The sequence below is a fragment of the Hypanus sabinus genome, chromosome 10 (genome assembly GCF_030144855.1).
Source record: "Hypanus sabinus isolate sHypSab1 chromosome 10, sHypSab1.hap1, whole genome shotgun sequence".
Lineage (NCBI taxonomy): Eukaryota > Metazoa > Chordata > Chondrichthyes > Myliobatiformes > Dasyatidae > Hypanus > Hypanus sabinus.
In genome coordinates, this window is record NC_082715.1 from 69,359,069 (window position 1) to 69,431,157 (window position 72,089).

General features: G+C 40.7%; 1 protein-coding gene across 2 annotated transcripts; it reads left to right on the plus strand.

Annotated features, from left to right (window-relative positions):
* The first annotated feature begins 15,886 nt into the window (after positions 1-15,886).
* On the plus strand, positions 15,887-35,936 carry LOC132400738 (glutathione S-transferase A4-like). 2 transcript variants are annotated; one of them, XM_059982036.1, is made up of 6 exons: positions 15,887-16,010; positions 19,679-19,730; positions 20,719-20,851; positions 24,154-24,295; positions 31,772-31,903; positions 35,400-35,936. In XM_059982036.1, the coding sequence occupies exons 1-6, from the start codon at positions 15,927-15,929 to the stop codon at positions 35,520-35,522; spliced, it is 666 nt and encodes a 221-aa protein (XP_059838019.1). In that variant the 5' UTR covers positions 15,887-15,926; the 3' UTR covers positions 35,523-35,936. The 2 variants fall into 2 exon arrangements, with proteins under 2 accessions (XP_059838019.1, XP_059838020.1); XM_059982037.1 differs by having other exon boundaries at positions 31,775-31,903.
* Positions 35,937-72,089: the final 36,153 nt, after the last annotated feature.

A 72,089-nucleotide genomic window follows, 5' to 3' on the forward strand; every position in this document is an offset into this window, starting at 1 on the left:
TCTCTGCACGATGAAGTAATGGAGGCTACCTCAGTAAATATAATGCTGAATAGATTATTTTAAGCCATCAGTTGGCAAGGTGCACGATTCCCTGTAAGTGGCTACACAGGTAGACAGGGTGACACTGGTGGTGTTGGCACACATCGGTGAAGGCACTGAGTATGGGAGTTGGGATGCCATTTTACAGCTGTTCAAGACATTGGTAAGACCACATTTGGAGTACTGCACTGAGTACTAATCACCATGCTATAAAAGGAATGTCATTCAACTGGAGAGGATGCAGGGTGATACTGGAACTGCAGGGCTTAAGGCTTGAAAGACTGGGACTGTTCTCCCTGGAGTGAAGGAGGCTGGGGCATGACCTTCTGGAGGTTAATAAAAATATGATGGGCAGCGACAAGGTGATTAGACATTGTCTTTCCCCAGAGTAGGGAAGTCTGAAACCAAGCTGGAGAGGGGAAAATACTAAATCCAACATAAGGGGCAACATTTTCCACCCAGAGTGGTGACTATATGGAACAAGCTGCCAGAGGAAGTGGTTGAGGTGGGTACATTTAAAAGGCATTTGGACAGATATATGAATAGAAAATGTTTGGGATATGGCCAAATGCAATGTGCAATGCATGCAAATTGGACTGGCTCAGCTGGGCATATTGAACCTATTGAAAGGCCTATTTCTGTGCTTTGTATTTCTGATTAAGGAGATGGTCCAAAGCATTACTGGGTATATTGTAACCTCATATAAAGGATGAGGAAATGATGGTTCAAAAAAGTAAAACAATTCACCTTCTGTCTTCAACAACTCTGTACAGCTCCAAGTACTGAACTGAAACAAGGTCCAAAGCAAATGCAATTCATTGCTGAGCCCAATGTAGGGTGATGCCCTGCACATACCCAGTGACCCTACCCACCTTCTCCCCTCACAGATGCTGAATACCCTCTGCTCCACCTTCGACAATTTTGGTATTTATAATTTCCATTTAGCCCTGAAGTTGAGTAGGTCGGCATGTCTCCAGAGACAGCATTGCATTGGAATTTGTAGTGTTACATACCCTGTGGGTATCTTGTGACTGTCTTCTGACTATGATGTAATTGAGTATCTAGTGAGCATGATGTAATGGTCTTGTGATGATGAGGTGATGTAATTTCCCACCAGTGTGAGGTCACATAATGTAGTTTTCCCACCAGTGAGAGGTCATGTGAAAGGTATAAAACAGGAAAGCCTTGCTGTGACGCAGATCAGTTCATTGCTTAATTCGTCAGTGACTCCGTTATGCTGCGTATTTGTCTTATGACGCAGTTTTGTTTTAAAGTGGAGTTTTACTTTCTATCTAAAGTCTCAAAGGTTATTGCTGGCAGTTTCACCACAACACTGCCAGTTTTAGTCCAGTTGAAGAGTGAAGAATTTACAGAAGTATGGAAAACACAAAGGATCAAGAGAAGTTGGTGTTGTCGGCGGTAATACAGGATTGACCTCATTGAAACCTCGTTCAAGGAGGTAGTAACCTGCATCCAAGATAGCCCCTGCATTGTGAAAACAGAAAAGGCTGGGCAGCGTTATTCGCCAGGGGAAAGGTCAGTTCTTTAAGCCGTTTTTATTCCCTTTGTCGTAAATCCTTCAGGCAAGGCACATTTTGGCTGGCATCAGGAGTAGTGTCACATCGTCGAGGAATTTGTTACTTCAACAAAGTCTCTCCTAATTGTCTACATCACTTGGACTTTTACATTATCGCTTTGAGAACTGTGTTCACATTTATCGCTTTAAGAACTGTTGGAGTTGCCGTTTAGCTGTTAACTTCTGGTTAAGTTAGACGTTTGTTTACTTTTCATTTATTATTGAGCTGAGTTTAAATAAATGTTTCTTTGTTTATAAAAACCTGTCTCAATTCTATATTCATTGCTGCCATATCATAATAGTAGGAAACAAGGGAAGCTGAACTAACAAAGATATGCCTACACAACTTTATTCAGAATAAGCTTCAGAGTTTAATTAGTAAAGGGGCTCATTTCCAGGAGTGGTCAGAAGCCAAACAGAATTTGGCATCTTTTATAAAATGTAAAGCCTGCATTTTCAAAAGCAAATTTCACACAAAAGGCCAAGCTATTTTTCAACTGTGGAAGTATGGTCATATTCATCATGTTGAAACACAGCAGCTTCTCCAAAGACCATCAGCTCACAGTAATGCCAATGGGTCATTGCCTGAGCATCTGTTTCAAACTGTCCTGCTACAGTGTGTTCCCTGCATTGCATCCACTGCTTACAAAGCAAATTAATCTTGGAGTAATGTGACCAGATCACAACTCAGTAAATAAAAGGCTCAAACAGAAAAATGAAAGAGAAAGAAGCCACACTGGAGACATGAGAGGCAGATGCTGAAATCTGCATCAGCAAACGATCCCAAAGTTCAAGAAATATTTGTCATCAAAGTACATGTGCAAGACCTCAACATAGTAGATATGGAAAGGATATTTCCTATGTGGGGGCAGGGGGGTGGTGTCTCAGACCGAAGGACACAGCTTCAGGGAGCGAGATGTCCACTTAGAGTGGCGATGAGGAGGAACTTCTTTTGGCAGAAAGTGGTGGATCTGTGGAAGCAAAGTGTTTGGGTATATTTAAAGTAGAAGTTGATAGATGGAGCAGACTCGACGGGCCAAATAGCCTAATTCTGCTTCTTTTATTTTTAATATTTCAATAACATTTGAAGATAAATATACCACATGACATCACACAATATGCACACACCTCACTAAAAGCAAACTCAAAGTTACACCCTCATTTTCAGACTCCCATGTCTTCATTTGAATTAGTTTAATGTTTTGAAGTTATAGAACATGGGATTTTTTTTTAAACCAACCAGAGAAGGCTATTGATCTGTTAAAGCAGAGTGAGGCATTCAAACTTAAAAGAAAAACACTGAGGAATTGTTGAATTTAAAAGAAACAGACGAGCACGCGCAGGGACAACCCAGAAAAAAAAACGGGAAGAGATCACAGGTTCATAGAGTGGCTCCTGGGTGATAATAATCATTGGAAAAAAAAGCAAAATGGCTGGTTACATCAGAAAGATTCACGAGTTTGGTTTCTCACCTGTTAATTTGCTCATGCATACTGAACTATTGGAACAGTTCTCCCCAGAGGTTGGAAGGGACTATAACTAGAGATCATGGGTCAAGGATTAAAGGTGAAAATTTTAAGGGGAGTCTTCTTCGCTCAGAGTCATGAAAGTGTGGAATGAGTAGCCAGCACAAGTGGTGCACATGAGCTCAATTTCAATGTTTAAGATGTTATGAGTGATGAACAGACCTGATGGTCAATGGGGTGCAGAATTAACCATTCCCCCCCCCACCCCTGTCCTGAGAACTACGAACTATTGCTGTTGCTATGCTGCTCATGAGAGAGAGATAAAGCCCAGGCAAGAACATCTGCTACAGATAAGAGGGGTAGAGAGACTGTTGATTTACTGTATTATGACTCTTCCTGGATTATTTACCTTCCACTACAAGGACTTCACTTTGTGTTAACATTCCTCAGGAGACAGCAGGAGTGGCCTGATTTGATGGACACGGTCATTCAGAGTTGATGGATAGCTGAGACCCTGTGAGTGGGGATAAAAGACAGGTCTGGAGAGACACCCTTCAGACACACCAGTGGACACTGACTGAGTGTTGGGAATCCACAGAAAGGTGGGGGCTTCAGAGACCGAACCAGGAGATCAGTGTTACAGCAGGGCTGGTGGTGACTTGTGTGTGTGTCCACTCATGCCAGAGTGACGAGTCCACCACAGAAGAATGGTCTAGCTGAAGAACAGAGGGGTCATAACTGAATGGCTACAATGACATGACAGATTAAGAAAGCAAAGGAAGGTTTGGTTGCTGTAGCTATTACCTCTCACTCACTCTCTCTCTCCCCAGCGATTTCAATACAACAACCATAACTACATCAGCATTTATGAACTGATCTCTATACTTTCCTATGACAATTCATTTACCCCTAGACATCGATAGAGTTTGTTTATTATTGCTTATTATTATTCCTACACTTTTAGGTTTATTATTGCTAACTTGTAATATATGTATATTTGCATTTTTGATACTGTATTGTGTAGTTTTACTAATAAACACCTTTCGTTTGGTACCACCAGACTCCAACGGACTCTTCTTTCTCTGCTGGTCTGACACCCAGTTGCGGGGTAACAAAGAAAAGTTTGGATTGGTACATGCATAGTAGTGTTATGGAGGGCTGTGGTCACAGTGCAGGTCAATGGGAGGAGGTAGTCCAAATGGTTCTGCACAGACCAGATGGGCCGAAGGACCTGTTTCTATGCTGTATTTTTCAATGACTATCTCATATTTTGTTGAAAATGAAATAGCCAATGCAAAACTTGTGCCAATTTTGCTCGGTGCATTAGTTTCAAGGCATACGGTTTGTTTCCAAGTTTGACTGTTCCAACCAAACCGACAGAAATGAGCTTTCCTGATATTTTCAAAGTAATGCAGGAATATTTAGAACCAAGCCATCGTCAACTGCAGAACACTAAGTTTCATAAGCGGAATCAAAAAGGGGAGTCCTTCACCGAACAGGAGAGATTGAGCATTTGCAGTTTGATAATGAGCTTAATGAAACACTCATTAAGGGATCGTTTAGTTTGTGAAATCTTACAAGAAAGAACTGAAAATTGGCACATAACTGAACCACAACTTACATTTAAAAGAGCAGTGGAAATTACTGTTTCAGTGGAATCAGGTACAATTAAGGTACAGTGAGGAATGACAGTGAGTGTGAATAAAATTGCAGCATTTAAACAGAAACTAGCCTGGCCAAGTAAATTGTATTAACCACTGTGGAAGGGGCTCACATACACCAAACAAATGCAAATTTAAAGGTGAAACTTGTAGAAAATGCAACAGACTGGGACATATTTTTTCTCTGCCTGACACATTCTTTGTATAAGTGGATTGCAGAGGAGAAAAAGATAAAAGTTTCAAAAATGAGCAAGCTGTTGATGAAAAATCTGATAGTGAAGAGTGACACAGGATTGTGTGGCCTCGAGATTCACACTGTAAAAATTAACAATAGATAAGCAACATGGCTTACACCAGAAGTAAACCACAATTTAATTAAAATGGAATTGGACACTGGCTCAGCTCTTTCAGTCATTCTACAAAATGAGTTTGAACAGCATTTCAAAAGTACTAAACTGAAGCCTTTAGATATCCAGCAAGTGTTTACCCTGGAGAAAATATAACTCCTGTGGGAATGACATTCCAAACAATGAAGAACAGCAACCTACAAGCGACATAGAGCCTGGGACCAACATAGTGGGGGCAGGATTGACTGAGACAACTACAAGCCGATTGGAGAGCCAGCCATTTTCATGCCACATGCCCTGCAATGAAGCCATCTGAAAGTGAATTAAGAAAGGTACTGGATGATGCCACAACCGTCTCCATGCTGTAGCCCATGAACCATTGCTCAACAGAAGACAAACAGGTATTTGTGCCAGCATCTGTGGCTCTGGCTCCAAGGCATGTTGGACCGAAGAATGACCACGCTGCTCAGAGGAATTGTGAAAGTGACAAAAGCAGTGGTCTGACTACAGTAGTTTTTGTCGGCAGCATGTCTGAATAAACTTACAACCTGTGGCTTGGTTTTAAGCAGGAAGAGAGTTCAAGGAGCTTCAGGAAAGTTGAAAGCATTCAGTTTTTGTGAGTGAAATGAACCAGTCTCTACTCTGCGTACATTAAGTTTACATTAAGTTTGAATTTCAAAGCAGAAGATTAAAAGCTGCTTCTAAAAGTAGACATGAAGATCAAAGCCCGGCTGGAATGAATAGAGGACCAAAAATAAAGGAGTCAATGGAGATACAAAAACAAAGGATTCATCAGATGATGTTGAGGATGAGAAAACGAAGAGGAAATGAAAACTAATGAGAAAACTAACATCAGTTCATAAAGGGAGCAGGAAAAGGATTAATAAGAGAATACTCCAGTGAGCTAAACACACCTTCCCAAGATCAAGGTGCACAAACTAGAAGAAAAGTGGCAAGTCTCAGAATCAACTCCAAGATCCACCAGAAGAGACCTCAGATCCTGAAAGTTTTCCACAGCCACATCTCCCTTGCCAAGCAGATTCCCTCCCTTGTCACGAACCTTTAGGCCTGAATGGACAATTTAAAATTTACTATGCTGTGGATGTCTGTATATACAATAGTTGTATTATAGAATATACTGTGTATCTAATTGAGATGCATTTGATATTGTTAGAGTTTTTTGCTAAGCAGGGAGGAGTGTTGTGTATTTAATATTTCAATAATATTTGAGTGTAATAGTTCAAGTGTTCTTGTTCATTTAATTACAGGTTATATGTAAAAAAAATGTTAATTGCAGACATCATCACACTACCATATTTTACACGTGCCTCGCTAAAAGTAAACCTGAAATTCCACCTGCGTTTTTGGACTTCCATGTCGTCATTTGAATTAGTTTAATGTTTTGAAGTTACAAGCCATAACACTCCTCCTATGTCTTAAGGTCCAAAGAGTCCACATCTGCTTCTATGACTTACGGCCTCATTGTCTTATGGATCCAGGTGAGTGGGGGATGAGGCGATAGGCAGATGGAGGTGGTGATGGTGGGAATAGTGAATGAGGCTGAGAGGTGCTGGGTGGATCCAGGTGAGAAGAGGGTTGATAGGCAGATGGAGGATCAGAGGGTGGAAATGGTGGAGACAAAGGCTGCAAAGTGATGTGTGGATCCAGAATTTTTTGGGGGGTGGGAAGAGAAACAGCTGGAGGGGAGAGTGGGAGTAGCGACAGAGGCTGGGAGATAAGGCTGACACAGGTCATATACCTGAGCCAACAAAGTTGAAACAGAACAGATTGATTTCATAACGAAAAGGATAAGACTGGAGGATTTATGGAGCACAAGCAACGACAACTCTATGGAAACCAACCATCACAGAAGTAGATGACATCATGTTGTTAATGTGGAGATTACTTCAGGATCAAGGGAGATGGTTGGGTTTGAGTTGTTCTCTGATCTTGGTAATTAACTTGCAATGTTTCATCACCATGCAAGGAGACATCATCAGTGCACTCAATCATGGTGTGCCCTCTGAATGCTTGGTCTTTATGTACTTTTCAATCAGCTGATTGGGCGTCAATTCAGTAACTCAGTTGTGATGTGGGGAGGAAATCTTGTCGCTGATTGACTGTGTGGTGAGCTTCGGGCATTGTGGTCAGGAATTTTGCCAGCATTAGCTCATGAATAGGATTGAGGTCTGTGTTTGTTCACAGAAAACCACAATTCTAAGAATTCTCTTACATGCTATGTGACTTGCTTACATACATACAAGCATACATGCTTGTATGACTTCCACTGATGTCCGTTCGACTTTGTGCCCCTCTCGATCTTCGTGGGTAGAAGCTCGGGAGAATTGGTCATGCCGCTTCAGAGCCAATTCATGCTCATGGATCCTTGTGGATAGTTTTCTCCCAGTTTGACTGACTTAGTATTTGCTGCAGTCCCAACAATGGATTTTGTAGATCACATTGGTCTTGCTTAATGGCTAGATTCGTTCTTTTGGTCTGCAAAGTACTCTCCTTAATGTTGCTGTTGGTCTGTGCATGACTGAAATTCTATTCACCACACAGCCAATCAGCAACATCACAATTGACTTTCCAGATCAGCTGATTGAAGAGTACATAAAGGTTGAGCTTTCAGAGGACATACCATATTCAACAGTGCACTGATGGCGTCTCTCAAGATTCTTCAAGAAGTGTTAAACTTTAATTTGCAAATCAAAGCTGAAACAGTCATTGAGCTAGTCGCTGATTGACCACCAATCCTTGTACATAGCATTTTTTATAGCAATCTCCTGGTTTAGTTCTTCAAGAAGTGTTAAACTTTAATTTGCAAATCAAAGCTGAAACAGTCATTGAGCTAGTCGCTGATTGACCACCAATCCTTGTACATAGCATTTTTTATAGCAATCTCCTGGTTTAGTTGCATTAACAATCGGTCTACAGTTGCGTATCTTAGTCTCTTAGCTACACCATTATCTTCTACATTAACTTAACTTTATTTAATTTAACTTAAGATTTAAGTCTCCTACTAAATTGGATTTAGCTCACACTGAGTTAATAATTAGTATTTAATATTAATATTGAAAAAGAACGGCAGACTGCCACGTGCAGTGCCTTACTTGGATGTGTCTGAAGTCTTGGAGCTTGACTTCCCTACATGATCCTACAAATGGTCTTGGAGGGTTTAGTCTAGCAGGGGAGTAGCTACGTCATATACCCAGACCGGCGGAGCGGTCCTCTTCTAGGGGGCCATCCTCTGCGACCGAGCGCTGAGCTTCGGGAGGGACGCACATGGAGCTGTGAGGGAAGGGGGACACCCGCCTAGCCAGCCAGATCAGCCGAATCGACCCTAGCGATCAATGGGGTGACAGATGTCGCAGCCAGATCGCCCTCACACCCAAACAGCGAATATGTACAAACTGGTATATAAACCTCCAAACCAGCAATCACTTCAAACGTGTGGTGAGAATATGAATGTTTCCCGTCGGACTTTGCGCTGACATGCAAATGATCAACGGATCGATTGGTGGAACGGCTCGAGGCGCCCGCCTCCTTGCAATATATTAGTGTATCATTCGAGGTTGTTTCTGCACTGTGACAGTGGAGCGCAGTTTGACTGGACGAGGTGAGTGCTGGAACTTTGAATTTAGTTGCTGATTTTCACAAGACATTTCACAAGACTTCATTTCAGTGCTGCATAGTTTCTCCGTTTTGTTGCAAGCTCTTTCATTAATTCTATTACTTCTCTTTGAACTGAAGGTTCATTTCAAGATTGCTTAATGACATTGTCAGTACACAAGTGTAAAGGAGAACAAAGTAATTGTGACTCCGGATCCGACAGAGTTAGAAACATAGAAAACCTACAGCACGATAAAGGCCTTTCGGCTTACAAAGCTGTCAGGACCATTTATAATTTTTAATAAATTCTAGATTATTATTTCATTTTCCTGTTAACGAAAAATAAATCAAGAAAATATATGTACTGTGTAATAAATTTACTTTGAACTTTGAGTTTCCATGCAGTAAAGCTCTACAATAATCGGAAAACCCGATATTACAAAGAAACATATACATTTTGACAGTATCGTGCAGTTACAGAAGTTAAAGAACGCAGCAATAAGTTAAAAAAACACACTATACATAAGATGGCTGCACTAGATTGAATGTCCATAAAGTGACGCCAGGCTGTACATAAGATGGCTATGAGGAAATAATAGTTAAAGTGAGTTACTGTGGATGCCCGCAGGAAAATGAATCTCACGGTCCTATATGGTGACAAATATTCGATTATAAATTTACCTGGAACTTTTGAGCTTTGAAATGCGTGCTGCATTTTAGCGCCTGGGATACAACGATGCACATTCAATCCTCAGTATTATTTCCCTCATCGCTCAGCATAAAACTGCCTGCATGGCCATCTGCAAGGGGAAATAATATTTGACGAGAACATTTCGCAATTTTAATAAGAAAATTCATTACGAGAGATGCGATATTATTGAAAAAGGATGCGATTCGTAACAAGTTCTCCGACAGGACGAGAACGTTCCAAAACACACCCAACAAGCGAGGTGGCATAGAGACTTGGGATACGAAGCTCCCAAATGTGTAGAACAGGTGGAACGAGTGTATGGTAAAGGTGGCAGACACTAAATGCCTTCTTCAGTCAGGGCAGTGACAGGTCTCTACGGTTCATGTTCTCGGGATTGTTCGTTCGCACGATTTGTTCTTTCTTTTTCGCACATTGGATGTACAGCCGTCTTTGTGCCGGGGAGATTTTCGTGAATTCTATTTCTTTTTTGAGGCTGCCTCTGTCGTGGTTTCTCGTGCCCCACAAACGACCAGGAGACGCAGAAGATTCTTCAAGAAGTATTAAACTTTAATTTGCAAATCAAAGCTGAGACAGTCATTGAGCCGATTGCCCACCAATCCTCGGACACGACATTTTTTATAGCAAAATCCTGGTCTAGTTGTATTAGCATATCCAATCGGTCTACAGTTGCGTCTCGCAAGTACATCCGCCACTATTGTTTCTACCCGTTGACCTAATCCTGTTCTAATCTACATCTCTTAGCTACCTCTCATTAACACACCATTGTCTTGGACATTTTACTAAATTGGATACATGCATAACAAATAGCAAGTTCAAAGCTGACTACATAGTTTTGGTTACACAGCAAACAATGCAACTTTTATACTCCAATACCTCCAAGAAGGTGAATCTCAAGGATGTACATGGTGTACATACTTTGATAATAAATTTACTTTGAACTGCAGTTGGAAGCATGGTATTATAGATATACAGGTCATTAGCGAGACCATATCGTGTACAGTTCAGGTCACCAAGCTATGGAATTCAGAATCAGGTTTGTTTCCACCGGCATGTGACGTGAAATTTATTAACTTAGCAGCAGCAGCTCAATTCCATACATAATATAGAAATAATAATAAAATCAAATACTGTACAAGTAATCAAATACTAGATGAAAAATCATGCTAAAAGTGTGAGATACTGTTCATGGGTTCAAAGTCCATTTAGGAATCGGATGGCAGAGGGGAAGTAACTGTTCCTGAATCACTGAGTGTGTGCCTTCAGGCTTCTGTACCTCCTACCTGATGGCAACAGTGAGAAGAGGGCATGCCCTGGGTGCTGGAGTGTCCTTAATATTGGATGCTGCCTTTCTGAGACACCGCTCCTTAAAACTGCTTTGGGTACTTTGTAGGCTAGTACCCAAGATGGCGCCGACTAAATTTATAACCCTCTGCAGCAAATTTCAGTCGCCCCCCCACCAATACCAGAATTTGATGCAGCCTGTCAGAATGCTCTCCACGGAAACAAAAAGGAAGCTATAGACCTGTCAGCTTGACATTGGTGGTTGGGAAGTTGTTGGACTCGATTGTCAAGGATGAGGTTACAGAGTACCTGGAGGCATATGACAAGATAGGCAGAACTCAGCATGGTTTCCTTAAAGGAAAATCCTCCCTGAGAAACATATTGCAATTTTTTTTTGAGCAAACTACAAGTAGGCTAGACAAGGAAGATACAGTGGATGTTGTGTGTTTAGATTTTCAGAAGGCCTTTGACAAGGTGCCGCACATGATGCCGCATCAGGGCATCAAAGGTTAAGGTGAGAAGGCGGGGGAGTGGGACTAAGTGGGAGAATGGATCAGCTCACAATAAAATGGTGGAGCAGACTCAATGGGCCGAATAGCCGACTTCTATTCCTTTGTCTCATGGTATGAGTTCCTTCGTCTTACTCTTCCTGAAGTCCACAATCAGCTCTTTCATCTTACTGACGTCGAGTGCCAGGTTGTTGCTGTGGCACCACTCCTCTAGTTAGTATATCTCACTGCTGTACTCCCTCTCGTCACCACCGGAGATTCTACCAACAATGGTTGTATTGTCAGCAAATTTATAGATGGTATTTTAGCTATGCCCAACAGCATCCTGGTAAACCTCTTCATATCTTCAACATCATTCTGATAATGGGGCAACCAGAACTGTAAATAATACACCACATGCTGCAAATTTATGGAATTCTGGTTAGGCCACATAGCCTCTCGACTTGAATTCAATGCCTGAACTAATAAAAGCAAGCTTTCCGTAGGCCTCTTAACCACCCTATCGAGCCACTTTCATGGAGCAATGAATTGGATCCCAAGATCCCTCTGCTCAGCAACACTTCAGCATCTTGTACTGGTGTTTTACATTTGGTCTACCAAGGTGCAACACGTCACATTTGCTCAGGTTAAACTCCATATGGTATTTCTCTACCCATATCTGCAACTGATCTATATCCCACTGTACTCTTTTCCAGTCTTCTACACTATCCACAGCACAACCAATCTACAAACCTATCTACACTGACATTCAGCTCATTTACTGTATCCATCACAAGCAGCAGTGGTCCAGCACAGATCCTTCCTGAACACTGCAAAGCACAGATCTCCGTCTAGAACAAGTCACTTCAACCACCACCATGTCTTCTATGGGCAAGCCAGTTCTAAATCAAAATGGCCAATTCACCATTGACCCCATGCACCTTAATCTTCTGGATTAGCCTCATGAGGGACTTCGTCAAACACTTTTCTAAAATCCACAGACAACATCCACTGCCCCACCCTCATCAATCTCTCGTCACCTTGTCAAAAAACGCAATCAAGTTAGGATTTCCATATGTGGACTTACCAGAAAAGAGGTGTTCCCAATTAACTCTTAGTTCCTTTCTAATGCCCCCAGGCTTTGTCCTACCCCTATTTAAAACTCTTCCACAAGGACCATACCTATCTTTATCTATAGTTAACTTGAAAGTTAAGAGTTGTAGTCACTGTTCCCTAATTGCTCATGCACTGAAAAGTCAGTCACCTAGCGAGGCTCATTACCCAACACCAGGTCCAGTGCAGCCCCTCCTTTCATGGGACTGTACACATTGATTTAATTAACCCTCCTGGATAAGTTAACAAATTCTTTTTGTACTTCGATAACAAATTTACTTTAAACTTTAAGTTTCCATGCTGTAAAGCTTTAATTAGAAAATAAGAATACTAAGCAACACTGACAATTATCCATATTATGAACAGCTTCCAAAAATCATTTTTCCTGCTCTGTTATTTCCAAAAGTAACATTTTCCCCTTTGTATTACATGAAAAATTTGCAAATGTTTCAGGAAATTGTCTGATGGTGCATTAAACCAAGTAAACCACAGAGGCCCCACATTCGGATTCTGCACTGAGTTTCTGGTGTCGATGTGTCTGTTTGCCAGAAGTTATGTTCATGAAACCAATTGGCAGATGGAGTTCAACCCAGAGCAGTGCGAGGTGGGACACTTTGGAAGGACAAACTCCAAGGCAGAGCATAAAGTAAATGGCAGGATACTTGGTAGTGTGGAGTAGCAGAGAGATGTGGGGGAACATGTCCACAGATCCCTGGAAGTTGCCTCACAGGTAGATAGGGTAGTTAAGAAAGCTTATGGGGTGTTAGCTTTCATAAGTCGAGGGATAGAGTTTGAGTCGCGATGTAATGATGCAGCTCTATAAAACTCTGGTTAGGCCACACTGTGTCCAGTTCTGGTTGCCTCACTATAGGAAGGATTTGGAAGCATTGGAAAGGGTACTGAGGAGATTTACCAGGATACTGCCTGGTTTAGAGAGTATGCAGTATAAGAGATTAAGGGAGCTAGGGCTTTACTCTTTGGAGAGAAGGGGGATGAGAAGAGACATAATAGAGGTATACAAGATATTAAGAGGAATAGATAGAGTGGACAGCCAGCACCTCTTCCCCAGGGCACCACTGCTCAATACAGAGGACATGGCTTTAAGGTAAGGGGTGGGAAGTTCAAGGGGGATGTTAGAGGAAGGTTTTTTACTCAGAGAGTGGTTGGTGTGTGGAATGCACTGCCTGAGTCAGTGGTGGAGGCAGACACACTAGTGAAATTTCAGAGACTACCAGACAGATATATGGAGGAATTTAAGGTGGGGGGGGGGGGGAATATATGGGAGGCAGGGTTTAAGTGTCAGCACAACATTGTGGGCCAAAGGGCCTATACTGTGCTGTACTATTCTGTGTTCTATTACAATCAACTGAACAAACTTCAGAAAGCCATGTGTAAGCGTGTCAGGGATATCCAAATAAATAAAATAACCAAGGTCCAGACTTGTACACACAGAAGGTGAGAGGTGGTTTTATAGAAGAATACAAGATGGTATGAGGTATAGAGTGGACAGCCAGAGTCTTCCCCCACCTCCCAAGGTAGAAATGGCTAACTTAAGGAGGCATAATTTTAAAGTGACTGGAGGAACGTATGGCAGGGAATAGCAGAGGTAGGCAGCCTTCGATCCTAGGAGGTCATGGATTTGCGACTCTGGTGGACTGTATCATCTCCAGGGTGCAAGACTGGCTGGGAAGATTTGAAAAAACCGACTGTTGCCCATGCAGCCTGTTCCTCCTCTCCATGTCACTGATGTAGTCCAAGAGAAGGGCAAATGCCAATACAGCTTAGCACCAGTGTCGTCGCAGAGGTTGCCAGAGTGAAGTTGTAAACAACAAACTGCTTTAGGTACCCCCAGCTCCAAATCTCTTCCTCAGGGTTTATTCCAGAAGCCTTTCCCACGGATGGGTGTGGCCGCAAGTCAGCGGAGGTTTAAAATCAGAGTTTTCCTTTTCCTAGGCGGGCTGCTTTCCAAGGCTGATGAGCCGCAGCTGCCCGAAGCAACTGGTTTGAGGGGCCAGTGGTCCGCCATTGCCCCTTCACTTGTCAGTAGAAACAGTTCTGCCAGGCCTAGCAGCTAAGCCACACGTGAAGGCCAAGAGTTGGACTTAGTTGTCAGAGGCTGTTAGAGTTGCACACCATTTGGAGCACTTTATAGGTACTGGGAGCTAATCCCCACTACCACCCCCGGCTATGTCAGAGATAGTTTCTTTGTTTTAGTTACACAGAGTGGTATGTGAACATGTTGCCAGGTTTGGTAGGAGCAGATACATCAGATTCAGATTTATTGCATATACATTGAAACACCAGTGAAATGCATCGCTTGTTAACAACTAACACAAACTAAGGATGTACTGGGGGCAGCCCACAAGTGTCACCATATATTTTGGCATCAACATAGCATTTTCACGATGCTCGTCAGAACAACAGAGAACACAACCAGCAAAACAACAACAAAACAAGCCCCTTTTCTCCCTCCCATCCACACACAGACAATCCTCCAACCTCCAGGCTTTGACCATCAGGCTTCAAATTAGGGACATTTCAGAGACTCTTTGATGAAAGAAAAATGGTGGGCTACATGGAGGGAAAGGTTAGATTGTTGTTAGAGTAGGTTAAAATATCAGCACAACATCAAGGGCCAAATGAACTGTGCTGTAAATGTTCTCCGTCACATCTGTACTGTCCAAAGGAGGTTCACAAGAATGATTCTGGAAAGGAAAAGGTTAATGCTCGAGGAGAATTTTATGGCACTGGGCCTGACGGCTGAAAAAGCCAAGTCATTGTTTATCACTAAAGCAAAGGTTGATAGGTTCTTGATTAGTAAAAATATCAAAGGTTACATGGATTTGAGTGGGATAATAAATCAGCCATGATGGAATGGCTCAATTCTGCTTCTAAGTCTGTCTAACGGTCTACAGTTCACATGACTGATGGTGACTGGGACCTACGTTCCTTCAACACACATCTAATGGAGAGAACAGGGCATGACCTTGAAAACTTTGATAGGCTTCTATAGATGTGTAGTGAAAAGTATATTGACTGGCTGCATCAGTCTAGTATGAAAACACCAATACCCTTAAATAGAAATTCCCACAAAAAGTAGTGGGTACAGCTCGGTCCATCGCGAGTAAAGCCCTCCCTTCCTTTGAGCGCCATCTACAAAGGATGATGTCGCAGGAAAGCCCCAGCACATAGGACAAGTTCGCTTCTCACTGTTGCCATCAAGAGGAGTCACAGGAGCTTCAGGATTCACATCACGAGGTTCGGGAGCAGTTATTATCCCTCAACCATCAGGCTCTTAAACTGAAAGGGATAACTTCACACATCTTCAATTGCCTCATTATTGAGATGTTCCCAAAACCTATGGACTCACTTTCAGGAACTCTTGATCCCATGTTCTTGATATTTATTATTACTACTTCATTTTGTATTTGCCCAGTCTGTTGCCTTTTGCACTCGAGTTGAACACCCAAGTTGCTGCAGTCTTTCATTGATTCTATAACAAATCCACAAGAAAATGAATCTCAAGGTTTAATATGGTGACATATGTATATTGATAATAAACTTGCTTTGAACTTTGATGGCACTACAGTTGATCCGATCTTACTTTCTCTTTCTAGGGGAGTGTATCACGATGTCTAAGCCCAAGCTGTATTATTTCAATGGAAGAGGAAAATTGGAGTCTATTCGTTGGCTTTTGGCAGCTGCAGGAGTAGAGGTTGCGTACTTGATATGCAGAGAAAAGTTCATTACATACATTTGTCCGGGAAGATTTGTACTCATGACTGACAAAATCTAAGTTATGAAGCTGCATTTTTGCCTCTCTACCATGTGGACAGAGGAATGGATGGCCCATTAAACCACCTGCTTCTGCTGAACCACTTCCATTTAAACTCCAAATTGATCAATGTCTGATTTGAATGAACTCAGTAATAAAACCACCAGAACAGAGAATTCCAGAGACTCACCACACTGTGGGTGAGAAAGAGCTGCCCTCATCTCTGTCCTAAATGGCCAGTCACATTTTCTTCAAAGTACTCACTGCTCTCAGATTCCTCATTTACGGTTAAATATCCTTCCTACACCCACCCCAGTGGCCTTAAAAGAACATTCTAAGTTTCTGTGAGATCTCACTATTTTCCTGAACACAGGACAGTACAGGCCCCATCAATTCAACATCACCTCACACAGCAAACCTGCCTTTCCTGGAACTAGTCCAGTAAATCTTTCACAGTACTCTCCCTGTGCTAGGACCTCATTTAAGAGAGTTACTTGTTCATGATACTCCAAGTTCGGACATACTATTACAGGACACCCACTCCTGTGCTCAACCCTTCTAAAGGCCTATTTACCTTCCCAATTGGTTGCTATAGCTGCTGGAGTTTCTGTGACTTGCATACCAGCACACCAGGGACTCTTTGAAGATTTTCCTCTCTCTCCACTAGTTAGCAAAGACTCTGCTTTTCTGCTACTTTCCACAGCAGATGACTTCATTCCCCTCAATTCAACACGACACATATTAGATACCATGAAAGATTTCCCACCTAGTTTATTGTGGTCAAACTGGCCAATTTCTCCCAAGCAAAACAGGATGGATCCGAAAAGATAAGGGGAAGATTGAGAGAGGTTACAAATAAATACTGACCTCAGTCACTTACATCAATTCAGCCACCAAGCTGCATCCTCATGAAGTACAGATCCCAAATGCAGTTATTGTTCCACACAAGCTATCTGTATTCTCTTTGGGCACTAGAATCATCCATGTTACTAGGAAGGAAGCAATGAAATGAACCAGAAAGTACAATCACTCTGCAATCAGATCCTGAGTAGATTCAGCTGTTGACAGAGATGATTCCTTAATTTGCAATTCATTAAGTTCAGATCCTGCTCCCCACCCCCTCATCAACACTGCCTTGAACTGTTGCAGGGCAAAGATAATTCACACCAACATTTTTTAAAAACTGATAAGAATGTCAATGTTAATGTTGAGATACCTTGGGTTATGAAGGCTTTTCCCTATGCAATAGAGACAGAATGTGTTTGGTATCTTGGTCTCTCATGGCTGCAAGAAGTGAGTGGGGGGGGAGGGAGGGCAACTGAAATGGTGCCAGGTACTTAATGTTACATCAGATAGATTGGGGTAATTCTGAAGATATCAGCTCCCAGAACCCACCAGAACTGGCTCTTGGCATTTTAACCACATTGAATCAATGAACAGAACACGCTCTCCTTGTTTGTTATGGTTCCTGATAAAAGTAATTGCAATTCTCAAATTGCCTGACAGTCAAAATCACCCTTTTCCGCTTCAAGCTTGCTTGGCCTGCCATGACAGTTCCAGTCGATTATTTATCACATATACATTGAAACATACAGTGAAATATTTCTGAGAGTGTTGGTTGTTAACATAACTGTCAGAATGTGTTGCCACACATTCTGGCACCATTGTAGCAGCCCACAGTGCTCAGCAGAACAACAAAAGCAGTTACAACAACAGGGAAATGAACTCCTTTCCCACCCAACTACCTAATCACCCAAACACACACACACAGGCGTGCCTCCAATCCCAGGAGAGTCCAATTCTGGACCTCCACTCTCTGCCGTAAACTTGCAGACTCGCTAACATTGGTTTCCAACCTCCAGTCCCTGGCTCAGACTCACAAACTCCATTTCTTGGTCCAAACTCGCAGAGCTTCTTGTTTGCCCTAATTCAGGTTAATGTCCCAGTACTGATGGCACATCAGGTGGATCGTTGGTGAAAATAGATTACAAATGTTTGGCAATGTATGCTTTAGATTTCAATTCTGACCACATTCTATATCACTCAGGAAAGAGTGAATATGCCATAGTAGCAGCCAATACAGGCTCCCCCAGAGGGTGATACAGGTTCTTCCAGGGATTTTTATAGGTTCCCCCAAGGGGTGTTTGCAATTTCTCTCAGCTCTCTGACTTTCGGTGTATGACCCTTCTGCATCTGACAACACCTTATGAACACAGAGCAGCACAGCACGGTCCAGCCCCTACAACCCACAGTGTTGTGCCAACCTTCTGACCTAATCTTAAAATCAAACTCTTCCCTCCCTCCTATCCCTGCACCTTTCTGTCATCTACATGTCTATCAAAAAGTTTCTTAAATATCTCTAATGCATCTTCCTCTATCATCACCTTGGCATGGTCTTTCACACTCCCGACCACTCTCTGTGTAAAAGCTTTGACACCCTCCTTGTCCTTGCCCCCAATCACCTTAAAATTATGCCCCACTCATATTGACCAGTTCAACTGTAGGAAAACATTGCTGGCTATCCAATCCATCTATGTCTCTTACCATCACCCAACCTCAGTAGAAAAAGCCTGCTTGCGCTGACTCTACCCATACCCCTCAAAGTTCTGTACACCTGGCTTCGAGCCACAAGTCCTATATTTGTTGACGGGGTGAGGTAAAAAAATGTTGAACTTTGGATGACATCAGATAAAATGTACATAAGTCTGTAAAAGTGAAAGAAAAATGCCACACCTCCTTTCACTAGCAGCTAACTCTGCAATTATAGAATTCTCCAATACCCTCTCATTACGCACTCCAGAATTAAAAAGTTTATTTGTTCTTGGGCTTGCTCTGGTTTCCACCCACAGTTCAAAGACATACCTGTTAGTAGGTAAATTGATCATTGTAAAATCATTCTGTGATTAGGCTGGGGTAAATAATGGTTGCTGGGCAGTACAGCTTGTTGCGCCAGAAAGGCCCGTCACATTCTTTATCTCTAAATAAACAAACAAAATAAAAATTTGGTGTTAGGACAAATAAATGATTGAAATCCAGGCAATGAACAGGGAATAATTCAGAGTTAGAACAAAGTTTATTATCACTGACATATGTCTTGAAATTTGTTATTCAGCAGCTGTACAGTGCAATACATAAAATATGCTATAAATTATAATAAGAAATATGTTAAAAAATATATAAGTAGTGCAAAAAGAAAAAAAATGTGAGGTAGTGTTAATGGACTGTTCAGAAATGTGATGCAGAGAGGAAGAAGTTGTTCCTAAAACACTGAGTGTGTGTCTTCAGCCTCCTGTATCTCCTTGCTGATGGTAGTAATGAGAAGAAGGCATGTCTTGGGGATCCTTTAGGAGGCATTGCATTTTGAAGGTATAGATGGAGAATTTTACCCTTATGCTGTTGTATGGCTTCAGAAATGCAGGAAAACACTTACCAAATAGGTTTAAATTTGGAGGGTATTTTTGCCAGTTTTAGATACTTGGATTGAAAGTTCAATGTTGTCAGTAAGTATCTCTGGTGGAGAAATCACTTGAAACAGGTTGGACACAGCAATGAACAACAGCATGTTTGGGATGTTTTAACAAATGTCTTTTGTTGATTATTCATTTCAGTTTGATGAAGTATTCCTCGAGACCAGGAAACAGTATGAGCAGCTGCTGAAAGGTAAATAATGAGCTTCATGGGCTGGGAATGGGTGTGCTCAGTGGCCAAGTCTAAATCACTTGTCCATTTGGTATCTCTGTGGATTGTATACACAAGACTACAGAACTGTTAAGTTTGAAACATAGGAGACTGCAGATGGTGGAACTGGAGCAACACACAAGATGGTGGAGGAACTCAGGCAGCATCTCTAAAAAAACAGGTCTCAACCCAAAGGCCCTATCCTCCACAGATGCAGCCTGGCCCACTGAGTTTCTCCATAATTTGTGTGTTACTTCAGCTGCTGAATCTGCAGCATCCTATTTTCTCTTAGACAATTTGGGAGCCAAGCAAGATTAGCTTTTGCAGTGCCATCCAAAATTTGAACCATTTCTGGCTTTTCATTTCTACATTTGTTAGTGGACTGGAGTGAAAACCTTTCCAAAGTTCAGGAGGATATTTTGTTTTAACATTACATGAAGTGGTTTCACAATTTTGGCTGTAGCCAGATTTTTTGCAGTCTTCATTGGTGTAACACATACAAAATGCTGGAGGAACTCATAAAGTCAGACAGCATCTATGGAAAGAAATAACGCGTTCGACGTTTCAAGACAAGACCTTTCATCAGGACAACTGAAACATTTACTCTTTATTCCTCTCCATAGACGCTGCCTAACCTGAGGAATTCCTCCATTATTTTGTTAAGATTCAAGATTGCTTAGTGTAATTTACAGTACATATCTGTAAAGCAGAATGAAATAGTTGTCACTCCAGTTCCAATGTAGCACAAGAATAACACAAGAAGATAAAGAATGTGATAAATACACAAGATAGTGTATATACATGTAGTAGGCACAGGAGAGTCTGTACATAAGGTGACTGACAGGAAATGATAAAGCAGTGGGGCTTTCCAGCATCTGCAGAATCACTTGTGTCTTTATTGGTGTGTCCTTTTAGTGTGAATTTGAAGTTAGTTGGTCCCAAATACATTTGTCTCTGTTCCTCTTGACAGATGGATTTCTGCTGTTCGAACAGGTCCCAATGGTTGAGGTGGATGGGATGAAGCTGGTGCAGACCAATGCAATCTTGAACTACTTTGCAGCAAAGTACAATCTCCTTGGAAAGGACATCCATGAACGAGCACTGTATGTCAATGCTGTACAATTCATTCCCTCCACTTGAGAATGTGATCATTTTCTTTCCAGTTCAGCTTCTAAACTTGCTCCAAGACACATGAGAGCTTGAGAATGCAGTGTAGGTGAATAATACTTGAGTCCGAAGGGACTACTTTGACATTAAACCTTTCTGTCATTTATTGTACCATGAAATGTGATATCATTTATTGCCCAATTCTGAGAGGACTAGATTCTGAAAACAAGGATGTAGTGTTGAGGCTTTATAAGATATTGGTTCAAGTGCACTTGGAGTATTGTGAGCAGTTCTGGGCCCCATTTCTAAGAAAAGATGTACTGGCATTGGAGGGGACTCAAAGGAGGTTGATAAAAATTACCCCACTAATGTAAGAGTTAATGTATGACAAGTATCTGATGGCTCTAGGCCTTTACATACTGGAGTTTAGGAGGGATCTCACTGAAGCCTATTGAATATTGAAAGGCCTAGATACAGTGGATGTGGAGAGAATGTTTTCTATAGTAGGGAAGTCTAGAATCAGACAGCACAGCAGAATCAAGGGACATCCCTTTAAAACAGAGATTAGGAGGAATTTCTTTAGCAAGAAGATGGTGAATCTGTTTGGGTCATTGTCGCAGATAGCTGTGAAGGCCAATTCATTGGGTATTTTTAAAGAAGAGGTAGAAGGGTTCTTGATTAGTCAGGCTGTCAAAGATTAAAGGGAGAAGGCAGTAGAATGGGGTTGAGAGGGATAAATAAATCAGCTGTGATGGAATGGTGAAGTACACTCAATCGGCCGAATGGCCTAATTCTGCTTCTATGTCATGTGATCATATGGTAATATTCCCCCTTATGTGTCTATCGCAATGAAAAAATAAATTGTGTTGAGCTGTAGGAGGTCTTCCTTGGGAATATTCCACAAAGAGCCAAACTACGTAAATTCTGTGAGAACACCATGAAGAAAGATGAGAGGGTGGACAGGCGAGGACTTTACTCCATAGAATTTAAGGAGACTGGGGGTGGGGGGGGGGTGACCTTTTAGAAGTGTATAAAATCACAAGGAGCATAAAATGCACACGGTTTTTTTTCCCAGAGTGGTGGAGTCTAAAACTAAAGGGTATAGTTTAAGGTGAGAGGGGAGAAATGTTACAGACCCAAGGAATAAACTTTCATACAGAGGGTGGCATGTTTGTGGCACAAGCTGCTGGAGGAAGTGTTTGAGGCAGGTACATTCACATTTAAAAGGCATTTGGACAGTTGTGTGGATGGGAAGGATTTAGACAGATAAAGGCTAAATGTGATAGCCTCATGGATGATAGTAAAATGGAAAGCTAGGTAGGAGAGAAAGGTTAAAGTTATCTTCGAGTAGATTAAAAGGTTGGCACAGCATTGTAATGTTTCATGTTTTGTATTCTGTTCAAATTCATTGATAGACCTTTCAGTGAATCACCTCCAAGACTCAGGGAAAACATCGCCAACCCTTCCCAGTGAACACTCAGCATGAATGTCAACATCCAAAATTTTACTTTTAATTGAGCCCAGAGGGTGCACAATACTCCAGTGTTCCCACCTGGCTTCACATTGTTTAATTTCTTGTGAACTCAATGCCTCAAATTATATTCCTCAGCTTTGTGTTATTAACTGCTCAGGCAACCAATAACGCTGGGTTTATGGTTCACCGGTGTTCCAGATTTACTTGCCCTTTTACCCATTCATTTAGTATTTTGTTTAACAGTTAACCAAGTGAAAGACAATAAATCAGAGACGCCAACTCCAACCACTAATGTTCTTCTGAAAGGAATCTAAAGAGCATTCATGAATACTGATAACAAAAGCATTGGTAACTGGGTGAGCTTTACATTGTAATATGTGCTCCTTATAAGATTGAATGTGTGAGCATGTACTTAAAGAAGTTTCACCTTGTCCTATTCAGGAGCACGTGTTGGCTTTGGAGAGGGTCCAAAGCAGGTTATGAAACTGAGTCTGGGAATGAAAGTTAACATTGACCTGTATAAGAGCAAACATGAGGAAATCTGCAGATGCTGGAAATTCAAACAACACACACAAAATGGTGGTGGAACACAACAGGCCAGGCAGCATCTATAAGGAGAAGCACTGACGAAGGGTCTCGGCCCGAAACGTCGACAGTGCTTCTCCTTATAGATGCTGCCTGGCCTGTTGTGTTCCACCAGCATTTTGTGTGTTGTTTTAACCTGTATACAGAGTGTTTCATTGCTCTGGGCCTGTACTCGTTGAGGATTGAGGGGGATCTCATTGAAACCTGTCAAATATTGAAAGGCCCAGATAAAGAATGTTTGAATGGTTCCTATGGCGAGGGAGTCTAGGACCAGAGGGCACAGCCTCAGAATAAAAGGACATCCATTTAGAGATGAGGAGGAATTTTTTTTAGCCAGAGGGTGATAAATCTGTGAAAATTCATTGCCCCAGACAGTTGTGGAGGCCAGGTCATTGAGTGTATTTAAAGCAGAGGATGATAGGTTCTTGATTAATCAGGTCATCAAAGCTTACAGGAAGAAGGCAGGAGAATGGGGTTGAGAGGGATAATAAATCAGCCATGGTGGAATAGCACAGCAGACTCATTCTGCTGATTGGCCTAATGTGGCTCCTGTGTCTTATGGTCTTATGATCTTAGATGCCTTATTAAGTGGTGCGGTAGCATAGCACTTAATGTAATGCTTTACCGTGCCAGTGACCTGGCTTCTCTGCCATCTCTGTCTGTAAGGAGTTTGTGCGTTCTCACCATGATTCTCCAGGTGCCCCAGATTCCTCCAATATTCAAAAGGCATACAGATTGTGGTTAGTAAGTTACAGGCATTCTATGCTGCTTTCAGAAGCATGGTGACACTTGCGGGCTGCCCCCAGCACATCCTTGGGCCGTGTTGTTCATTGATGCAAAATGCCACTCTTCACGGATGTATATGTAACAAATCTAGAGTAGCCGTTAGTATAGCGTTTTATAGCTCCAACGACCCAGGTTCAGTTCCCACTGCGGTTTGCAAGGAGTTTGGATGTTCTCTATGCAACTGAGTAGGTTTATTTCCCGGGTGCTCCTGTTTCCTTCCACGTTCCAAAGACACGTGGGTTACTAGATTAATTGGTCACACGGGTGTAATTGGGTGGCTCCGGCTTGTTCGGTCAGAAGGGCCTGTAACCATGCTGAATCTCTAATTAAAAATTATATATATAAAATTAAAAACAAACAATCTTAATCTTCACCTTTCTGGTTAGCACTCTGAAACTTCAGTACTGCGACCGGGAACTCAGGCAGTCTTAGTTGTCTCTTTCCTATTTGCAGGATTGACATGTACTCAGAAGGAGCTAAAGATCTGATGATTTTTCTGATGAAGCACCCCTTCCTTTCGGCTGCAGAGAAGGACAACAACCTCACCCAGATGGAAACAAAGGCCAAAACCAGATACTTCCCTGCATTTGAGAAGGTATTCCACTGCTCCAGCGGGGGAGCATGACATTGCTGTCAATAGTGATTGGGATGTAGTAAGAGAACGGGGAGTTTACCAAGGGATGTAACCTTACCTCAAGTATGTGATGGGAGAATGTGGAGTTTATCAAGGGAACATGACCATGCCTCAGTGTGTGATGGGAGAATGTGGAGTTTATCAAGGGTACATGACCTTACCTCAAGTATGTGATGGGAGAATGTGGAGTTTATCAAGGGAACATGACCATGCCTCAGTGTGTGATGGGAGAATGTGGAGTTTATCAAGGGAACATGACCTTACCTCAGTGTGTGATGGGAGAATGTGGAGTTTATCAAGGGAACATGACCTTACCTCAGTGTGTGATGGGAGAATGTGGAGTTTATCAAGGGAACATGACCTTACCTCAGTGTGTGATGGGAGAATGTGGAGTTTATCAAGGGAACATGACCTTGCCTCAGTGTGTGATGGGAGAATGTGGAGTTTATCAAGGGAACATGTCCTTACCTCAGTGTGTGATGGGAGACTGTGGAGTTTATCAAGGGAACATGACCATGCCTCAGTGTGTGATGGGAGAATGTGGAGTTTATCAAGGGAACATGACCTTGCCTCAGTGTGTGATGGGAGAATGTGGAGTTTATCAAGGGAACATGACCTTACCTCAGTGTGTGATGGGAGAATGTGGAGTTTATCAAGGGAACATGACCTTGCCTCAGTGTGTGATGGGAGAATGTGCAGTTTATCAAGGGAACATGACCTTGCCTCAGTGTGTGATGGGAGAATGTGGAGTTTATCAAGGGAACATGACCTTACCTCAGTGTGTGATGGGAGAATGTGGAGTTTATCAAGGGTACATGACCTTACCTCAAGTATGTGATGGGAGAATGTGGAGTTTATCAAGGGAACATGACCTTACCTCAGTCTGTGATGGGAGAATGTGGAGTTTATCAAGGGAACATGACCTTACCTCAGTATGTGATGGGAGAATGTGGAGTTTATCAAGGGAACATGACCTTGCCTCAGTGTGTGATGGGAGAATGTGCAGTTTATCAAGGGAACATGACCTTGCCTCAGTGTGTGATGGGAGAATGTGGAGTTTATCAAGGGAACATGACCTTGCCTCAGTGTGTGATGGGAGAATGTGGAGTTTATCAAGGGAACATGACCTTACCTCAGTGTGTGATGGGAGAATGTGGAGTTTATCAAGGGAACATGACCTTGCCTCAGTGTGTGATGGGAGAATGTGGAGTTTATCAAGGGAACATGACCATGCCTCAGTGAGTGATGGGAGAATGTGGAGTTTATCAAGGGAACATGACCTTACCTCAGTGTGTGATGGGAGAATGTGGAGTTTATCAAGGGAACATGACCTTGCCTCAGTGTGTGATGGGAGAATGTGGAGTTTATCAAGGGAACATGACCATGCCTCAGTGTGTGATGGGAGAATGTGGAGTTTATCAAGGGAACATGACCTTACCTCAGTGTGTGATGGGAGAATGTGGAGTTTATCAAGGGAACATGACCTTGCCTCAGTGTGTGATGGGAGAATGTGGAGTTTCTCAAGGGAACATGACCTTACCTCAGTGTGTGATGGGAGAATGTGGAGTTTATCAAGGGAACATGACCTTACCTCAGTGTGTGATGGGAGAATGTGGAGTTTATCAAGGGAACATGACCTTGCCTCAGTGTGTGATGGGAGAATGTGGAGTTTATCAAGGGAACATGACCTTGCCTCAGTGTGTGATGGGAGACTGTGGAGTTTATCAAGGGAACATGACCTTACCTCAGTCTGTGATGGGAGAATGTGGAGTTCAGCAAGGGTATGTGAGTTTGCTATTGGTGTGTAATGGGGATGATGTGCGAAATAGGTGGGACAGCAAGCAGAGTGCACCCAGTTCAAACCCTGCAGACAGCAAAGAGGAGGGTGTAACAGGAAAAGTCTGGCCAAAGGAAGATATGATTTCAACCCTGCACTCTCCAGCACCCGCCCCAGCCTCCATCACTTTTTCTGCCCTATCACCCACATATCCCTCACACTGGGCCCCTTCCCTCACTGTTCCCCTCTGCCCACCCCACCTCTCTCCATTTGAATCTTGCTTCACTTTGGTCTCCTAACAGATTCCACCACCTGCACCCATCTGTCACCTCCACCCATCACTTCCCAGTCCCTATAACTATTCACACCTTCCCCTCCTCCATCTGCTCATTATCCTCCTCACCTGGGTCCATCCATCACCTCCCAGTTCTTGCACCACCACGTCTCACCTCTTTACACAGACTATCTCCCCTCCATCTTTAGGTCCTGATGAAGGATGTTGACCGGAAATGTCGACGGTCTGTTTTCTCCACAGATGCTGCCTGACCTACCGAGTTCCTCCAGCATCTTGCTCAATGACTGTGATTTCATTAATGTCCCAAGTTCCAGCAGACAACATGGTCTCATGAGTCCACTGTTGCCCCGATGTAGATTCAACTCCACCTCCCTATCACCACCTGCAAACGCAGCGACCAGACCCAACACCTGAATTCCAGAGGCAATTAATCTTGCAAGCAGCAGAGCGAAATGATGGTGACATTTAAGAAGCCTTCAGATGGGTTCATGAATGTACAGGGATGGAGGGATATGGACCATCTGCAGGCAGAAGAGATTTAGATTAACAAGGTCCGAAGGGTCCGTTTCCGTGTTGTTCCACGTGCTGTGTTAAAGCAACAAGAAAGAAGCCAAAAATGTGAACAAATAGTAACACTTCCCAACAGAGCATACCATTGATTTACATTCAGTGGTCACTTTATGAGGTACACCTATTATTTAATGCGTGTCTAATCAGCAAATCATGTGGGGGCAACCCAATGCAAAAAAAGCCCACAGACATGGTCAAGAGGTTCAGTTGTTGTTTAGACCAAACATCAGAAAGGGGGGAAAATGTGATCTCAGTGACTTTAGCTGTGAACCACCCCGTGAACACTATCCCTCTGTTCCTCATTGGCACTATTTATTTATCTTTTGGACAACCTTTTTCTCCAGAATCCATTTCTCCCTTCTCAGGAATGCCTTTATGAGATGCAGTCCACTACTGGCATTATCACTGCTCTATGTGACCCTGGAATAAGAACACATTCTACCCTGGAGAATAGCAAAGCCTGCAGGGTATTCTGAGCTGCAGTACAGATTCAGATTGATTTATTATATGTACACTGAAACATATAATTAAATGTGTTGTTTGTATTAACAACCAAAACACCTAAGGATGTGCTGAGGGCAGCCCACATGTGTGGCCATTATATCATCTTTGTGATGGCTGACAGGACAACACAGAACACAACAAAACATAAGAAGCAACAAAGCAACAGCAAAACAAGCCCCTTTCTTCTCCTTCATATACGAAGGCGCGCACACACACGCACGCTCACACACTCCTCCAACTCTCGGACAAGGCTCTGGGCTTCCAGTCTCCAAACTGCAGACTTCATTGCATTAAATAATAGGTGTACCTCATAAAGTGACCACTGAATGTAAATCAATGGTATGCTCTGTTGGGAAGTGTTACTATTTGTTCACATTTTTGGTTTGTTTCTTGTTGCTTTAACACAGCACGTGGAACAACACGGAATTCTGATCGATCTTCAGGCTTTGACACAAAGGTTGGTGGTGTTGTGGATAGTGTAGAGGATTGTCAAAGATTGCAGAGAGACATTGATAGGATGCAGAAGTGGGCTGAGAAGTGGCAGATGGAGTTCAACCCGGAGAAGTGTGAGGTGGTACACTTTGGAAGGACAAACTCCAAGGCAGAGTACAAAGTAAATGGCAGGATACTTGGTAGTGTGGAGGAGTAGAGGGATCTGGGGGAACATGTCCACAGATCCCTGAAAGTTGCCTCACTGGTAGATAGGGTAGTTAAGAAAGCTTTCATAAGTCGAGGGACAGAGTTTAAGAGACACGATGTAATGATGCAGCTCTATAAAACTTTAGTTAGGCCACACTTGGAGTACTGTGTCCAGTTCTGGTCACCTCACTATAGGAAGGATGTGGAAGCATTGGAAAGGGTACAGAGGAGACATACCCAGATGCTGCCTGGTTTAGAGAGTATGGATTATAATCAGAGATTAAGGGAGCTAGGGCTTTACTCTTTGGCGAGGAGGAGAATGAGAGGAGACATGATAGAGGTGTACAAGATATTAAGAGGAATAGACAGAGTGGACAGCCTGTGCCTCTTCCCCAGGGCACCACTGCTCAGTACAAGAGGACATGGCTTTAAGGTAAGGGGTGGGAAGTTCAAGGGGGATATTAGAGGAAGGTTTTTCACTCAGAGAGTGGTTGGTGCGTGAAATGCACTGCCTGAGTCAGTGGTGGAGGCAGATAACACTAGTGAAGTTTAAGAGACTACTAAACAGGTATATGGAGGAATTTAAGGTGGGGGGGTTATATGGGAGGCAGGGTTTGAGGGTCGGCACAACATTGTGGGCTGAAGGGCCTGTAATGTGCTGTACTATTCTATGTTCTATGTTGATCTTTGGTATCGACCCCCAGATTATCTGAATAAAGGACCCTGAACTCAAGGCTTGAACTTCAGACATAGACTGACCAGTCTCATGTTTCCTTGATCTGTTACCAGGATCCACCAACCTGGGACAGCTCAATACCCACTAATGTTCTTTGTCACACATCCACTTCCTTGGCCTCCAAATGTGTAGTGTGTAACGTATTATGTGAGTATTCGTAGGTCAGAATGTGTATGATGTCAGAGAGCGGGGTTTTTGTAAAATGGAAGTCTGATGAATAAACGTGTGTTTAATACTGCGGTGTCCAAGTCACATTAACACTATATGGTGTCAGAAGAAAGCGAAAAGGAAAGGACGAGAAGACAAGTAAAAAAATGTCACAGTTACAACCACCGTCGAGTTTAAGCCTACGAAGTAATATTGCTGAGAATTGGAAGGTATGGCTCCAGCAGTTTGAGCTGTTTTGCACCGTTAGTGGCATAGATGACAAGACGGTGAAAGTGCAATGTGCTACGTTTCTGCAAGTGGCTGGAGCAGAGGCAATAAAGGCTTGCAACACGTTTGTCTTCCAAGAGGGTGAGCGAGATAAAATTGAAGTGTTGAAGAAAAAGTTTCAAGATTACTGCGAGCCGAGAAAAAACCTACCGTACATTCGACACATTTTTTACGAGGGCTCAAGGACCGACAGAGACTATAGACGCCTACGTAACAGATCTGAAGAACAAAGCAAAAAACTGAGTTCAGACAACTGCATGATTCTTTAATACGTGACAGGATTGTATGTGGCATACGAGATGATCACGTGAGAGGCAGGCTGTTGAGAGAGGCGGGGCTTACATTGGAAAAAGCGATTGATATGTGCCGTACTAGCCAGATCACGTCGAGTCAGGTTAAAATGCTTAATGAAGAGACTGAAGTATACAAAATAAAAGCTGTGAAAACTGACAAGAGTAGGACAAAGCCAGCTCCACAGGATAATCAAAAGGAAGTTAACTGCAACAGATGTGGTTATAAACGTGGATATAGAAAATGTCCAGCCTTTGGTAAGACATGCAAATTATGCAGAAAGAAAAATCAGTTTTCAAAGATGTGCAAATCGCAGGAGCAAGCAAGGAAAATGCATGCTGTGGAACAGAGTGAGTGCAACAGTGACATGTTCATTGGAACAATTGAAGTGGAACAGGAGGTATGCATTAAGAATATTGATAATGCAGAGATGGATGTTGAAGATGAATGGACTCAAGATCTGATAATAAACAGGAGGAATGTGACATTTAAGCTTGACACTGGGGCGAAGTGCAATGTAATGTCAGCAGAAACAGTTAACTCACTGGACATCAGAGGAAAACTTGGAAAATCTACCTGTAAGCTTGTTGGATATTTTGGCCACAAGACAGTATCATTGGTAAAGAAAACACCTGTGTGTATGTCGGACAAAAACACAAGCTAGAGTGTGAGATTGTGCAACAGCATGTTTCAGCAATACTAGGCAGAGCAACATGCATAGAGCTAGGCCTGGTGAAGCGAATCAAAGACTTTGCTGACTTGTTTTCTGCACTACGATGTTTACCAGGGAAACACCATATCCAGATTGATCCAGCTGTTGCACCAGTCGTGCATGCTCCGAGGAACGTTCCAGTAGCTCTCAGGGATCGAGTAGTGGAGGAGCTACACAGAATGGAACAGATGGGAGTCTGGTGAATAAACGTGTGTGTTTAATACTGCGGTGTCCGAGTCACATTAACGCTACATGGAATATACTGCTGTTAGTATTGTAAGATACAATGTAGAATACAGTATAAGAAGTTAAGATTTTTATTAGTTTAAGTCATGGCTGTTGTAATGTTAGGAAGTCATACCTAGTGGCATTGTTTTAGTAATTCACAGTATTGTAAAAAAAAAACTTGAGAAGGGGGATGTCATGTATTATGTGAATATTCGTAGGTCAGAGTACGTATGACGTCAGAACACGGGTTTTGTAAAATGGAAGTCTGGTGAATAAACATGAGTGTTTAATACTGCGGTGTCCAAGTCATATTAATGCCCCTGTCCCTAAACCCTAGTCTGACCTCTAACTGTGTTAAATTTGAGGGTGAACACAAGGAAATCAGCAGATGTTGGAAATTCTCGGCCCAAAACGTCGACAGCGCTTCTCCCTATAGATGCTGCCTGGCCTGCTATGTTCTACCAGCATTTTGTGTGTGTTGTAGATTTGAGGGTGAACTGTTTGTTGGAACAAGCTTTGTGATTGTAAGCAACAGACAAAATGCTGGAAGAACTCAGTAAGTCAGGTAGTATCTATGGAGGGTTAACATCTGGAGTTGATTGTAAGGTTGATATGCTTTAATTGATATACGTTGGAGAATATATTGACTAATTGCATGATGGCCTGGTATGGAAATACCAATATGATTGAACAGAAGAGCCTACAAAGAGTAGTGGATACAGCCCAGTCCATCACAGGTAAAGCCTTTCCCACCATTGAGCATATCTACATAGAGCGATATCACATCCATCAAGGACTCACATCATCCAGGCCATGCTGCCATCAGGAAGGAAGCAGAGGAGCCTCAGAACCCACCAGGTTCAGGAATAGTTATTACTCCTCACCCATCAAGCTGTTGATCAAGAGGGAATAACTTCACTCACCCCATCACTGAATTGATCTCACAAACTATGGACTCACTTTCAAGAAATATTCGTCTCATGGTCTCAATATTTATTACTTGGTTGTTTATTTATTTATTATTGTTATTGATTCTTTTTGTATTTGGAGTTTGTTGTCTTTTGCACATCAGTTGTTTGTCCATCCTGTTGGGTGCCGTCTTCCATTGATTCTATTGTGTGGCTTTGTATTCACTGTGAATGCCCACAAAAAAGCATGTGATTACATATATATACTTTGATGATAAACTTACTTTGAATTTGAATGCTTTAAACTTAATATAAAATGTTAACAGTTTTCATTTTTCCTAGCAGAGCATTAATCAACAGACAGGATACATGGTCGGGAATCAGCTTACCCTTGCTGATCTGCAAGTTCTGGAGGTTATCCTGATGCTGGAGGAGAAATTCCCACTCATTCTGACTGATTTCCCACAGCTGAAGGTAGGGTCCACAGTCTGAGTCTGAAAGGCTGAGCACAAGGGGATATGGGAGCTGAAACAACAGATGGGACATGTTGGTTCAAAACGGTTCAAGTCATAGAGTTATAGAACATTACAGCATATGAACAGTTCATCTGGACCATGCCAAATTGTTAATCTGTCTAGTTGCATTTGTTTGCACCTGAACCATAGCTCTCCATACTCCTCTCATCCATGTTTCTGTCCAAATTTCTCTTAAATCAAACCCACATCTACTGGCAGCTCAATTCACATTCTTACCACACTCAGTGAAAATGTTCCTCCTCAGGTTTCCTTTAAATGTTTCATCCCTCGTTCTTAACCCATGACCTTTAGTTAAAATCTCACTCAACTTCAGTGGAAAAAGCCTGCTTCCATTTACCCTATCTATACCACTAATAATTTTGTATACATTTAGAATATGTTGATAACCAGGAAACTGTTCCTGAAGAAGTGAAAAATGTGAAAAAAAGGTGATTATGGGAAAGTATAGGGGAGTTGTCAGAGCTAGTTTTTTAATGTAGTAAGTGGCGGGCATATGGAATGGATGACTAGGGTGATGCAGAGGCAAATGCATTAGAGTCCTTTAAGAAACACTTAGATAGATACATGGAAAATAGAAAAATAGAAGGCTTTGTGGGAGGGAAGGGTTAAATTGACCTTGAGGTAGATTCAAAGGTCCAACCAACATCATGGGACACAGGGCCTGTGCTGTGCTGTGCAGTTCTATGTTCTATATTCACCTGCTGTAAAGTTTATGCTTAGTGTCTCCATTTAGACTATAAGTCATAGGATCAGAATTAGGACATTCAGCCCATTGAGTCTGTTCCACCATTCCATCTTGGCTGATTTATTACCTCTCTCAACTGCATTCTCTCAGTAACCTTTGATGCCCAGTCCATCGTGTTGGCTTTCATGTCGTGTGGGCAGAAATCCCAAAATTACATCTTCATGAAGTGACTGAGTGAGGTCTAGTTTACTATCATGTGCTCAGTTACATAGCGGTACGGGTACAATTCAGCAGCATCACAATCACAATGGTACAATCAGCACAGAGAACGTAAATTATGTATACAAGACAGTTATAAAAAGTCTGCAAAACCAGATATTAGAACAAAAAACACAGGACAAATCTTTGGTAGTTCAAGAGGTGGTCTGTAGTGTTCCATGGCTGAGGTAGGGTTATGGTTTGGTGAAGAACTGGATACTTTCAGGGAAGTAGCTGTTCCTGAAGAACATAAGACCAGAAGTCATAGGAGCAGCATTAGGCCATTCAGCCCATTGGGTCTGCTCTGCCTTGGCATGGAACTTCAGGCTGATGTCAGGGTGAAGCCTGTCAGCAGCCGCACTCCACAGATGGGGGGTGTTGATCTCTTTCATCCCTTCTGGAGCACTGCTGAGTAAAATCTGTCCTCTCATAGGCTGAGAATTTGGAATCAATGAGTTCACCCGGAGAAACAAGGCATCTGACATGGCCACCTGAAACTCTTGGTTTAATTTCTCTCCCCATTCCTGCTCTGACCTGGCTGTCCTTGGCCTCCTCCACTATTAGGGTGAAGCCAAATATAGACCAGAGGACCAGCACCTCATATTTCTCCAGGGTAGCCTACAATCCAATGGTATGAGCACTGAATTCTCCAGCTTCCAGTAACTGCTCCCCCTCTGACCCTTCTCTCTCCACCTGATCCACCCAGTTCCTCCTACACACACCCCAGCCTCCTTTTCCCCCCTCCCCACCCCACACTCTTCCCACTGGGTCCTCTCCCCAGATCTTTTATCTGGTTCCAGGTTTCGTCTAGCTCCCTTATCAGATCCCACCATCTTCAGCACTTTCATGTCCACCTATAACCTGCCAGCTTCTGTCAATATTTCCATCCTCCCCTCCTCCATCACCTTCCAGCCTCTGTCACTATTCCCACTCTTCACTCCTCCATCTGCTAATTACTCCCCTAACCTGGATTCACACATCACCTCCCCCTTCAAGATGGTGGCACGACACAGTTTGCAACAGCCTCTCCAGAGTTGATACCTGTTACTTGTCAAGCGGGGTGCCGTGCACAACCCTAATCTGATGAGAAACGGATGTGTGAGCACGGAGGAACATTGGGAAATCTCCAGGAAGGCCTTCTTCATTGCTGCTGCTGCTGTGAGGTCCGGGGTTCTGCTGAGAAGAACAAGCCCCCAGTCCTCGGGGTTGCATTGCCAGTGGCCGGTGGCGGGGGTGTTGTGCGCTCGGCAGAGGATGGTGCTCAGAGAGGCTGTGCTGGAGGGGATGGTCGGAGGCTCGGAGGTTCGGCAGTCTCGGAGTTCACTGCAGTTGGGGTGCTTTCACTGTGTGCTGCGTCGGCGAGGCTGGGTCCGGCAGTGCCGTGGAAGTCCATAGCAGGGATATTCCCTTCTGCTGCCTGCTTGGGATGACGAGTCTATCGGGACCCTGAGGTGGAAACTGCGTGGTGGTTTCTTTTGAACTTATAGTCTTTTTGTTTTTTTATCAATTATGCTATTGTTTGCACTGTTGTAACTATGTGGTTTTGTGTAGGTCTTGTAGCTTTAGTTTTTGGTTTGTTGGGTGGTAGAGTTGGTCTCTTGACTTGGTGTGTCTGGGTAGTCTTGTTTGTCTGGTGGGTTTGGAGCTCCTTTCTGGGGAACGTGCTAAGATGGTAGCACGATATTAATACGCAGCAGCCTCTCCGGACTCTGGATTTGGGGATTGCCAAACGTTATGTGGATTTTCTGGTGTAGTCTGTTTTGTCGTGTGCTTTTGTGATATCATTCTGGAGGAATGTTGTCTCATTTTTCAACCGCATTGCAGTTGTAGTTTCTAAATGACAATAAAACTGAAATTCAATTCAATTCAATTCAAACCTCCCAATCTCTATCACTATTCCCACCCTCCCCTCCTCAATCTGCCTGTCACTCCCCTAACCTGGATCCACCTATCACCTCCCAGCTTCTGTCACTATTCCCCCTCTCCTCTTCTCCATCTGCTAATTACTACCCTAACACACCACCACCCTTCACCTCTCAGTCTCTGTCACTATTCCCACCCTCCCCTCCTCCAACTGCCTATCACCCCTTCTTACCTGGATACACCTGCCAGTTCTTGCCATACCCCTCACCCTCATCTCTTTATAATGACCCTCATCTCATTATAATGACTACCTTCCCAATCTTTCCCAATCATCAATTGTCCATTTCCCTCCACAGAGCTGCTGAGTTCCACCAGCAGTTTGTGCATTGCTCCAGATCCCAGCATCTGCAGCCTGTCGTGCCCCTTAAATCAACAGGCCTTAGGCAGCTCAGTAATGTGACGGTGTCACTCAGGCAACTTCCCCACACAGAAGGATAGCAAAATGAAATCTGTACCTGATATGTTCCAGCAATATGTTGCGATGATTCCAGTAATACATCACATTGTTTCTCCAGGTAGGTTGGCAAGTTTTTTGAGGTGACTAATGTATGTGCTTCAATAATTCCAGAAATTCAAGGAGAAGATCAGCAAGTTGCCGAGAATTCAGAAGTTCTTGCAGCCAGGAAGTCCCAGGAAGCCGCCACCAGATGATCATTACGTTAAAATTGTAAAAGAAGTTCTCCAATTCTGAAAAGCAAAGTTGTAGAAGTTCAAAGTAAATTGATTATCAGAGTACATAAATGCATACATTTTATACATTTTCTTCCAGGCATTCACAATGCATACAAAGAAACACAATAGAATCACTGAAAATACACATAACTAATACGGACAAACAGGTAGTGTTCAAAAAACAACAAACTGTGGAAATAAGATAAAGAAAGTAAGCAATAAATATTAAGAAAAGTTGACAGATATCGTGCAGTTTCACTCCTGTGAGATCATTGAAAATATATCAAATGTGATTCATAATAATCTATGTGAAACCCAGGTGAAATCACTATAAACTCATCCATTTGAAATCTAATAAGCACTTTCACTCATCTGAACATTAGTTAATATCTGATGAAAGTATAATAATAATACAGAAAAAGTTTGATTGTCATTCTCTTGTTTGGCATCATTTTGTGACATCAGAACAAGTTATCCTGGTCTTGAATACCGTGCACCTCCTCTACCTCCCAACTTCCCCTGAAAAATACGCTGTGGTTTGAACTGCTTACTGATTTGATCTGTACGAACAATATGCATGGCAGCTGATGGCATTGGTTAGAAAGTGTATGGTACGATGGCCTTCATTAGTTGGTGGATAGAGTTTGAGCCACAAGGTAATGTCGCAACTTGATAAAACCCTGGTTAGACCACATTTAGAACATTATAGAAAGGATGTTAAGACTTAGGGTGTGGCATTATGGGTAAAACTATTACTTAAAGATAATAGTAAGACATCCTACTGGATTATGTGAGTCTGGTAGTCCAGAGACAGTTCAGCATGTTTTACTGAATTGTAATCGATATAAAATTGAGGGAAGCATATTGTTCAAAAGGCTGTCTGACTTAAATGTATTTTGTTTATTCTGTTAAATCTGAGAACCACCATCTGATTGAAAAGTTTATTATTCTGATTCTACCTGCGACTAGTGAACTCCTGCGGAGGAGTAATACACCTAGATGCGTCTAAACTGCCAGAAATGGAAGAAGAAGAAGGATGTGAAGCTTTGGAGAGGAGGCAGAAGAGATTACCAGGATGCTGCCTGGATTAGAGACCAGGTCATATGAGGAAAGGTCAAGCAAACTAGGGCTTTTCTTGAAGGATGATGAGAGGCAACTAAATAGAGGTGTAAAAGATGATAAGAGAATGGATAGCCAGAGACTTTTCCCTGTGGCTGAAATGGCGAATCAAGTTCAAGTTTATTGTCATTCAACTGTGTACATGTATATCGCCAAATGAACCAGCATTCATCTGGACCAAGCTGCACAACACAGTACAAACAACTCACACAACACAAAGTAATATTACCATAAATAATAAGGTGCATTTAAGTTAAAAAGTAAACAGTACAATGCCATGGGCACTTCTTATGTGATGAGACAGGAGCTCTGTAGTCTTATCGCCCGGGGAAAGAACCTGTTTACCATTCTCTCAGTGCTTGTCCTAAAGCTCCTTCCTAATGGTAGGGAGTCAGCGAGATTGTTAAACAGATGAGCGAGACCATTGACAATGATGAGAACGATAAGAGGGGAGATGTCTGAGGTAGGTCTTTTACCCAGAAAGTGGTCGGTGCATGGATCACACTGCTAGGGTTGGTGATACAGGCAAATAGATTAGGGGCATTTGAGAAACTCTAATGGGGCAACAGGAACAGTTCTCCCCATGATCACCTGGGTTCCTTCTAGGCCCTCCAGTTTCTTGTCACATTACAAAGATGTATCCTTTAGGATTAGTAAGTTGTGGTCCTGCTACGTTGGTGCTGGGAACATGACGACACTTAACAGGCTGTCCCCAACACAACCTCAGATTGTGTTGGACATTAACACGAACAACACATCTCACTCTACAATCAGTGGCCACTTTATTCAGTATATCTGCTCATCGCTTAATCACCTGCTTGTAAATTATGCCTCACGCCCAGCAAGTCTTTTTGGGAGTGAGTCATAATTTGAAGTCAGCGTTCAAGGGCAGGAGCCAGTTGAAAAGAACAGGTTTCGTCAGGAATGAGTTTTATTTGAGCCAAAAAGGACTGGGGGTGTCAGTGGAACAGCCATTGATGGAGTGGGCTAGTGTAAGAGTGGGTTCAACAGGCTTTGGCAAGAACAGGCAGAGGTTCTAAATAAGTTTCTAGTAAGATTTTTTCTCTTTCTTTGTCTATTAGCACATCACTAGTGCACTAAAAATGGGTCCAGAGTAAGAAGTAGGTTCTTTGTATGAGATGTGGGAACTCTGGGAGACCTCCAGTCTCCCTGATAACTACATCTGCACAAGGTGCCTTAAGCTGCAGCATCTTACAGACCATGTTAAGGAACTGGAGCTGCAGTTCTTTGACCTTTGGCTCATATGGGAGAATGAGGAGGTGATAGATAGGAGCTACAGGAAGGCGTGCGGCCTAGTGGATAAGGCATCGGTCACTAGGTCAAGCCTCAACTGAGGCAGTGCGTTGTGTCCTTGAGCAAGGCACTTAACAACACATTGCAACGACACTGGTGCCAAGTATGGGTACTAGTGCCCTTCCCTTGGACAACATCGGTGGCATGGAGAGGGGAAACTTGCAGCATGGGCAACTGCCGGTCTCCCATACAACCCCGCCCAGGCCTGCACCCTGGAAACCTTCCAAGGTGCAAATCCATGGTCTCACGGGACTAACGGAAGCTTATTATTACAGGAAGGAAGTTGCAGGAGGCAGGTGCCCATGTGACTGTCAGGAGAGGAAAAGGAAACTGCCAGCAAGTGCAGAGTACCCATGGGCCATCCCACTCAATAACAAGTTACCCGCTTTGAATACTGTTGGGGTTGGGGAACTGGAGATACTCTTGGGGAAAGCCACAGCGACGGAGCCTCTGACACTGATTCTGGCTCTGTGACTCAGAAAGGAAGAGGATTCTATAGAAAAGCAGACAAGATTCTATGGACATGAAAAAGACACCCAGGTGCTCCCTGCCATTCAGGTGCCAGAGATAGCTCAGATCAGGTCCGCAACGTCCTAAAGAGGGAAGGTGATCAGCCAGAAGTCCAGGTACATATTGGCATAAATGACATAGGTAGAAGATGGAAGGAGGTCCTGAAGAGAGATTATAGAGAGCTAGGTAGAATGCTGAAAAGCAGGGCCTCCAGAGTAGTGATCTCTGGATTGTTGTCTGTGCCATGTGCCAGTGAGGTTAAGAATATGGTGATTCAGTAGATGAATGCATGGCTGAGAATTCAGTGCTAGGGGCAGGGTTTCAGATTTCGGCATCATTGGGATCTCTTCTGGAGAAGATACAGCCTGTACAAAAAGGACAGGTTATACTTGAACATGAGGGAAATCAATATGCTCCTCGGCAGGTTTGCCAGAGCTGCTGGAGAGGGTTTAAACTAATCTGGCAGGTGAATGGGAACTGGACTGATAGGAGTGAGGATGAGGCAGTTAGTATTCAAATAGATATAATGTGTCGGGACTCTTTAAGGAAGGACAGACAGATGACAGGGCAAAATTACAATCAGATAGGTTTGGTTGAAGTGTAATATTGTGGCAAAATTGAAAAGGGTGATGAATACAGGACTGAAGGCATTATATTGGAATGCACACAATATACAGAATAAGGCAGATAATCTAGCACAGTGAAAGCAAGGCAGGTACGACGTTATGGGCATCACTGAGACATAGCTGAAAAAGATCATAGTTGGGAGTTTAACATCCAAGGATGTACATTGTATTGAAAAGACAGGCTGATATGGAGAAGTGATGGTGTGGCTCTGGTGAAAATAAAATAAAATCCTTTGAAAGAGGTGACATAGGATGGGAAGATGTAGAATCCTTGTGGGTAGAGTTAAGAAACTGCAAAAGTAAAAAGACCCTGATAGGAGTTATTTACAGGCCTCCAAACAGTAGCCCAGATGAGGGATAGAAATTACAATGGGAGATTGTCAAGGCATGTTAAAAAGGCAATGTGATAGTCATGGGAGGATTTCCATATGCAGGTAGATTGGGAAAATCAGGTTGGTGCTGGAACCAAAGAGACAGAATTTGTGGAATGCCTACAGGATGATATTCTAGAGCAACTTACAGTCGAGCCCAGGAGAAGAAGTGCAATTCTGAATTGGGTGTGGTGTAATGAACCAGATTTGATGAGGGAGCCTAATGAAGCAGTGATCCTATGTTAGGCTTTCCCTTGAAGTTTCAGAGGGAGAAGATAATTACAGAGCCATGAGGGAAGAGTTGACCAAAGTTGATTGGAAGAAGACACCAGCAGGGAATAAGGCAGAACAGCAATGGCTGGCATTTCTGGGGACAACTTGATACATACATCCCAAAGATGAAGAAATACTCTAAAGTGGGTATCTCGCAACAGTGGCTGATAAAGGAAGTCAAATACAGCATAAATGGAAAAAAGATGTCATATAACATAGCAAAAATTAGTGGGAAGCTAGAGGACTGAGAAGATTTTTAAAACAACAGAAGGCATCTAAAAACCATAAGAAGAGAAAAGATGAAATATGAAGGAAAGCTGTCTATTAAAATAAAAAATGACACCAGATATGTATTTAAAGAATGAAGGAGAGCTGGGAGTGGTCACTGGACCACTGGAAAATGTTGCTGCAGAAGTAAAAATGGGGGACAAAGAAATTGTGGATGAACTTAAGTGTCAGACTTCACTGCAGAAGACACTAGCAGTATATCAAAAATTCAAGAGTGTCAGGAGGCAGAAGTGAGAGTAGTTGCAATTATTAAGGAGAAGGTGCTTGGGAAGCTGAAAGGTCTGGAAATAGACGTCACCTGGACCAAATGGACTACACCCCAGGGTTCTGAAAGAGGTAGATAAAAAGATTGTAGATGTATCAGATACTTTTCAAGAATCACTTGGTTCTGGGATTGTTCCAGAGGAATGGAAAATTGCAAATATCGCTCCAGTCTTTAAGAAGGGAGAGAAGCAAAAGAATGGAAATTATAGCCCACTTAGTTTAACTTCAGTGGTTGGTAAGATGTTGGAGTCCATTATTAAGGATGAAATTTCTGGGTACTTGGAGGCACATGATAATTTAAGCCAAATTGGCAATTTCTTTAAGTGCCAAATTTGTTGAAATTCTTTGAGGAAGTGACAAGTTGCATAGACAATGGAGAGTCAGTAGATGTTGTTAACTTGGATTTGCAGAAGGCCTCTGACAAGGTGCTGCACATGAGGCCACTAAACAAGATAACAGCCTAGCACAGGGGTCGGCAACCTTTACCACTGAAAGAGCCAATATGGACCCATTTCCCACAGAAAAGAAAACACTGGGAGCCACAAAACCCGTTTGACATTTAAAATGAAATAACACTGCATACAACGTTTTTTTTTGCCTTTATGCTATGTATAAACAAACTATAATGTGTTGCATTTATGAAATTGATGAACTCCTGCAGAGAAAACGAAATTACATTTCTGCATGCAACAAAAACATATTAGACTCCGAAAAAAAGACGTTGGGTTGAAGGTTACTCCATAGTTAGCCTACCTTGGATCGAGGAATTAAAAGAAAGTGCGCATTGGCGTGTGTCAGGCATTGGCAGTGGTGAGGTATATTAATAGCGATAAAAAACACGTTGTAGCGGTGTAGCGCTACACGCAGCGCTAAAATAAAGACACTGCAGTCAAAGGTAACTTTATTCGAACTAAACAGCCTTGATTTAAAGCCTCCCTCAACCCGTCCCCGTGGGCACGGATGCTCCAAAAGACACGTACTCACAAACCCCCGTAGGCTATCTCCCTTAGCCGGAACGGTGGCTAATTGTGAGCCGGTTCGGATGTGCCAGGAAATGCGTTCTCCACAACGTTTTTAGATTGTACAAGATCCCCATAACCTTCAAATTTCGAATTACATTTCAAAAACTAACAAACTACGAAGAGCCGCAGCACAGAGATCAAAGAGCCGCATGCGGCTCCGGAGCTGTGGGTTGCCAACCCTTGGCCTAGCATATTACCAAAAAGATACATGAATAGAACCGACTGGCAGGAGCAAAGACTGGGAATAAAGGAGGCCTTTTCTGGTTGGCTGCCGATGATTAGAGGTGTAGAGCAGGCATCAGTATTAGGAGTACATCTTTTCACGTTATATGTCAATGATTTGGATGACAGAATTGATGGCTTTATGGACAGTTTTAGGACAATACAAAGTTAGGTGGGCAGGCAGGTAATGTTGAGGAACCAGGAAAGCTGCAGAAGGACTTAGACAGGTTGGGAGAATGTAGTATAATGTTCTGAAGTGTATAGTTGTGCACTTTGGTAGCAGGAATAAAGGATAGTCCATTTTCTTATTGGGATAAAATTCAGAACTCAGAGGAGGAAAAGGATTTGTGTGTCCTTGTGCAGGATTTCCCAAAAGTTAACTTACAGGTTGAGTTGGTAGTAAGGAAGGCAAATACAATGGTATCATTCATTTCATAAGGACTAGAATATAAGACCAAGGATATCATGCTGAGGCTTTATAAGGCTTTAGTCAGAATATTCTTGGAGTATTTTGCACAGGTTTTGTCACCTTATCGAAGAAAATATGTACTCGCATTGGAGAGAGTCCAGAGAAAGTTCATGAGAATGATTCTGAGAATAAAAATGTTGATGTATTTGGATTATTTGATTATTCTGGGCCTGTACTCACTGGAGCTTAGAAGAATGAGGGGGATCTCATTGAAACCTACCAAATATTGAAAGCCCTAGATAAAGTGGATGTGGACAAAACGTTTCCTATCGTGGGTGAGTCTAGGTCCAGAGGACACAGCACCAGAGGGATGTCCATTTTGAACAGAGATGAGTAGGAATTTGTTTCGCCAAAGGGTGGTGAATCTGTGTAATTCATTGCCACAGATGGCTGTGGAGGCCAGGTTTGATAGGCTCCTGATTAGTCAGAGTGTTAAAGTTTACAGGGAGAAGGCAGGAGAATGGAGTTGAGAGGGATAATAAATCAGCCATGAAGGAATAACAGCAGTGTGATGGGCTAAATGGCCTAATTTGCTCTTATGTTTTATGGTCTTAATGTCAATATCTAATCAGCCAATCATGTAGCAGCAACTTAATGTATAAAAGCATGCAGACATGGTCAAGAGGTATAGTTGTTCAGACCAAACATCAGAATAGGGAAGAGTTATGATCTAAGTGACTTTGACGGTGGAATGATTGTTGGTACCTGATGGGGTGGTTTCAGTATCTCACAAACTGCTGATTTTCTGGGATCTTCACGCACACCACAGAAAAACACGGGGAAAAAGATACATCCAGTGAGCAGCAGTTCTGAGGGCAAAAATGCCTTGTTAATGAGAGAGGACAGAGGAAAATGGCCAAACTAGTTCAAGCTGACAGGAAGGCAGCGATAACTCAAACAAGCATGCATCACAACACTGGAGTGCAGAAGGACATCTCTGAACTCACCATCTTGAACCTTGAAACAAATAGGCTACAGCAGCAGGAGACCTTACATACACTCAATGGCCATGCCATTAGGTAAGGATATGGCCATTGAGCATATGTTTTGATGTACACTTGATAAACAAAGCTAACCTTTTTCTTTAAAATCTTAATCTTTATCATTGTCCTTTACATCTGCTCTCATTTACAATTATCAACAAACATCACAACTGGTTTAAAAGGAAGCAAAAAAGGTACCAGAGCCCTGTAATTTTTGGTTAGAGTTATAGCTATAAAATTTGGGTTATGTACAGCTCAAGCTCAAGTTCAACAGAATCGGAATCAAGTTTAATATCACTGACATGTGTGCCATGAAATTTGTTATTCCTTGGCAGCAGTACATTGCAATACATAATAATAATTTTAAAAACTATGTATTACCATAAGAAATGAATATATATTTCTATTTTTATATAAATTAAATTGAATAAGTAGTGCAAAAAGAGAGGGAAAAGTAATGAGCTCGTGTTCATTGTCCTTTCAGAAATCTGATGGTGGAGGGAAAGAAGCTGTTCCAAAAATGCCAAATGTGTGTCTTCAGGCTTCTGTACCTCCTAGCAAAAAGAAGAGGGCATGTCCTGGTTGATGGATCCTGAATGGTCCTTAATGATGCCTCCTTTTGGAGGCATCACCTTAAGGGAGAGGAGGCTTGTGGCCATCACTGAGCTCAAAGTTCGAAGTAAAATTTATTACCAGAGCACATACATACAGAGCACATACATTCAACCCTGAGATCCTTTTTCTTCTGGCATTCTTAGCAATTCTATAGAACTGTAACTATAAACATCAGGTACTGTTACCGTAAACAGACTGTGCAAATGCAGATATAAATAAATAGCAATAAATAATGAGTTTTAAGTAACAATATTACAGAGCTGGCTAAGTCTGCAGCTTTTTCCAATCATGTTCCTCGGCTCTTCTATACCAGACTGTAATGCAACCAGTTAAAATGTTCTCCACAGAAATTTGCCGGAATCTTTGGATGATCTGTTCCAATATTTTTTACGTCTAATCACAAAATAATAAAAAGAATCATTGTTGGAATATGAAAAGCTGCAACTTTGTTTCTGAATTTTCTTTTTATCCTATTGCATTTGTGCATTCAATAGTGTGAATGGAGATTTGCCATCAGTACAGAAAATTGATGCCAATTATTGTCCTGGCAGCAGTTCAAGTTCAAGGTCAACTTAACTATTCTTCAGCAATACACATAGATACAGCTGAACAAAACGTTGTTCCTCTGGGGCTAACCTGCAAAACACAATACGTTCTTTCACAAACAGCGCAGTTATAATTCAGCACGTGCAGTCACAAAATGATATTAGCACAAGTCCCTGAGTGGCATGGCCTGAAGATAGACAGGTTCACATACAGTGCAAGGTGCATGCTTATGTAAGACAGTACAATGTTACTGACACTATTATAATAAAACAAGCAGTAATGTAAATATATGAAACAGCAGTGATAAAAGATGAAAAATAACTAGTGCAGGATGAGAGTGTCTGTGAGTTGGGGAGAGTGGTGGCGGGGTATTTAGATGGGGCGTAATGTGTGCTAGGCAGCACCAGGCTGTTAAGAAGTCTAATATTTTGGCAAAAGAAACAGTAATCCAGCCTGGCAGTTCTGGTTCTTATGCTGTGGTACCTTCTGCCTGATAGTAGGAGGTCAAATAGGTTAAACCATCAGTTTCCACTTGTCTGTAAGTATTAAATAAACTGAAAGGAAGATTGCCGCAAAATAGCTCTCTTTCTGCTTTTGGAAGTTTGCATTGGATAATTCCTCACTCGGCTTTGAATCGGTCAATTCATTTTGTCTGTCACTCACAAAACAGCATGCACTAGCTGAGCCGAACACACTCAACAACTCTCATTAGTGTGGTGTTCCCTGCATGTACTGAGGTCAGGATGAGTTCACAAGTATGATGATGTAGCGGTACAGTGTAAAAGTCACTTGCAACACCACACACAGGTACATAGGTACAGCCAGCGCACACAGAACAAAACATTGAAGAAAAAGTTTGTGCAAAACAAGATCCAATGCAAAAAAAACGCTACGTCCCAGTGGTGTAAGAAGTGGTTCGTAGTGTTCTGCTGCTGAGGTAGGGTTAGGGTTGTGCAGGTCAGGTCAGGAACCGAAAGGTTGAAGGTATGTAAATATTCCTGAACCTGCTGGTGCAGGACTTCAGGCTTCTGTACCTCCTCCCCGATGGATCTTTTGCACATTGGTTGTTTGGCAGTCTTTGTCTGTTTATGCTTTTTTTTTGTAAATTCTAATTTGTTTCTTTTTGTCCTATAAATGCCTTCAAAATATTGAATTCAGTGAAACATGTCATTTGAGTCAAATAAAATCAGTGAAGATTGTGCCTGGCAGCCTGCAAGTGTCGCCATGTTTCATAGCATGCCCTCAACCTATCAACTCTACCCTGTACATCTCCAGAATGTGGCAAGAAGCCACTGCACCAGGAGGAAACCCACAGGATCATATGCGGAACATTCAAACTCCTAACAGACAGCAATGGGAATCGAACCCCGGTTGCTGGCACTGGAAAAGACTACACTAACCACTCCTCTACTGTGTCACCCTATCAGTGACAATTTAAACAAAATTACAACTAATTATATCATTCCTTGTGGGCTGCCACCAGCACAGCCTTAAGTTGTATTGGTTGTGAATGCAAAGAACACATTTCACTGTGTGTTTTGATATACATCTGATGTATAAGTTAATCCAAATCTGATGACTCTTTTATTCTTGGCACAGGTACTGATGTACGGTGATAAATGTTTTGCATGCCATCCATACAGATCATTTCAAACCGTCAGAATCTTGAGGCATTACAAAGGGAAGAGCAATAACAGAATAAAGTGTTAAAGGTCAGTGCAGATAGACTACTAAAGCGATGCGGTGGATCATGAAGTCAAGACTCTGGGGTGGTGGGGGGGGGGAATGGCCTATTAGAGAACAGCAGGAGCAGCCAGGTGATTCAGTAGCATTGTGGCCAGCTCTGAGGCTCAGCAGGGAAAGGTAAAGCCAGGCAGAGTGATAGGAGACTTGATAGTGAGGGGGACGGAGAGAAAATTCAGGCAAGGCTCTATTTATGGTACATCAAGTCCATGCATTTATCACATGTGCATCAAAACATTCAGCAAATTACTTTGATTTAACAGCCAACACACACAAGGGGTCGCTTGCAGATGTTGTCAACATAGCATACCCACAATGTTCAACAGAATGACACACGGCACAGAAAAGAACAGATGAGCCTTTTTGTTGTCTGTAAATCTATTGTCCTTAATTTAGTGTAGACAGGATGGTAGTTAAGGCAGTGGAATGCTCCTCCTGGAGATATGGGATTTAGGTGAACCTAAAGGTCTCCCTTATGACAACATCTGTGGAAAGTGCATCCAGCTGCAGCTTCTGACTGACAACATCAAGAAACTGGAGTTGGATGCACTCAGGACCATCCAGAAGATGAGATTCTTACACACTGAGTACAGGCTTCAGATCACCAGGAGAGGTAAAGGGTGTAAGCAATCAGTGCAGGGTTCACATATGGCCATTCCCCTCCGCAACATGTATAACCCTTCGGATTCTGCTGTGGGGGGGGGGGGGCGGTGGGAGTGGGATGATATGTCGGAACAGCAGCAGCAGCCAGATTAGTGGCGCTGTGGCCAGCTCTGAGACTCAGCAGGGAAGGGTAAAGTCAGGCAGAGTGATAGTGATAGGAGACTCGATAGTGAAGAGGACAGAGAGGAAATTCTGTGGTCTTAAAAGAGACACCAGGATGATGTGAAGTCTCCAGGTTCTAGGATCCAGGATGTCTCGGAGCAGCTGCAGTATATTCTCAAGAGAAAGGGGCAGTGGCAAGAGGTCATGGTGCACATTGGCACCAATGATATAGGTAGAAAGGAGAAAGAGAGCCTGCACAGTGAGTATTGGGAGTAAGAAAAGAGGCTGAAGAACAGAATCTCCAAGGTAATCATCCCTAGATTACTCCCAGTGCCATGTGCTACTCAGGACAGGAATAGGATGATAGTACAGATGAATGAGTGGCTGAGGTAGTGGTGCAAGGGGTCTGTGTTTCAGGTTCTTCAATCATTGGAACCTCTTCTGGGCAGGCTGACCTGTACAAGAGGGGTGGGTTGCACCTAAACTGGAAGGGAGCCAATATCCTGGCCAAGAGACTTGCTAGTGCTACTCAGGAGGGTTTAAATGAGTTTGGTATGAGGTTGGGCACCAGCTCAGAAAGTGGAGAGACAGATAGGAATGTAGGTGTCAGGGCCAGTAAAAACAGACAGGAGCAAGGTTATAGATACGATAGGATGGATAGTTTGAAGTTAGTGTGTTTTAATGCTAGAGATATTATGAGTAAAGTTGATGAACTTCGAGCTTGGATCAGTAGATGGAAACGTGAACATTGTAGAGACTTGGCTGAGTGAGGGACAGTAATGAGTGCTTAATGTCCCAGATATTTTTTGATGTTTTAGAAAAGATAAAGAAAGAGGTAAAAGGAGAGGGGAGAATTGCCTAATCAGAGACAATCGCACCTGCACTCAGAGGAATCACAATGGAGGGCTTGTCCATTGAGACTGTAGTGGGTAGAACTCAAAAATAAGAAAGGTGAAATCACTCTGATGGGATTATACTACAGACACATCCAGTAGCCACTGAGACATTGAGAATAGAAATGCTGGCATATTAAAGAATGGTGTAAAATACAATAGGGTTATTGTCATGGGGGACTTAACTTCCCTAATATAAACTGAGACCTTTTGAGTGTAAGAGATTGACATTGGACAGAATTTGATGGGTGCATCCATAATTTCTGAAATCAAAATGTAGATAGTCCAACAAGAGGAGAGGCTGTACTGGACCTGGTGTTGGGTAATGAGCCTGGCCAGGTGACCAACCTTTCAGTGGGTGAGCAGTTAGGGAACAGTGACCACAACTTCTTAAGTCTTAAGATATTTATAGAAAAGCATAAGTATGGACCTTATAAGAGATTATCAAACTGGAGCAGAGCAAATTGTGAGAGTTAATTAGGGAACAGTTAATTGGAATTAGGGAGAGTTAATTGGGAACAGTTGTTTCTGGGCAAGTCCACATCTGACATGTGGAGGGTTTTTTAAGTCCAACTGCACAGAGAACAGGACAGACCCCACAGTACCTTCCTGTAAGAAGGAAGGATGAGGATAGCAAGGTAAGAGAACTTTGGATATTGAGAGAGATGATGAATTTAGTCAATAATAAAATGGAAAAGTATGTAAAACTTGGGAAGCTAGAATCAAACAGAGCCATTGAGGATTACAAAGAAGCCAGAAAAGAACTCAAGAAGGGAATTAGGAAAGTCAGGAGGGGCCCTGATAAGTCCTAGGCAAAGAGAATTCCATGGCATTCTAAACATTCATCAAGAGCAAGAGGATAACTTTGAAGAGGGTAGACTACTCAAGGATAGATGCCATTGGCTTGGATGTGGGAAAGAGTCCTTAATGAATACTTCCATCATTATTTACCAAGGAGAAGGATGTGGAGGATAGGAAGATCTGTGGTGAGAGTAGTAATAGGCTTGGGCATTTTGAGATAAAGGATGAAGTAATGTTGCGTCTTCTGAAGAACATTAAGGTGGATTAGTCCTCGGCATGATTGGATATAACTTAGATTATTGAGAGAGGCAAGAGAAAACATTGCTTGAATTATATTGTCATTTTCATGTCCTCTCTAGCCACAGGTGATGTCCTGGAGAACTGCTAAGTAACTAATTTTGTTCCATTTATTAAAGAAGAGAAGCATGGATAATTCTGGAAACATCAACTGGTGAATCATTGGTAGGGGAGTTACAGGAGAGAATTTCTAAGGATAAGATTTATGAGCATTTGGAAAACCATGGCCATATAGGGAGAGCCAGCATCACTGTGAGGGGCAAGTCATATTTTACTAGCTTATTTGAGTTTTTTGACAAAGTTATATGGATGATTGATGAAGGTAGAGCTGTGGAAATTGTCTACATGGATTTTAGTAAAGCATTTGTCAAGGTCTGTCATGGGAGGCTCAGTCGGAAGATTAAAATGGGTGGGATCAAAAGTGAATTTGTCATTTGCATTCAGAACTGGATTGCCCATAGAATGCAGAGAGTAGTGGTTGAAGGGACTAGTTCTAGCTGGAGAGCTGTGACTAATAGTGTTCCAAAGGGATCTGTTCTGGACCCTGTGTTGTTTGTGATGTACATAAATGACTTAGATGAAAATGTAGATGGATGGGTTAGTAAGTTTGCAGATGATACTAAGACTGATGGTGCTGTGGATAGCATTGAAGTCTAGTAAAGAACACAGTGTGATATACTGTAGATCAGTTGTATATATGGGTGAGTGATCCATAATTACAGATGGGACATAATAACCATCTGGATATAATGTTACAGGATAAAAAGCAAACTTAGATTTTGTCATTCCAAAAAAAATCAGTAAGTTAAAAAAGAACAGAAATATGCTGAATTAAAAAGTGAAATTGGAACATGAACAGGGTATACAGTGTCCCAATAGAACTGTCTACAACTAGTATCATTCCAAAGACTCTACACAATAGTATTAAACAATTAGGCCTACACAGCAAAATCTTCAGAAAGCCACAATACTATTCTCTATTAGAATAGTCCAAAGGTTCCTTGCAATTGAGAAATCAACATGCTTGACTATGCCTGTACCTCAGGTTTTACCAGCTTGAGCTGACTAAAAAATAATCATAACTTATTAAAGAGCACTTTTCATACAGATGAACATGAAAATAAAAGACAAAAAAGATTTTAGTTAAAGCAATAAATAGGTCTTGATCTAGCATTTAAAAGTGTCAAGTGAGTCTGAATCCCTTGTAGTGTTAGGCACTGAATTTCACAATTTAGGAGTGTAGTTCAAAAAAGCTGCCAGTTATCTTTTACAAATTGTTAAAAATATTCAGATAATTAAATAAAAAACAATAAATAATTATTAGTTCATAATTTATAAATAACTAACAAATGAAGTAATAAAAACTTATTACTTCTAATATCTACTTATCTTCTAATAAATCTCCTCCATTTTTAAACAATCAATTTTTACAGTTCAGTTAACATTCAAGCCAGGAGATGCAGTTTTGACCAGCACACTATTCAGTTTTTGAAAGTTCTGGCAGATTCAAACTGTAGAGGATGACAAAGGGTTAAGGCAAAATCCACAGGTTAACGACTTGTGCAACTTTTTCAATTTACATAGACTTTCACCCAAGATTAACCAATATGTTAGAAAATATGTTTAAAATTAACATCTCAAATAAACAGGAATTCATAGAGGTAAAAGTAACATCCTTGAAATGTATCACATCGAAAATATTTAGTTTAAAAAAACAACTAAGTATCACTTGATATCCAGATATCTGGATCTGGTATTCTAACTGTGGTTTTTATAAAACAAATTGTTTTGCATAGCTGAGCAAATTTTTGTTGGCACCATGTGTAACTTTTAAATACAATCCATAGTACAAGAGTAGCAGAAACTCAAAGACCAATAATTATTACAATAGATATCCCGATAATCAGAGGTTATTTACTTTGTTTCAACTTCATTCATTCAGGAACTATTTTGCAGAATAATCATCATTTCAAAGACAACCACAGAATTGTTGCATTTGCAGAATTCAGAGTTACTTTGAAGTGAGTTGCTTGTAGACTTAAAACATCATGATTACAAGTTAAAAAATCATAAAAAGGCTACAAGCAAAAATGAAACATTAAAGTTTGTTGCTGTTATCCTGATGCTGTGTTAGGCACCTGAATTGTAATCAATTCCACAAACTAGTTCAGATAGATTTTTGTGTGATGGGGGAATTAAGGGTTTCAAGGAAAAGGCAGTTTAGTGGAGATGAGTCCATGGCCAGATCAGCCATGATCTCATTGAACGGTGGAAATGCCCTATTGGCCAGGTGTTTGAATCCTGCTCCTAGTTCTTTTGTTCTTACATGACTGTTGAACAAGTGGGACGGGAAGGTAATTCACAATGGACAGTAATTCTAGGACACCTGGTCTCCACTTTCCAACCACCTCTGCACAGACCATTCATTTGAAAATTAAATCATTTTTAAAATTTTCTCTTCACAATATTAAGTTGCTCGCAGCTTGAGTTTCCTATCTGTTGGGGCTGCTTGAAATATTGCCATTTGATCTTTACAACTCCATTACCATTATATGAATGTTCCCAGAATGGGTAGGGGCCTCTGTTGTACAGCTCCAGCACGGCTATCTGTGTGGAGTTCGCACTTTCTCCCTGTGAGTACCTGTGTTCCTCCTACCACTGGGGAAGTGTGGGTCAGTATGTTGAGTGGAGAAGTGGAGAGGACTGGAGTCCGTCAGAGAACAAGTTGCAGGAAATTGAGTGGGGTGCAGTGGGACTGATGGGAGAGCCATCCTAGGCATGATGGACCAAATGTGCCCCCCCATTATAATAAAATATGAGAAAATGTAAAATCCAGAATATTCTCATGGGATGTTTGGCAAATCCTAATGATCATGTCACAACAGTGTGTTAACATTCCTTCTGTGAGTTTACTAAATAATCTGCAAGCTCTGCAGCTTCTATAGTCTGCTCTGCTTGTACCTCTGCTTGTGATTTCAACAAATCACAAGCTCTTGGAGTGCTGTTATTGTACGTCTCTTGGGAATGGGATTGAGATTGGATCTGGGACTGTCGTGGTTTTTCGTACCTCACAAATGACTAGGAGACGCAGAAGATTCTTCAAGAAGGGTTAAACTTTAATTTGCAGTACAGTTCTAATCTACATCTCTTTAACTACCTTCCATTAACACACCATTGACTTCTACATTCTTAATATTTCATACTCTTGCTAAATTGCTAAATTGCTAAATTGCAAATAGCAAGTTTCAAAGCTGACTACATCTCTTATCTACCTCTCATTAACATATATTAACGCACCATTGTCTTCTACATTCCTAGGATTTCATCTTGGGTACATGCATAGCAAACTGACTACATAGTTTTGGTTACACAGCAAATGATACAAGTTTTATACTCCATCATATTTTTATACTCCCATAGGACCAGTTTATTATGGATTGATCATTTGCCCAACATGCTGCCCACACAGGAGGCATTGTGCCACCCTGCTATTAGACTATCCTGCATAATTGTTATTTTCTTTGCAGTTTAACAATGTATGCCTGCTTATATTTTATATGCATTTAACTGTTTAGTATGTTTCCCAGTGGTCGCAGTTTGTATATGACCCCAGCGGATACAATTCTGAATTATTCTGGAGGCTTCTTGGTATTGTATTTGAATAGGGGCTATCTCATTTGTTAACTTTTATCTGCAAATTTGAATGGAATGTTTCTTACTTATGGTATAAAATGAGCTGAACATATTCACCTGCCATCGTTATTCTGTTTTAGTCTTTGCTTCTCCTTTCCCTTCTCCTACTAGATTTCTGTTACTGTCTGGTTCCAATTCTTTTTCTCCTATCAGTACTTAATAAAACCATCATGAAGCAACAAGTTTGATGCCATGTTCTTGACTTCTGAAAGAACTTTGGACCAAACATTAGAATGCATCACCATCCTATGTTCAGGTTACTCTGACTGTCAGCCGAATCTCTAACACACATTGTCCTGCAGTTTCTTAAGAATAAACTTTCTTCAGATTTGTAATCTGTCCCCATTGCCCCTTGCCAATTTTTATCAATGCACCATCGAAAGCATCCTATCCTACAGACGTGTCATAGCTTGGTATGGCGACTGCTCTGCACATGCCTGCAAGAAACTGCAGTGAGTTGTGGACACAGCTCAGCACATCACAGGAACTATACTCCCCTCCATGGTCTGTGTGTGTCTAGGTAGATGGGTAAGACAGCATGAAAAGGGCTTGTTTTGCCATTGTTGTTTTGTTTGGTTTGCTGTTGCTACTGCTTTTGTTATGGGCATGGTATTTTGATGCCAGAGTGTGTGGTGACACTTGTCGGTTGCCCGTAACATATAATTGTGTGTGTTGGTACATAACACAAATGGTGCAGTTCACCATTATGTTCTGATCTAAAGACCATGAGACATAGGAGCAGAATTAGGCCATCTGCCCCATCGAGTCTGTTTCGCCATTCAATCATGGCTGATACTTTTTTTTTAAATCTCCTCCTCAACCCCAATTCCAATCAAGAAGCTATCAATCTCTGCGTTAAATACACCCAACAACCTGGCCTCCACAGCTGCAAGTGGCAACAAATTCCACAAATTTGCCACCCTTTGGCAAAAGAAATTTCTCTGCATCTCTGTTTTGAAAGGGCACCCCTCTATCCTGAGTCTGTGCCCTCCTGTCCTAGACTCTCCCAACATGGGAAATGCCCTTTCCACATCTACTCTGTCTGGGCCTTTCACCATTCGAAAGGTTTCAATGAGATCTCCCCTCATCCTTTTGAATTCCAGTGAGTAAAGACACAGAGCTATCAAATGTTTCTCATATGATAACCCTTTCATTCTTGGAATAATTCTTGTGAACCTCCTCTGGACCCTCTCCAATGCCAGTGCATCTTTTCTAAGATGAGGGGCCCAAAACTGTTCACAATACTCAAGGTGAGGCCTCACCAGTGCCTTATAAAGCCTCAGCATCACATCCTGCTCTTGTATTCTGGACCTCTTGAAATTAATGCTAACAAGGCATTTGCACCCTCACCACTGACTTGACCTGCAAGTTAACCTTCAGGGTGGTCTGCACAAGGACTCCCAAGTCCCTCTGCATCTCAGATTCCTGGATTTTCTCTCTGTTTAGAAAATAGTCTGCACATTTATTTCTACCACCAAAGTGCATGATCATACATTTTCCAACATTATGTTTCATTTGCCCTTTCTCCTAATCTGTCTAAGCCCTTCTGCATCCTACCTGTTTCCTCAACACTACTTGCCTCTCCACCAATCTTCGTATCATCTCAAAACTTGTTTTTTTTTAAAAAAGCCATCTATTCCACCATCTAAATCATTTATATAAAGCATAAAAAGAAGTGGTCCCAACACTGATCTCTGTGGAACGCCACTAGTCGCTGGCAGACAACCAGAAAAGGATCCTTCTATTACTACTCACTGCCTTTTACCAATCAGCCAATGCTCTAACCATGTAAGTAACTTTCCTGTAATACCATGGGCTCTTAACTTGGTAGACAGCCTAAACGTGATAACTAGATCTAAATCTAAATCTTTCACCTGCCTCAGGAAAGCAGCCAGCATAATCAAAACCCACTCCATTCCTATCATTCTCTATTCATGCTCCTCCGATTGGGCAAAAGATACAAGACCTTAAAAACATGTACCAGCAGGTTCAAAGACAGTTCCTGTTCTGCTGTTATCAGACTCCTCGATGGCCTTTGTGCACCATAAATATAACCACATGACTTCATAATCTGCTGCATCATGGCCAATGCTCATTAATGATCAGCCTGCATTGAACTTTAATACTTTATTCTGCACTCTATTATTGATTTTCCATTTGTACTATTCAATGTTCTGCTGTTTCGAAATGATCTGTACAGATGGAATGCAAAGCTTTTTCACCATAGCTCAGTACATGTGACAAAAGTAAACTAATCACTAATAATATCACACAATTAATTTATAATGTTGTTAGGAATGATATATGTGGTTGTATCTTTTTCAAGCCTCATTGATTTATGAGGGTTTGAAGCTGTGCATGAAGTGATATCTGGCTCAGTGACAAGCCCAGCAGTATTAGTCACCCAGATGGTTTATATTGCATTCCCATGGCCATAGTCGGTGTCCCAGCAGTTCTGTTTGAAGAAGGAGGTACCTGAGCCAGGCGAGGATCATCGGCAGATTCCACTGAAAACATGTTAATGATAGTGATGTTTGGACTGCTCACAATGAACATGGGTGCCACTTTCTGGGTGCAAGTCGGCTTCTGCACACACGAGATCAGGAAGTGCTGCACTGCTGATGCACCATCAATAACTCACTCTGAGATGTAAAGGCGAGATATCGGCTTTTAATGACTGGAAGAAGGAACCAGCAGTGAGTGACCACCATACTACATCCTGGAGACTGAGAGGCCGAGCCCAGGCTAAGATCGCCTTTATACAGGGGTCTGTGGGAGGAGCCACAGGAGGTCAGCAGGGGGCGTGTCCAGCCAGGCACACGTAGTTCACCACAACTGCAATAGGTAAACTCTTCCAGGTGAAAATTAAACAAGCCCCTGGGAGTGCTCAGCAGGTCAGACAGTGTCTCTGTGGAGGGAAATGCACCAGATGAAGAGTTTCAATTCAAAACAGTGACTGTATTTGTCCCCATAGATGCTACCTGTCCAATTTAGCTCCTCCTGGAGATTGTGCATTGCTCTAGATTCCAGCATCTCTTCTGTTTCCGCTGTACGCAGACAAGATGGTGTTGGTGAACCAGTGACGTTCTGCGGGCTACATACAATACAGCTAAATATACCACTTCAGAATTACTTGCACTGCAATTTGTAGCATATAATTTCCTTGAAACAATGTACTTTTAAATTGACTTAATGAACTACAGATTTCATTATCTTTTGAAGGACTCGGCAGACTTAACACTCAAGCAAACAGGTATGGAACATCTAAGTGGGCAGAAGGAAGTGTGAACTCGAAGGCAAGCTGAAACACAGGAATGTAACCCCCTCTAGCCAGCATCTTGTTAACAAATGTGCAGTCGCTGAAGAGCAGAATTAAGGACCTGAGGGCAAGCTTGTTGTATTGGAGGGAAATGAGCAATGAGATCCCCAGTCTCCTGCGCCCAAGATCACAGGCACTCAGTCTGGTGCAGGAAAGTTGCAGGAAGTCATGGTGTGATCTCTGGAAGGCTAATTCATGGGCGAAGTGGCAAGTCCGGATTAAACTTGAATTAACGAAGGATGCTCAACAGCAGAGGCAGGGCTTAAATACCAGCAACAAAACAACACAGGTGACAACAGGGCTTCGCTTCCAGATGAGCTCACTGGCTTCTGTGCTCACTTTGACCATCAAAACCTAAAGGAACCATCATGAATCCTCACACCCCTGGATGATCAGGAGGATGAACCCACGAAAAGCATCTGGTCCAGATGGGGTACCTGGCCAAGTATTAAAGACCTGTACTGATCAGCAGTCTGAGATATCCACCTGCTTCAAGCAGCCTTCAATAATACTGGTGCCCAAGAAGAACATGGTAATCTGCCTCAATGACTATTGCATCCACAGTGATGAAATGCTTTGAGAGGTTGCTGATGAAATGTATCAACTCCTGTCTCAAGAAGAAACTTGGATCTGCTCCAATTTGTCTACCAGTGCAATTGGTCTACAGCAGATGCCATCTTATTGGCTCTTCACTCAATCCTGAAACACCTGGACAGCAAAGATGCATATGTCAGTTCAGACTGGGAACTACACCTCTGCCATAATCTCCATCAGCATAGGTGCACCACACAACTATATGCTTAACCCTCTGCTCTACTCACTTTACATCTATGTCTGTGTGGCTAAGCACAGCACCAGAGCCATGTTCAAGTTTGTTGATGACACCACTATCATATGCTGAATCAGTGGTGGTGACGATTCAGGATATAGCAGAGAGTTTGAAAATCTGTCTGAGTGGTGCCACAACAAAACCCTGTCACTCAATGTCAGCAAGACCAAGAAGCTGATTATTGTCTTCAGGGGAAGGAAACCAGAAGTCCATGATCCAGTCCTCACCAGAGGATCGGGTGGGGTGGGGGGGGGGGGGGTAGTCAGCAACTTTAAATTCCTTGGTGTTTATTATTTCAGGACCTGTCCTGGGCCCAGCAAGTAAGTACAATACGAAAAAAGCATGGCAGTATCTTTGCTTCCTCAGGAGCCTGACATCCAAAGCTTTGACAAGCTTCTATAGATGTGTAATGAATGGCTGCATCATGTCCTGGTATAGAAACACCAACGTCCTTGAACGTAAAATCCTACAGGAATTAGTGGATGCGGCCTGGTCATCATGGGTACAGCACTCCCCACCATTGAAATACCTACATGAAGCATTGTCTCAAAAAAGCAGCATCCATCATCAGGAGCTCCCACCGCTCAGTACATGCTCTCTTTTCACTCCTGCCATCATGATAAAGGTACAGGAGCCTCAGGACTCATAGCACCAGGTTCAGGAACTGTTATTACTCCTCTAGCATCAGGCTCTTGAACCAGACGGGATACCATCACTCAACTTCATTTGCCCCATTATGGAAATGTTCCCAGAACCTATGGACTTAGTTTCAAGTACTCATCTCATGTTTTTGATACTTATTGCTTATTTATTTATTTGAACTGTAAACTAATAAATCATCTGCGTATAACAAAACCTTGTGTAATTTATCCCCTCTCTTAATACCCTGCACAGAAATAGAATCCCTAAGATCAATAGCAAGTGGTTCTAAAGCCAAATTAAATAATAAAGGACTAAGGGGACAACCTTGATGGGTTCCTCTATATAAACTAAGGAGACTTTTGATTATTAGTTATAACTGCAGCTATTGGGGCCTGATAAATCAATTTAATCCAGGAAATAAACCCCAGACCAAAATTAAACCTCTTCAAAACCTGAAATAGATAAGGCCACTCCACCCTGTCAAAGGCTTTTTCTGCATCCAAAGATACAATACATTCAGATTCTTTAACTGAGGGGGGAATAAATGATATTTAACAATCTTCAGATATTAAAATGTGAGTACCTATTTTTAATAAATCCTCTTTGATCATTTGAGATAACATTAGGCAAGATATTCTCAAGCCTATTTGCAAGAATGTTAGAGAGAATTTTTAAATCTACATTCAATAAAGAAATAGGTCTATAGGATACACATTCCAGTGGGTTATTCCTTTTTTAGGAATCAATGAAATTAATGCCTCGTAAAAAGTTTTAGGAAGGTTCCCAGAGGATGTAGAATTGGTAAATGTTGGATGAAGATGTGGTATAAGCATTTCATGAAAAATCTTGTAAAATTCTACTGAAAAACCATCAGGTCCTGGAGCTTTACTTAATTGCATAGAAGATATAGCCTTGGCTATCTCCTCTTGTTTAATAGGAGCATCTAACATATCAACGTCTTGAATCGAAATTTGAAGTATGTTTAATCTTTGCAAAAATCTATTCATAATAATAGTGCTATCAGAGAATTCAGACTTAAAGATTAGAATTTCAAAAGGATCTAAAGTTTCTGTTCTATCTGGTCTACTAATTTTTAAAATCTGTCTTCTGACCCTTTCAAACCCTAGGAAATCTATTCCTTTTATGTTATCTATATTTACGGAATTTGGTATTTTCTCTGGATAGAAACTTAATTTACATAAATGTGAATTATTTCCTATTAATAGTTATTCCGATCATTATGATCAAATACCTTTTTATATTGCTAAAAACCATTTCACTTACCTTGGGATCAAAATTACCAAAAATTTTAAAGACCTATATAGGTATAATTTCTGCCCTTTAGTTGAATATACTCAACAGGCACTTTCTAAATGGTCGCCTATGTTGATGTCGTTGATAGGTCGAATAAATGCTATAAAAATGGTTACTCTACCGAAATTTATATATGTAAAGGGGGTTTCTTCTTTTTTCTTTGTTACTGTTGGGAAAGGGTTTACTTTTGTTAACTAGCAGGAATGCTAATTTACTGATAACGAGAATGGTATTCCTTTGTAAACCAAATGGGGATTAATGTTCTTTCTTCTGAGTCTGTAAGCTTTTGTTGAAGGGCTTTTGGGCAGATCGGCACGAGGGGGTCAAAAGAGAGGATGCAATGCTGTAAGCTGGGTGAGGATCAGACCCCAAAGGGGGGGTCCGAGGCCAGGAGGTACTCCGAGGAGGGGAGATGAAGCTAGATGTACTTGGTTGACCGTTCGGAGCGTCCTGAGCTGCGAGTCGAGGAGTTCGGAGCGTCCTGAGCTGCGAGTCGAGGAGTTCGGAGGGGATCGAATGGTGGCCAGAAGACTTCAGAAATTGAGCTCCAACGGTTGTGAACGAAGTGGTTTGGACTTTGAGAAGTTTGGCGCCTTTTCTTTATTTTTTTTCTCTTCATATATACTGTATCATTATTAATCACTTAGTTACAGTAACCTTTATAAATTGTACTCATTTAATCGCTTATGGTGTACTGTCTGTTTTTGGGCGAGGCGGGGACATCACACAGCATCCACACCAGCTGATTACCCAGTTTGGCGGGGCCGAAGGCTGCTCCCCCTAGACGAAACGAGCTGAGCGAGCCTGAGGCGACCCGGGGGTTACATATATATTTCAAGCAGTTCCCTCTTTTGTTCCAAAAACATTTTTTGATAAAATAGATTCTATGATTTTGTCTTGCATTTGGAATAATAAAAGCTCCAGAGTGAATAAACTTTTATTGCAAAAACCAAAAAAAGATGGAGGACTGGTTCTACCAAACTTCAGATTTTGTTATTGGGCAATTAATATTCATTATATTACTTTTTGGATTTATGATATAGTCGACCAGAATCGCCCTTCATGGTTACAGTTGGAGGAAAATTTAGTAATGGGTTTTCTTTAGCTTCTTTATTAGGAGCTCCTCTTCCGTTTTCGCTCTCCAGAGAAGGTACACAAGCTCTCGACCCTATTGTTAAACATCTTTAAAAATCTGGTTTCAGTTTGGTAGATTTTTTGAATTAAATGGTTTTCAACTTTCTAGTAATATTTATTCTAATTTCTTCTTTAACTCTGGATAAGGCTTTTTTAACATGGAAAATTAAGGGAATAAAGTTTTTTTAGATATGTTTTTAGAGGACTGTTTAATGTCCTTTTCACAGTTGATGGATAAATATAACATCTCTTATAGACATTTTTTCAGATACCTATAGGTTAGGAATTTTTTACGTGATTTTCTACCAAATTACCTCTTGGCCTGCTCTTTAAATTTGGCTTATGTTTTTTTTTCCAGCTTAAACTTTTCAAAAACAATTAATAGCCATAATTTATAAACAGTTAATGAATGCTTTCATGTCGCCTAACGATAGGATTCAACACACTTGGGAAATAGAACTTCAACATTCACTTTCAGATAATCAATGGAGTAAAATGTATTATCCAGTCAATAATTCATCTATCTGTGCACACCATATCTTAATTCAGTTTAAGATAGTACACAAGGCCCATATGTCCAAAGATAAATTGGCGCTTTATTTATTATTATTTACTTTGTTTTGTATTTCCACAGTTTGTTGTCTTTTGCACACTGGTTGAATGCCAACATTGGTGGGGTCTTTCATTGATTCTAATATGGTTATTATTCTGTTATGTATTTATTGAGTATGCCTGCAAGGAAATGAAATGATTCTCAGTGTAGTATATGGTGACATATGTACTTTGACAATAACTTTACTTTGAACTTTGAATGTCAGTTACACAAGACAATAGAAGGCAAGTAAAAGCCTTAAGATGACTTTTCTTTTAAAACAAGACCTTGTCCAGTTGACCTTGTTAACTGAAATAAGGTTGAAATTTGGCCGTTTGCCACTACTTTAGATTTAGGATTAGTATTTAAGGTTTTAATTCAATTTATAAGGGATACTCCTAATCCATATTTTTCCAATACCTTAAATAAAAATCCCATTCCAATCTATCAAATGCTTTTTCTGCATCTAAAGCAACTGCCACATTCATTTCCTCCCTCTTGTGCCAGATGAATTATGCTAAGTAACCGAGTTACATTATCAGCCGATTGTCTGTTTTTAATAAATCCTGTTTGATCCATGTGTATTAATTTTGGTAAGTATTTAGATAATCTATTAGATAAAATCTTTGCTATTATTTTATAGTCTGTATTCAACAAAGAAATAGGCCTATATGATGTTGGCTTTAAAAGATCTCTATTTTTTTGGCAATACTATTAAAATCACTGTCGAAAAAGATTCTGGAAGTTTGTGTTCTTTCCACTTGATGTATTAACCCCATAAAAGGAGGAATTAATAAATCTTTAAACTTTTTATCAAATTCAGGCAGAAAACCAACCTCTCCTGGAGATTTATTACTCTGAAGTGATCCAAGAACTTCTTTGACCTCTTTTAATGTAAGAGTCATATCTAATCCCTTCTGTTCTTCCGAATTCAATTTTGGGGGAGTTATTTGTGATTAAAAACCTTTCTATCTCAACAATATCATTTTGTGATTCTGATTGATATAATACAGAATAAATACTTTTAAAAGTTTCACCCACAAGGTAGATTTTTGCTTATTACTGGTCTACTTTTTAATCAAAAAGTTGTTTTAGTTCATGTTTATGCTCCAAACACTGATTGTCCTGAACTTTTTTAAGTGTCTATTTACATCCTTTCCCAATTTGAATCAGTACAGATTGATAATGGGTGGGGATTTTAACTGTTGTTTAAACCCTTCAATGGATAGATCCAAGCCCACCTAAGTTCTTCCAAATAAATCGGCCTCTCTTATCAACTCCTTTATGACTGATTCAGCAATTTTCAAAATTTGGCATTTTTTACACCCCAATGACAAAGAGTTTTCATACTTTTCTCATGTGTATCACAATTATTCAAGAATTGATTACTTTTTCATTGATCTTTTCATTTGATTTGTTTACTTACAGATGTTATCGATTGTAAATATGACTGTTACCATTTCTGATCATGCACCTTTGAAGTTATCTATTAAGATAATGGATTCATCTATTAATGCTAAATTTTGGAGGTTCAACTCTATTTTATTGCAGGACTTAGACTTTGTCAATTTTATCAAACAACAAATTGATTTGTTTTTCTCAACAAATTCTACAGCAGAGATCTCTAGTGGAATTTTATGGGACACTTTTAAAGCATTTATTCGTGGACAGATTATTTCATACTCGGCTGGAGTTAGGAAACAAACTAATTCTAAAATATTAACATTGGTTGATAATATCAAAGCAATTGATAAGATTTATTCAGTGACCCCCAGCAAAGAACTCTAAAAAGAAAGAGTTGAACTTCAAATGGAGCATAGGTTGTTATTATCCTCTTCGATTGAAAATCAGTTATTTAAATGTAGAACCCAGTTTTATGCATATGGAGATAAGCCTGGTAAATTATTGGCTAATCAATTGAAAACTGCTTCGGCTAAACGACAGATTACTAGAATTCGTAAACAAGATGGCACTCTGACGACCGACCATAAAGAGATAAATAAAGCCGTTCAAGATTTTTATAATTCCTTATATCAATCAGAATTTGCTTCTATAATAAATGAATTTTTAAGGAAATTGAATATTCCAAAATTAACAGCAGAGGATAGTGTATTCTTAGATACACCTATCACAGAAACTGAAATAAAAAAGGCTATTTTTTTCAATGAATTCCAGTCAAGCTTCTGGTCCAGATGGTTATTCTGCAGAATTTTTAAAATCTTTTTCCTCTATACTTTCTCCTTGGCTTTGTAAAATTTTTAAAGATGCGTTAGTTATAGGCAAATTGCCACAATCTTTTTATGAAGCTTCTATTTCTTTAGTTCTTAAAAAAGATAAAGACCCTATTGAATGTGCATCCTATTGGCCTATATCCTTGCTGAATACGGATTTCAAGAGTTTTAGTAAAATTTTGGCTACTGGATTAGAAAATATATTACCTCGAATCATTTCTGAAGATCAGACTGGATTTATATTCGTTTTTTTATACATTTTCTACATCACTACAGATAAAAAAAACCCCAGATCGAAATGAAGAGCATTAATACAGTGCAAAAATAAACATACAATAATATAATACAAAAGATAATTGAGAAAGCACCCAAATTGAAGATACGTAAAATTAGTATCCTCCCCAAGCCCTGCAACAAAAAAACTCCAGACCAACCACAACACAATATAGAGAATATAAATCAGGACATTCAAACCCCCAAAACTGTAAATACACTTGAAAACAGAAGATATTGATGCCTACTACCAAAAAAAAAGGAGCTGAAAGCAAGGGACCGAGAAAAAAACCTTAGTTAAGAAGAAGGTTATGAAAGTACTCAATAAAAGTTCCCCAGACCTTATGGAACTTCGTATCCGAATTGAGAACTGAATAATGAATTTTTTCAAGGTCTAAGCAGGACATAATATCATTAAGCCATTGAGCATGCGTGGGTGGGGCAACATCTCTCCACCTAAGGAGGATTAAACGTCTAGCCAGGAGAGAAGCAAAAGATAATATTTGACACTTAGTCGAACTCAGACGTAAATCTGTCTCGCCCAAAAAACCGAACAAAGCAATTAAAGGGTTAGGTTCTAGGTGGTGATTCAGAATATAAGGTAAAGTTGTGAAGACATCGTTCCAAAATTTCTCCAAGCTAGGACAAAACCAGTATATATGAATGAGAGAGGCCTCGCCCCTTCTGCATTTATCACAAAGAGGACTAATATTAGGGTAAAATCGAGATAGTTTAGATTTAGACATATGGGCTCTATGAACAATCTTAAGCTGTAAAAGGCAATGACGAGCACAAAGAGAGGTTGAGTTAGCCGATTTGAGAATCGAGTCCCAAGTCTCATCAGATAAGGAGATATTTAAATCATGCTCCCAAGCCATTCTAATTTTATCCACAGGGACACGCCGTAAGGATGCTAATTTATCACAAATAAATGATATTAAACCTTTACCTAGTGGATTAATAGAAAAAAATAAATCCATAACATTTTTCTCAGGCATTTCAGGAAAGTTAGGAATTAAAGGATTAATAAAGTGTCTAATTTGGAGATATCTAAAAAAATGAGCATTGGGCAGATTGAACTTAGCAGAGAGCTGTTGAAAAGATGCGAAGCGATTATCAATAAAAAGATCTTCAAAACGTCTAATGCCCTTCCTATACCAATCATGGAATGCTGAATCATACGTAGTAGGTAAAAAAAGGTGATTATGTAAGATAGGGCTAGAAAAGGAACAACCATGGAAACCATAAAATTTCCTAAACTGAGCCCATATACGCAAAGTGTGTCTAACAATAGGATTAACAATTAATCTGGACAAACTACTAGGGAGTACAGAGCCATGAAGTGCAGAGATAGATAAATCTTTAGTGGAACTCAACTCCATTGCCACCCAATTAGGGCACTCAGGTAGGCCATGGAAAAAAAGACCAAAAGGTAGCACAACGTATATTGGTTGCCCAATAATATAAACGAAAGTTAGGTAAAGCCATGCCACCCTCTTCTTTAGATTTTTGGAGATAAACTTTATTAATTCTAGAGCGCCCATTCTTCCACAGATATGACAAAATAATAGAGTCTAAGGAATCAAAAAAAGATTTAGGAATAAAAATTAGGATTGATTGAAATAAATATAAAAGTTTAGGGAGAACATACATTTTAACAACATTAATATGACCTACCAAAGACATAGATAGAGGTGACCATTGTAACAGACTCTGTTTTATAGTATATGAAAGATTGGCAAAATTTTCACGAAAGAGATCTTTAAACTTCCTTTTGACTGTAATCCCAAGATAAGTAATTTGATTATGAACTACTTTAAAAGGGAGATCACGAAATGTTAATTCTTGTGCTTCTTTATTAATTGGGAAAAGTTCACTCTTATGTAAATTAAGTTTATTGCCAGAGAACTGGCTAAACTGATCAAGAAATGAAAACATTGGAGGTAAGGATCTAGATGGATTTGAAAGAAAAAGTAATAAGCCATCAGCATAAAGAGAAACTTTGTGCTCAACACCCCCTCTCCAAATCCCAGTCAATTCAGGACAATTTCGAAATGCTATCGCCAAAGGTTCTATAGCCAAATCAAAGAGAAAGGGACTTAAAGGGCATCCCTGACGGGTGCCACGTTTGAGGTTAAATAACTGGAATTTCTGAAAATTAGTCAAAACAGAGGCAGTAGGACACAAATACAGCAATTTGATCCAGGAGATAAAACTTTGACTGAAGTCAAATTTTTCTAAAACCGCAAAATGGTAGTTCCACTCTATACGATCAAATGCTTTCTCCGCATCGAGGGAAATAACACATTCAGGAATCCCAGTTGGAGGTGAATATAAAATGTTAAATAAATGCTGAATGTTAAAAAAAGGAAGACGTTTTTTAATAAAACCAGTTTGATCATCAGAAATAATAGAGGGAAAAACAGTTTCTAATCTATAAGCCAAAACTTTGGCCAAGATTTTAATATCAACATTAAGCAAAGAAATCAGCCTGCACGAGGACCACTCTGTTGGGTCTTCACCCTTTTTTAATAAAAGAATAACAGATGCCTCATTAAAAGAGGGTGGCAATTTACCATAATTAAACAATTCAGACAATACTGAGAATAACTGAGGAGAAAGAAGTGAAGAGTATGATTTATAAAATTCTACGGGGAACCCATCAGGTCCAGGAGATTTCCCTGAAGACAATGCAGAAATTGCAAAAGATATTTCTTCTGCTGATATAGGTGCATTAAGTTTGGCTTTAAAATCAGATGAAAGCGAAGGAATATTCAGATTATTTAAAAAATGATCAACAGAGATATTGTCATTCAAAGATTCAGAGAAATAAAGTCTAGAATAGAAATTTTTAAATGCGTCATTGATTTCTAAGTGATCCGATGTAAAGTCTCCATTCTCCTTCCGAATCTTTGTAATATGTTGTTTGGCTTTGGAACACCTCAGTTGATTGGCTAGAAATTTACCAGATTTGTCACCATGAATATAGAAGCGACTCTTACTTTCAAGAAGTTGGCGTTTGACAGGTTGAGCAGACAGAAGATTAAATTTAGTTTGAAGTTCTACACGCTTCTTGTATAATTCAGGATTCTTAGTTTGAGCATACAGTTGATCCAATTCTTTAATCTGATTAATGAGGTCTAATCGATCTGCACAGGTCTTTCTATTAAGATTTGCTGTGTAGGAGATTATTTGACCCCTCAAATATGCTCTCATGGCATCCCAGACAGTCTGGGATGACATTTCAGATGATGTATTGGTGTTAAAATAAAAGGTTATCTGATCTTTAATAAATTTTAGAAGATCATCATCCGATAATAAAGTCAAGTCAAAACGCCAGTGTTTATTCCTCTGAGGGAGACCAGGAAAACTTAAAGACAAAGTAATTGGGGCATGGTCAGAAATCAGTATACTCTGATAGTCATAAGAATAGGCAAATGGAATAAGTTGATTATTGAGTAAAAAGTAGTCAATTCTAGTAAAGGTATGGTGAACATGTGAAAAAAAAGAATAGTCTCTCTCAGTAGGATGAAGGAAACGCCATATATCAGAGATACCATAATTAGAGAGAAAAGAGTGAATAGCTAAGGCAGATTTAGTAGGTAGTCTAGTAACGGATGATCGATCCAAATTAGAATCTAACCAACAATTGAAATCGCCACCCAGTATAAGAGAGTATGAGTTTAAATCTGGTAGTGAGGAGAAAAAATGTTCAAAAAAATTAACATAATCAAAATTGGGACCATACAGGTTTGCTAGTACAACTTTAGTATTATATAATTTACCAGAAACAATAATAAAATGGCCATTTGTATCAGATATCTTATTATAGAGTTCAAAAGGAATATTTGAATTAATAAGGATGGAGACCCCCCTATCTTTGGCAGCAAAGGATGAATGAAAATGCTGACCTGCCCATTTTGACAGAAGCCGAGAATGATCAAAACTACGAGTATGAGTTTCTTGAAGGAAAGCAATGTCAGCTTTGAGTTGTTTAATATGCAAGAAGACCTTCCTTCTTTTAACAGAATGATTCAATCCCTTTACATTCCAGCTCACAAATTTAAGTGAATTAACCATTATCAATTGTTAGTGCATATAAGGTAGCAGGCATATAAAAAAATCAAGCAGTACAATAACAGTTTGGGAGCAAAAATGTAAACATAGATCCGTAGAATCAAAACAGAGTCATGTCCTGAATAACCATATAACCATATAACAATCACAGCATGGAAACAGGCCATCTTGGCCCTCCTAGTCCGTGCCGAACCCTTAATCTCACCTAGTCCCACCTACCCGCACTCAGCCCATAACCCTCCACTCCTTTCCTGTCCATATACCTATCCAATTTTACCTTAAATGACACAACTGAACTGGCCTCTACTACTTCTACAGGAAGCTCATTCCACACAGCTATCACTCTTTGAGTAAAGAAATACCCCCTCGTGTTTCCCTTAAACTTCTGCCCCCTAACTCTCAAATCATGTCCTCTAGTTTGAATCTCCCCTACTCTCAATGGAAACAGCCTGTTCACGTCAACTCTATCTGTCCCTCTCAAAATTTTAAATACCTCGATCAAATCCCCCCTCAAACTTCTACGCTCCAATGAATAGAGACCTAACTTGTTCAACCTTTCTCTGTAACTTAATTGCTGAATCCCAGGTAACATCCTAGTAAATCGTCTCTGCACTCTCTCTAATTTATTGATATCTTTCCTATAATTCGGTGACCAGAACTGCAAACAATATTCCAAATTTGGCCTTACCAATGCCTTGTACAACTTTAGCATTACATCCCAACTTCTGTACTCAATGCTTTGATTTATAAAGGCCAGCATTCCTAAAGCCCTCTTCACCACCCTATCTACATGAGACTCCACCTTCAGGGAACTATGCAGTTATTCCTAGATCTCTCTGTTCCTCTGCATTCCTCAATGCCCTACCATTTACTCTGTATGTTCTATTTGGATTATTCCTGCCAAAATGTAGAACCTCATACTTCTCAGCATTAAACTCCATCTGCCAACGTTCAGCCCATTCTTCTAACCGGAATAAATCTCTCTTCAAGCTTTGAAAATCCACCTCATTATCCACAACACCTCCTACCTTAGTATCATCGGCATACTTACTAATCCAATTTACCACCCCATCATGCAGATCATTTATGTATATTACAAACAACATTGGGCCCAAAGCAGATCCCTGAGGCACCCCGCTAGTCACCGGCCTCCATCCCGATAAACAATTATCCACCACTACTCTCTGGCATCTCCCATCTAGCCACTGTTGAATCCATTTTATTACTCCAGCATTAATACCTAACGACTGAACCTTCTTAACTAACCTTCCATGTGGAACTTTGTCAAAGGCTTTGCTGAAGTCCATATAGACTACATCCACTGCCTTACCCTCGTCAACATTCCTCGTAACTTCTTCAAAAAATTCAATAAGGTTTGTCAAACATGACCTTCCACGCACAAATCCATGCTGGCTACTTCTAATCAGATCCCGTCTATCCAGATAATTATAAATACAATCTCTAAGAATACTTTCCATTAATTTACCCACCACTGATGTCAAACTGACGGGTCTATAATTGCTAGGCTTCCTTCTAGAACCCTTTTTAAACAATGGAACCACATGAGCAATACGCCAATCCTCCGGCACAATCCCCGTTTCTAATGACATATTAAAGATCTCCGTCAGAGCTCCTGCTATTTCTACACAAACTTCCCTCAAGGTCCTGGGGAATATCCTGTCAGGATCCAGAGATTTATCCACTTTTAAATTTCTTAAAAGCGCCAGTACCTCCACCTCTTTAATTGTCATAGGTTCCATAACTTCCTTATTTGTTTCCCACACCTTAGACAATTCAATATCCTTCTCCTTAGTGAATACCGAAGAGAAGAAATCATTCAAAATCTCTCCCATCTCCTTCGGTTCCACACATAGCTGACCACTCTGATTCTCTAAGAGGCCAATTTTATCCCTCACTATCCTCTTGCTTTTAATATAACTGTAGAAACCTTTCGGATTTACTTTCACCTTATTTGCCAAACCAACCTCGTATCTTCTTTTAGCTTTTCTAATCTCTTTCTTAAGATTCCTTTTACATTCTTTATATTCCTCGAGCAATTCCTTTACTCCATGCTGCCTATATCTATTGTAGACATCCCTCTTTTTCTGAACCAAATTTCTAATATCCCTTGAAAACCACCTTGTGTTTACTACAAATATCTGCTATCTCCTTACACATTTGCTCTTCCAACTCACGCGCCCCATTAGGTGGCCTATAATACACTCCTATCAGTGTCACTACACCTTTCCCATTCTTCAATTCCACCCAAATGGCCTCCCTAGAGGAGCTCTCTAATCTATCCTTCCAAAGCACCGTCATAAGATTTTCTCGGACAAGCAATGCAACACCTCCTCCTCTGGCCCCTCCTACTCTATCACACCTGAAGCAACTAAATCCAGGAATATTTAGTTGCCAATCACACCCTTCCTGCAACCATGTTTCACTAATAGCTACAACATCATAATTCCAGGTATCAATCCACGCTTTAAGCTCATCCACCTTTCTTACAATGCTCCTAGCATTAAAATAGATACATTTAAGATACTCTCCATCTCCTCCTCTCTTTCCATCCCTAACAATGCATTCAAATTTATTATCCTTTTCTTTCTTCTCCCCTACATCTTCGGGCTGAGCGCATCCCTTCTCCATCACCTGCCTTTCCTCCCTCACACACTGTCTATTTACTTGCTCCACTGGTGAACTAACCTCCTCTCCCATAGTCTCCTCAAATAGTCTCCCGCCCCCGCAAAACAAAAGAAACAGTGAGTAGTGTTGGAACTGGAGAAACCACCCCCCCCCAAGACTGGATTTATTAAAAATCACTATTCATCTTGTAATATTAGAAAATTAATTAATATTATTTATACTCCTTCACCCAAAATACCAGAATGTGTCATTTCTTTAGATGCTGAAAAAGCATTTGATAGAGTTGAATGGCCATATTTATTTAATACGATGCAGCATTTTAATTTTAGTTCAAAATTTATATCGTGGATTAAATTAATATACCATAAACACTTGGCTTTGGTTTTTACCAATAATCAAAGATCTTTTTTTCAGTTATTCCGTGGTACAAGGCAAGGTTGTCCTTTAAGTCCTTTACAATTTGACATCGCTTTAGAACCTTTGGCTGTAGCCATTTGTGAATCACCTAATATTTTGGGTATTACTCATGGGGAGGGGACATATAAGTTATCATTATATGCTGATGATTTATTACTATACATACGTGACCCTGAAAGATCTATTCCTGCTATTTCGTCCTTGCTTGCTCAGTTTAGTAACTTTTCTGGTTATAAATTGAATTTTAATAAGAGTGAATTATTTCCATTAAATATGCAAATTCTAATTTATAAACATTTACCATTTAAGGTTGTTACAGATTATTTTACTTATTTAGGTATTAAAATTACTAAAAAAACATAAAGATTTATTTAAAGCTAACTTTTTACCCTTAATTTACCAGATTAAGCAATTTGCTATCAGGTGGTCTCCACTATCTTTGTCATTGGTTGGTAGAATTAAGATGATGGTATTACCCAAATTCTTATATTTATTTCAAGCATTACCAATTTTTATTCCTAAATCTTTTTTTGATATTATTGACTCAAAAATATCTTCTTATCTGTGGCAGAACAAAAATCATAGACTGGGCAAAAAATATTTACAGAAGCCTAAGGAGGAGGGCGGTTTGGCTTTGCCAAACTTGAGATTTTACTTTTGGGCAGTTAATATACGATATTTAATATTTTGGACACAAGAATTGACTACAGCTGCTTGCTCACAATGGGTAAATTTGGAATGTAAATCTGTACAAGACTTTTCATTGTTTTCAATCTTAGGATTTTCACTTCCTTTTTCTTTATCTAAATTGAATAAACAAATAACTAATCCTATAGTCAAATACACATTGCGAACTTGGTTTCAATTTCGTAAATTTTTCAGTTTGAATAAGTTTATTTTATCATGCCCTATCATATCTAGCTATTTCTTTCAGCCCTCTTTTATGGATCAAACTTTTCTTTTATGGAAAACAAAAGGTATAACATGTTTTCATGATTTGTTTTTGGATGATAGCGTTATGTCCTTTGAACAGCTATCTAATAAATATAATTTACCTAAAACCCATTTTTTTAGATATTTGCAAGTTAGGAATTTTTTGTATAATGAGTTACAGTCTTTTCCGAAACTATGTCCATTGGACATTACGGAAAGAATTTTAGCTCTGAATCCTTGTCAAAAGGGTTTAGTAGCTGTCATTTATAATATGATCATGAAAATACAGCCAGATGTATCAGAAAAAATTAAGAAGGAATGGGAAGAAGAACTTCATTGTCTTATATCCACTGAGCAGTGGGAGAAAATTTTACTATTAGTCAATTCATCCTCTATTTGTGCTAAACATGCCCTAATACAATTTAAGGTTGTACATAGAGCTCATATGTCTAAGGATAAACTTGCTCGATTTTCTTCTTATGTTAATCCAACCTGTGACAGATGTCATTCTGATGTTGCCTCATTGACCCATATGTTTTGGTCTTGCCCTTGTTTACAAAATTACTGGAAAGATATTTTCAGTATTATTTCAAGAGTTCTGAATATCAATTTCCAACCGTATCCTTTTACTGCAATTTTTGGTTTACCAATGGTGGATAATAGTCATTTATCTTCTTCATCTCGACGAATGATTGCATTTGTTACATTAATGGCTAGAAGATCTATTTTATTCAATTGGAAAGAAATTAATCCTCAAACTATATTTCAGTGGTTTTCTCAAACTATCTCTTGTTTGAGCTTAGAAAAAATTAGAAGCGTTGCTTTTGATCCTTCAGTTAAATTTGAAGAAACTTGGAGACCATTTATTCAACATTTTCATATGAGTTAAATTGTCTTTTCCTAAACCTTACTTTTATTATCCTTAATTATTTGGATGGAGGTTTGGAGTTATTGGCACTACTGTATGTATTTAACATTATGCAACGGCCCATGTTGGTTAGTGTTTTTTTTTCTTCTCTATTTTTGTTTTTTTTTCTTTTTGTTTCTTTTGTTCATAAATACTATGAGTTTGGGAGGCTATATATATTTATTATTATATATTTGAATGTCTACTTAAACTATCAATTATGTACTCTCAAACACTTTGTATTCATGTTTCATTTATGTTTGTTTAAAAATTAATAAAAAGATTTTAAAAGAAAGTAAAAGTTTCATTAATTTCTAAAGGTTTATAAGTAAGTAGACCAAGACCAAGTAGAGTTTTTAAAAAAAGTACCAATTTCTTGATTACATCGAAAACATTGATCAGATAAATTTGAGTTTAATCTATTTATTTTTTTTGTGGTGTAATATATAATTGATGTA

Bases quoted from the DNA above. Each gene is read 5' to 3' on its own strand.
- LOC132400738 (XM_059982036.1), top strand. From the start codon at position 15,927: ATGTCTAAGCCCAAGCTGTATTATTTCAATGGAAGAGGAAAATTGGAG. The intron at 16,011-19,678 runs GTTGCGTACTTG...TATTCATTTCAG, and splicing joins TGGCAGCTGCAGGAGTAGAG to TTTGATGAAGTATTCCTCGA. The intron at 31,904-35,399 runs GTAGGGTCCACA...CAATAATTCCAG, and splicing joins CTGATTTCCCACAGCTGAAG to AAATTCAAGGAGAAGATCAG.